This window comes from Thermobia domestica, chromosome 13, assembly GCF_964235325.1.
Source record: "Thermobia domestica chromosome 13, izTheDome1.hap1.1, whole genome shotgun sequence".
NCBI classification, from domain to species: Eukaryota; Metazoa; Arthropoda; class Insecta; order Zygentoma; family Lepismatidae; genus Thermobia; species Thermobia domestica.
This window is the reverse complement of record NC_137466.1, coordinates 99,232,387-99,304,475: the sequence shown is the minus strand read 5'-3', so window position 1 is coordinate 99,304,475 and position 72,089 is coordinate 99,232,387. Positions and strand designations below refer to the sequence as shown.

At 34.3% G+C, this 72,089-nt stretch overlaps 1 protein-coding gene across 1 annotated transcript; it reads right to left on the bottom strand.

The window, feature by feature from the left end:
• Positions 1 to 22,507: 22,507 nt before the first annotated feature.
• On the bottom strand, positions 22,508 to 67,156 carry LOC145668384 (uncharacterized). Its single transcript, XM_081736173.1, has 2 exons — positions 66,516 to 67,156; positions 22,508 to 27,336 (listed from the first exon to the last, which is right to left on the bottom strand). The coding sequence occupies exons 1-2, from the start codon at positions 66,840 to 66,842 to the stop codon at positions 26,026 to 26,028; spliced, it is 1,638 nt and encodes a 545-aa protein (XP_081592299.1). The 5' UTR covers positions 66,843 to 67,156; the 3' UTR covers positions 22,508 to 26,025.
• Positions 67,157 to 72,089: the final 4,933 nt, after the last annotated feature.

Below are 72,089 nucleotides of genomic sequence, written 5' to 3'. Positions count from 1 at the left end.
ATTAGAAGCTTAGACGCAATAAAGACTGCTGACTATAATTCTGTCATGTACAACATAGTATAGTCTGAACACAAAAAGTGATCTTTTGTGCATACTGTTTACATATGATCTTTTGTGCGTAGAAAAAAAATTCAAAATCAAGTTACGAAGTCTCGAATTTATTGTCACAAGGAGTTCAGTAACTTTGGCACGCGCATAAATACAGTAACTACTACACAGTTGTGAAAAAATAATAATGCTGTCTTATTCTAATAGATTGGCTATGGAGAATAATTTCTACAAGAATCTTGCTCTTCTAATATTCAGCCCGAAAAATTACTTTTGTCCACGCCTTTAGAGATTCATATTACTGTGAGTTGTTGCTCCAACGTCATGCATTGGCTAGTTTAAAATGACTGGATTAAATGATAGAGATTTATTTCATTACATCTTCTTTAAATTTTAAAATCAAGAATATGCATTTGTAACTCTTGAATAATCTAATCACGGTTACTCATGAGAATTATTTAGTTCATATCGTTTTATTATTATTATTATTATTATTATTATTATTATTATTATTATTATTATTATTATTATTATTATTATTATTATTATTATTATTATTATTTTAACCCTTTCACTGTGGAAGGCGACGGAAAAAAATTTCCCTAACCTGCGAATGTCGATTATAGTCGACGTGTTAAAATTTGTCTGTATCTTGGTTTTGTCGATTGTAGTCGCCAAAGGTTTTCTGTGTGATTTCTATTGTTTATCGAAAACAATAGAACACACAAAAAAAAAAAAATGAACGATACAACTTTGGCGACTACTCTCGACAAAGCCAAGATACGGACAAACAAATTTTAACACGTCGACTATAGTCGACATTCGCATGTTAAGGAAATTTTGTTTCTGTCGACAAAAGTCGACTTCCTCTGTGAAAGGGTTAAGGAAAGATACTTTGGCGTATAACTGGATCTATGCGTTCATGGTGTTTGCCCAGACTTCCATATCTACTGGATCTTCAACCTTCAGAAATATTCAACGAATGTGGAATGAAAATTATTAGTAATATTAAAAATGGAAGCAATGATGACAATTTAAGATCTAAAATGTATGTAAAAATATAGGGAACGACAGGAAGAGCGATAGAAGTTTTCGTGCTGCTGGTTGCTGAACGAGTAGTTATGCAAACAAGCTCATGAAACGTTCTGTGTGGTTTATTACGCTGTACGAATAAAAAAAGCAAAAAAGAAACAATCATTTCGAAAAGTTACAAGAACCTGCCAATTATCTTTAAAATGTTGCTATAGAGAAGAATAAAAATAGCTGGGTCGAATGTAAAATCAATGGGGAATTTCCATGAATAGTAGGAGAGAAAGAAGGTAAGTACAAAGGGGAAAAGAAAGTGGTTACGACACCATTGAAGAAGAAATTGTGTTCTGAGGAGCATGATAGAATGAATGGTGAAACAAGAGAGTGAAGCAGAAAATTGATGAATGGTATTAATATAGTCAATTGTTATGTCAAGATAAACGCCTTACCTGACGAGCATAGTTTGTGTAAGCTTCTCTCTTGTCCTCTCCCTTTGTTTCTTACTTTCTGTAAGAGACCTGCCAGTGATCGGAGTATTTTGATGACGTTGGTGGCTGCAGTACCAAAATTTGACATGTCAAGTTTCTTGACATAAGACCATTGTTTCAATGATTAAACTTGCTAACAATAGGCTATAAGTATAAGAATTGTATATTTAAATGCAAAAATTCAGGGCTGCGTACAGGCCCGTAGCTAAAGGGCTAGCTAAGGGGGCCCTCAGCCTTGAAACTTTTAGTTATTTGTTTGGATTTAAAAATAAACACTCAAGAAGTTATTATAACTTATTTGCCCATTGTTTCCCCTAGAATGCACCAGTTTTATTAAACTATTTATTTATTGTCCCTTCTGTTATCATGGAGATTTCTGTCTTTATTGGCTTAACAACGATTACCTGCATCACTGAAGGACGAATTAATTTAGTCACTTCTTATTCTCAGAAATTGAAGTTCTCTCTCTCTCTCTCTCTCTCTCTCTCTCTCTCTCTGTCATTAGCAGTATTGTCCTAAACTGGAAGTTCCGGTATTTCCATGTATCTTTCTATCCATGAAAATTCCAGATTGGTCTGTAGGTAGGCATCCTTTATGTTTACTTGATAGAGTTGCGTATTCGTTTTGTAATTACGTAATTGTCAATTTGTCAGAAGCTTTTAAAACACATTTAACTTTGCTAATTGTTAAAATGTTTCCAAGTATCTCATTGAGGAAAAACGTATTTCATAATAGTATTTATGTACTAAGAAGCTATGAATGTATGATGAATTCAATGTAGCCCCTCCAAAAAAAAAAAAAAAAAAAAAAAAAAAAAAAAAAAAAAGCGCTTTATGCAGTATGGGGAGGGGTCAGTCTTAGCTGACCCCTTTTCCCTAGTACATAAAGCACTTCCCTTCAATCACTATCAAATTCAATTTTTGTGACTTCTCACAAAAAGAAAAGCAATATCTCCTTTTGAAACTAATCAGTATTTCTGACCTACAGCAATCTCGCTTTGGCTACGATCTTGATTAATATAATATAGTATTAATACATGTTGTTAAATTATATATTTTTGAAAGCATTTGTGGTTGATTTAAATGTTTCAACTATTCTTCACTACGAAACCTTTCAATAACACGTTTTGCGTCATAATCACTCTCCTTTGTGGGCACTCACGTAGACAGAGAGAAAAAAAAGTATTAAAGGTTTTATTGCAATGTATTCCGGTTACTTCCATAAATTATATATTTAAATGATCAAAACGCACTGAATTACGCATGCGAAAGAAAATAAGCTGGTACCAGTTGTTGCAGTGTAAATCAAGGTCATCCTTTGGTAAAATATACTAGAAGACTTTTATACGTTCAGTTAATTAGTGGTTTTAATTATGGCCGCCCTTCCGGGAAATTTCACCGTGACTCTTCCCGTCAAGGTTTTGCGTTTATAAATCATTGTAAAAGAAATAATGGAAACAATAGATTCCATTAGGCAATGTATGAAATACAGTTAACAATACCAACTAAAAATAAATAAATAAAATATATAAATAATTACTTCTGCCAGCACCACTGCTAGAAAGTAAATGTTCTCCAACTTCTTCTGCTTGTTATATTTAGTATGCTTAAATTACAGTAGAATTTTCACTAATTCAGGTTGGATGGAACCGAAACTACCTTGCAATGTATGGGAAGAGAGAATAGTAATTTTTAAAAATTCACAACTTTATCCAAGTACACTAAGAGCTACAGTAAAATTTATTTTAAAACCAACCAGTTATTACAACTTGTCCGTACATAATAATCAGGTAATATTGTTCCATTTGCTGATGATTGCAAACCCTTCAGAGAAATCTCCATAGATCAAGATTCCATTAACTCTCAAAAAGATCTAAGACCAAAGGACACTTCTTCTCACCATTTCACCCCATATGTATATTCACTTCACCCTCACATGTGGGTTGAAGTCAATCATTTACCTTGTATGATTCATTTCTTTCTGTGCACGTTACTTCAGACACGATATGAACGATACTTGGTTTTCAGAATGCAGAAGGTCTGTCCTATTCATATATAATTGTCAATCCGCCGTGAAATCATTTCTGTGTAAGATTATTTTTTTCACTTTCATGCTCACTATGTACACTTCCCCCTGAATTACTCTATGTAAATAAATTGATCTTTTAAAGAGCATCGAAATACTTTTGGCACACCTTTCGTACATATGAGTTAATTTTGTTAATAGATGCACCAAACTACATTAATATCAGTTCCACAAACGTGAGTAACTCTCGCAATTTAAGAACGAAATAAAATGAGATACAAATAAATATTTATCTTACTTTTTTGGGGGGGGGGTAAGAGGAGTTTGAAAATTACATTCCATGAAACTAAATTCAAGTTTTAAATCTAATTCTTTAAGTTATTTCCCCATACTATTTTCAAAAAATAAATACTTTGCATCAAAAATATTTTAACCGCTCAATGTTAAGCACGGAAATTTTTGTTTGATTTTTCTATTAAATATGTGAAAGTCATAAAGAGAAGTGGAACCATGTATACTGTCAGGTTCGCCATTACCTAAAACGGCAATACTGATTTTTATTTTATTGAAACCACCTAATAATGATTAACACTTCACACTAAACCTCACGATCTTTTACTTTGGAAAGCCACATGACCGTTACTTTACTCTCATTTGGAGCTTCTCATAGTTTCAGCATGACTTAAGTGAATATGCAAACATTAATTGAATTGAATAGGTCTATATAGCGAACATTAAGAAGCAGGAAGAGAACAGATTTGCTGATGTGGGTGGGCGTCAAGAGGTGTATTACTCACTCAAGAAATGAGTTTGGTAACAACACTTAAGTGTGAACCGTATCATGCAAATGTAGAAGCTCAAAAAAGAAAAGGAAAAAAAAAAGACGAAACGCATGATAATCAGTCTATTGAGGTTATAGGGCTAAACGAGGTCAAGAAACAGACCATGTCTTAAAAACAAAGGCCACACAGGTGTGGATGAAACAATGAGCAGAAAACACACACACAAGAGAGAAAAAATAAATTAGAGCGCTCAGAATTTAAAAAAAAAAATGTTTGGGGTCACTTCCGCGTAAAAAAAGAAGCAGATGAGCCATAGCCAAAGAAATCAATGAAGAACGAAGTGAACTTTGACTGAAGGAGGTGAGAAGTCACTGAGTATCTGGGTCACCATCAAGAGACCAGGAATTATGCTAATCAACTCCCCCCAGTAAACTCTGTATCTGGTGGATTGAGATGGGCTAAAAATAAGTTGTTTTGTTGTTTGGAAAATTGCCTTCTTTTGTGAATTAGGTAATAGTTGATCCTTGTGTATTCTTGGGAGAAACCGTTATCAAATCTTTTTTTTTTCTTCTTCTTTAAGCTTCGAGAGAGGTCTGTTTATTTTCTTTTTATGTTTTCTATACACTTCCATTGTTTTCCGCTCTTGGTGACCACTTCTCTCTCTCTCTCTGTTTCAGACAGAGGCGGATATCCTGAACCTTATCCTGAAGGTGAATGGTTAGGCATTACTGTACTGGTACTGTTATAGATTGACGCAGCTGCTCTCTTGAGCGTCAGAGTTTATTATTTCATGTACTTGTATTAAGAGAAACAATTTCATGTTTACTCTATTATAACGTTTTAGGTTATATAATAGACATGAGTTCGTTATATTTCAAACTAGCATCAATTACCTGCTTCGCTGGGATAAATTAAGAAAAAAATGGCAATATGTTCTGTTAGTTAGTCACTTTTTACTATTACTAAAGCGCTCTTTGATATTGGCCATTTTGGGATTTTTATATATCCACCTCACTCTTCATGTTGCGGGGTCACGGCATCGGAAGTGTCATTGTTCATCTCAGCGACCCCGAAAACTGTGAATTCGACATTGATATTGGCCATTTCGATCCTTTATATATATATATATATATATATATATATATATATATATATATATATATATATATATATATATATATATATATATATATATATATATATATATATATATATATATATATATATATATATCCCTCTCCTTCTCCCCTAAGGTGCGGGGTTGAATTTATATTTAAACGGTATCAGAAGTGTCACTGTTCATCTCAGCGACCACAAAAACTATAGATTCGACACTAATATCGGTCATTTTCGATCATTTAAAATGTCTTTCCCCCTCCCTTAAGTTACACCGTCAAAATGATATGCCAAAATTCATTTCAGGCTTGAACTTCATCTAGGTTGAAAATTTTATCCAGATCGGTCCGGCGGTTCAAGAGTTATTAAGTTTTATTTATTTTTCTATTTCCCCTCCTCCCCCTCCCCTAAGTTCTACTATCAAAGTGAATAGCTAAAAACACTCCCAGGCCCGAACCGTATCTACGTTGAAAATTTGATTTAGATTGGTCGGGCAGTTCAAGAGATTAAGAATCACAAACATAATCACATTCAATTTTATAATAGAGACTATAGAAATATTTCGAAGGTAATTCATATACCAACTGTCCACGTGATAACACATGATAGAAATAGAATTTATTTGAACTACTGTACTTTTCGTGGATTTTCTGCGTTCAACTTATTATTTTTATAATTAATTTTCTTTGTCAACGAACTTACATACATCCACTATGGCTTCCTCACATATTATGTACAGAACTATCCAGAAAGAAGAAGTTTCTACATGTTTGACCACAAAAGAAGGAAATGAAACCATACAATACAGACCATAGGAAATGATATCATAAGATACGGACCATTATCCTTAATAATAGATACACAATTCTATCGTTACACTATACCTAGGTACAGCACCATACACAAAGAAGGATTTTTTTTAACTCTCTCCCCTTCAACAATATAAGAAAACATAGACATTTACCATATTAAGATATGTATCCAAAAATCCTGAAACGATACGATTTTAGGAGCTTGAATCCCCTTACTTCATGAAATTCTGTATGCGCCACTGGATCCATAATGTTTTACTTCTGTTACAACGTCTTAAGGGTCTTCACTACAGCGAAATTAAACTACCGCTAACTTTAGAACTTTTCTATAATATCTTCAAAAAAAAAAAAACATATTCGAAAAGCAGAAACGTAGTGAACTAGACAATACGATTATGCATGTGATACCTTTACCACAATTCATCTATCTGCTTTGGGTATGCCGCTATTTACAGAACCCGCAAAAAATGTTAAATCTGTCTACAGTTGCAAATCGAAAGCAGACAGATGCGTTGTGATAACGGTATCACATGCAAAATCATATTGTCTAGTTCACTACGTTTTTGCTTTTCGAATATTTTTATTTGTTTTGAAGATATTACAGAAAAACTCTAAAATTAGCGGTAGTTTAATTTCGCTGTACTGAAGACCCTTAAGAGGGAGCAGCACTGCTGCCAAAATGTTGACGCAAAAAAAAGTTGCTAAATTAGAGAGATCAAATCACTTCAATTTTAGATTAAAAGTCGCTAAGAATTGAAGTTATAATGTGTCGACACAATTAATTATTAATGTATTATGTACCATATTGCTAGACTACTTACGTTATATGATTTTTTAAAAGGTATACAAATAGAGTCCACAAACATTAAAAAGAATCTTAACTCTCACTTTACTTTAACTCACACGTAGGTTCATGATGGTTCATGATGATGCTAGATCGCTTATGGGGCGTTTACACTTATGGGGCGTTTACACTTATGGGGCGTTTACACTTAGTCGATTTGCGTTCGATTCAGTTGAATTGACGTCACTTTCAACTTAATCGACCGTGTAAACGGGAATTCAACTTAATCGCTTGTTGATCGAAAGCGACTAATCGACTGGCAACTGAATTAAAAGACGTTCTATTTTCTGTGGTTGAAATAATTGAACACATCCATCGATCTGATTCGGCCTAGTTGCTTCGATTTAGTGGCAAATGCAGCGAGTCGATTTAGTCGTGCGACTAAATCGACCAAGTGTAAACGCCCCATTACGTCGTGTGTGGGTTTCCTGGTTCGATCTTCGGACAAGGAAGTTTGTAGTGGAAAATATCCTGTCCGTCGGTTTTCTTCAGGTACTCCCGTTTTCTCTTACATTCTCATTCTACCAATTCTTCCATCATCGTTCACTTGCCCTAAGCATCTTAGACTAAACGACATAATCGTGGGACGTTAAGCTGAAAGATTTCATTTCATTTTTTGACTCAAGTTTCTAAACCAATCTGCTTATTATCTGTCATCCTGTTTTAATTGTGCCTTATAATGGAAGCTCTGCAAATTAGAGATTGAAGGTTGGAATCGAGGGGGAACTCAACAAAAGCTTGTTCGGAAAAATGCATTTTAAATGTTCTTCATAAGGACAAAATCTACAGAACTTCATCAACCAAATAATAATAATAATAATAATAATAATAATAATAATAATAATAATAATAATAATAATAATAATAATAATAATAATAATAATAAATATTATTATTATTATTATTATTATTATTATTATTATTATTATTATTATTATTATTATTATTATTATTACTTTGGGTATGTAATAAAAATGACCAGATGTTGAGTTCACCCTTACTATAAATATACCACATTGACTTTATCCCTAGTCTTCCGTTGTAAGCGCTGCTATCGGCTGAAAGAATTCCACTCGCGTTCTCTCGCTTAGCAACAGCTGAACCCTTATTGGCTCAACGCGTGGGTGTGTGAGGGTGTGAGCTTTAGTTCGCATTTTTGCCACGGCTCAAGACATTTTGGCAGCACAATACCCAGAAACATGGCCATAGCCAGAACGCCCCAATTGTTCTCCGTTGGAACACTGAGAAGCCAGAGGGAAATTCACCTCTGGTGCATGGGGTCCTTGGTTCAATCCCAGCTTGTGCCAAGTGAACTTTGCAGTGGACAAACACCGTGTGCGTGGGTTTTCTTGGGGTTCTCCCACCTTTTTCATTCCACCATTTCATTCATTTCTAATCATCACAGTCTTCTTTAGAGCTCCTCCATGGCTAAGCGGTTAGCATACGCGCCTTTGGCGTGGGAGACCCGGGTTCGATTCCCGGTGGGAGTTCATGTGGTTCGGATTCCACGTTAATTAGTAGGTCCACGTCTCATATAGCCTCGCTGCTGAACGGGCCGTAAAACTAAAAATCAACTCAGTCTTCTTTAGCCTGGCCGGCATAATCGTGGGACGTAAAACTTAAAGATTTCATTTCACTTTTCCAAAGGGGAATTCTGGGGTTGGGTATGATTAAACAATTCGTCGTCGTTTGCGCTGATGAAAACAAAGAAAGAAGAAAAAATATATCAAAACTTCTTCGATGTAACAGTGCTTTTACAGTAGGACAAATTGTTCGCAACAGAAAAGTCGCTAGATTTGTAAGTAGGGATCGTCATTTAAAAATCAACTAAAAAATTACCAATCGAAAAAAAATATCTTTTGTCGCTATCTTCGAAGTTGAATACCTTAGATTTAGCGACTTTCCCCCAAACTGGACCAGCAGTGGATAATGATAGTTTGGACTGGTGACAGCGCTTCGATTTAACATGAACCATAAATAGCCCTTCTTGTACATTATAAATCTTCATGAAACATACTTCATTATAAATTTCAGGTCTCTAAAACTTTTTTCTAAAGAATAAAAGAAAATGATTCAATTATTCAATATAAACGTTAATGCAGCTGTACCTCTGTTCCATATTAATAATTATAACTTATTATATTAAGGTAAGGGTAAAGACTCAACTATTGCCAACAGATGGCAGTACGTTTCCCTTGCTTTCCAATGTATCTTGTGAAGAGCGACAATATTCAAAACAGTTCGATTAAATTCAAGAGATGAACACAATAAACTTGCCCAAAAACAAATTGTATCAATAATTACGGAATTATCTATGCAGTTTTTAATTATTATTTTGTCTTATCAATAGTTAAGAGCAGCTGGGGGCACGGGAGACAAGAGTCCTCAGTGAGATAGTCTGTCTCCTCCAACTGCCCCCAAACATTTTTTTTATTGTAATGTAGATCAATATAAAACTATTATTTTCGAAAAAAATCTGTCCCTAAAAAGTGTCTGTCCGTTTGCTTCAATCCCACCCGCACCCAACAAATTAAAGCTGGTGTCATCATTGGTTGAGAACTATTACTTTTACTCTTCAGAAATATAATACCAATAATGAACTCTCTCATTAATGAAAGAAACAAAATTTAAAAGAAAACTGCATGGATTATTAATTCAATTTTTTTAGGAACGAAGTTTCAATATCCATCTCTTGAAATTGATTGAATTATTTGGAATATTGTTGCTCCCTTCAAAATATAGGGTGTCAGGAATGGGACTGACGATTTTTAAAAATGTATAGTTTTAATATGTCCAGAGATACAGAAAAAAAAAACATTTATATTGAAGGAAAACTCAGCAAGTTTTATTCAGCAAAATTTCATACTTGAACAACTACCGTTAACGGCGCTAGTATCGTCGATAAACAGAAATGGTGTCGGCAGTCGAAAAGGCACAATGCGCGTGGTAGTTTCCAGAGACAAAAAGTGTTGTTCAAGTTCAACGAAACTTTCGACGTGTTTACCACAAGGATTTTCCATCACCTAACAGGCGTGGAAGGATCAATTTTTATCAACGGGGAGTGTAGTGAAACAACACAGCGGTGGTAAATCGAGTGTTTTCAGAAGAAAATGCGGAAGCAATAAGAGAGTGTTTCTGAAGTAGTCCGAGGAAGTCAATTCTCGCAGCGAACAGGCAATTGCCAATTCCAAAGTCAACAGGGCACGATGTGGTACACAAATGATTACGTTTGTGCGCGTATAAGGTGTAATCGTTGCAAAAAACTAAGCCCAACGATAAGCCACAGAGAGCAGCATTTGCTACTGAAATTCTGGACTGGATTGATTATGACCATAATTTCCTGTTGAACGTTGTTTTCTATGATGAGGCAACTTTTCACTTGTCTGGTTGTGTTAACATACACAATGTTAGGATATGGGAGTCTGAGAATCCGCATGCGTACATAGAATATTTTAGAGACAGTCCCAAATTGAATGTTTGGTGTGCTTTAACACGTAATGCAGTTATAGGCCCCTTCTTTTTCATAGAGCAAACCATAACAAGAAATGTGTTCTTAGACATGCTTCAACACTTTGCTGTTAACCAGTTACAACATTTGCAACCTCAAGTGATATTCCAATTGGATGGTGCCTTGCCATTTTGGAGCCTACAAGTGAGGAAGTACCTTGATACTGAATTTCATGGCCGTTGGATAGGCCGTGATGGGCCAATTAGGTGGCCTCCACGCTCTCCTGATATTATCTCCCTGGACTTCTTCCTGTGGGAGTGTGTGAAAGACCTTGCGTATCCCGGTGAAAAGGTGCGTAACCTTGATGAACTTAAGAACCGTATTAGAAATGCGATTGCTTCACTAACACCTCAGATGTCACAGAATACGTGGAGAGAGATTGAATTCAGGCTAGATATTGTAAGGGTTACAAATGGAGCTCACGTGGAGTTACACTGAGTTAGAGTAACTTGTAAGTAACACCAAATAAACGTTTTGAGTTCTCCTTTAAAATGCATTTTTTTTCTTCTGTATCTCTGACCATATTAAAACTATACACTTTTAAAAACCGTCAATCCCATTCCGGACACCGTGTATATTAGAAAGAGAAGGTTAATGTGCTCTCATCTATTGGTTATTTCCTTTGATTACCATTCTTTTAATTTTGATCTTCTTATGGAGTTTTCCTTTATTAGGCCTAATATAAGACATTACAACTTTAATATAGGGTGTTATTGAGCGTCGTTCATAAATTTAGGAGGAGATTCCTTATAACACATGAAAGAAAACATGGATCGGGAAACACCTTTCAGTTATAAACCTCCGAAAATTCGAAACATCACATTTTAGATGCTCTGGCTTGAAAATAATGGCACTTCTCCCAATTTACTCAAAGAATTACACACGAACTAGTACGTCTTCTATCTAAATATTCATATTTCACAATCCTTCGGTACCCACGAAACAGGTACTTAAAAATGTATCTTCGTACCTTAATCTACTTTACACAATTCGTTAGCCCGCTGCCGGGGAATTGTGAAATCTGAATATTTAGAAAGAGTTCAGACTAGTTCCTGTGTAATTCCTTCAATCGCTTGCGATAAGTTCCATTGTTTTCAAGCTAAAACGTTTTAAGGCATGTTTAGCATTTTCGGCTGTTTACAAATCTGTAAGGAGGCATTTTCCGACTCAGGTTTATTTGAATTTCTTTTTAAAAAAATCATTCGTTGTAAGGAATCCCTCTTAAATAGTGTTGCCACGAGACGAGACATTTCTCGTGTCTCGTCTCGTCTCGTCTCGTAAACGAGACGGGACACGAGACGAGACAGAACCCTTTTAGACGAGACACGAGACGAGACAGACTGCTTGTTCCGTCCCGTAAACGAGACGAGACACGAGACGAGACACGAGACGAGACGGGACGTCTCGTGAAATGTCTCGTCTCGTCTCGTGTCTCGAAAATGAAAACGCTGTCGGAAATGGCCAAGATTGAAATTGCCAGTGGTCATATAGGTTGCAAAAGGAAAATCCCCTTTGTGAGAAAACATGTTGAAAATCCTTCATAGAAAAGTGTCCTCTATCTATTGAATGAAACAATCGTGATACATGAGCTTCCAGGAATATCATCCTTAATGTCTTGTCTCCAATTCCCCTTGCTGTAAACTGAGGAATTCTCATTTTTTTCATTTCTGGCTGGAATAGTGACAAACAAAATCAAAGACAAGGAAGATTTTTACAAGGTCAAGAAACCAAACTACCACCACCAGCTATTCAATTGGAAAACTGGGTAAGGTCTACACTCATCACAGGCTGTAGTTGCGGTGTTCTTTTTGCTATATGAACCGAAAACGGCAATTGAAGTATGTCATCTTGCAACTAAAATTTTGTCTTCTCTCTCTCTCTCTCTCTCTCTCTCTCTCTCTCTCTCACACACACACACACACACACACACACATACACATAAAAACAGACTTATACCATTTTACCAATCGCTCGCTTATTATACAGCAGTCATGTTGTAAAATTCACCTCTTTGTTTGGAAGCCGGTCGAAGGACAAAGAAAGCAAAAATACTGTCGACGAACCCTTCAAATTGTTTGCTTTCAGCAAATTTATGGTACTAACAATACCACTGGTGGTGAAGAGGTTTTATAGGGGGGCCTTCCTTTTGTTACGCGGAAATGTTTGATCTGACCAGAGTGCGAAATTGCCCTCTGCTTCCATTCGAGAGGAGGGGAATACTTCCCTTTCCTAGTGAATAATATTCATTAGGACCTGAATTATCTTCAAAAATGGTTTCTTACAGGCGTATAAAACCTTTCGAACTTGATAAATGTAAAGAACATTTGGTATAATATTCATGGAACTCCGTTGAAAGCAGAAAATATCATGAGAATGATCAAAATTCGAACATTGAAGAACATAATTAACAGAAAAGAAATAGGATACCCAAACCATCCCTGCTATAAACCTGCTATAAAATGTATATCCTATATTTTTACTAATTCCTTACTCCCATGAAAGTATCTTGGGGGATGATATTCTCTCCAATTTTTTCAGACTGAAATCCTTTTATCCCGTACGACTTCCTCCCTTCCCTGACACAATACGAAAAAACTTAAAATCCATACACATGACCCTTCCGGGACTCAACTCGGGGCCTTCAAGCCGATGGTCTATCGCCGCAGACCGCTCGGCTTGGTATGAAGATGTACGTTGTATGATTGCGAATAAATCACGACAATATAAGAAACTTTAATCCAAAATGGCCACCCAAAAATCAACTTTTTTTTTTAGACTAGCTAATCTGGGTGTATTGTCATGAGTTTGTTACACAAACGGGGCAACCACCATATAGTATCACACATCCCGCGGTTATGCGAACAGATTTGAACCATGGAGATGAAGACTGGCCCCGAGCATTCTTTCGTCCGATGTGTCGTTCAGCTCCCATTACTATGGCACTTTAAGTAGAGCTTACTGTGCAGTAACATATAAAATTTCAATCAAATACTTTCCATTACTCAATAAAATTATTTGGTTCCGAGCTCTTTTTTAAAAAAAAAAAAATAATTGCAACAAATTTAAACATGCTAAAATGGAAAGTAGCTTTTTGATTGGTATGGGTTAACACTGTGAAACCTAAAGGCTGGAATATATGAAATCAAAGTGTACACACATATCTATCTCTCTATTTATCTATATACCGTATTTACGCGTGTATGCCGCGTCCCCGTGTAAGCCGCGCACCCCCAATTTCTGGAACGTTAAAATTAAAAAAAATAAATAAATAAATAAAAACTCTTGTAAGCAGCGCACATAAATTTTCTGAAAGAAAAAAAAAGGTACAATGTATTTTTCATCCTACTTTTAATCATTAAAATTGTTATACACAGAGACAATCCAACAATACTGTGATTATTAACAGAAATCACTCCCGTGCCTAGCTTTCTTCGTCGCCGAGGAGCTGGAGCACGTATCACCATCGGACTAAATAATGTCTTCGCTCCCATCGCTGGAATTGGAAATGCAGCATTTTATCGACAAGATCCTCTGGAAAAGCGGACGACAAGATCCTCTGGAATTGAATTCCATAATCCATTCGCACAAAAGGCGAAGTGCAGGTTTCTTAATTCGGCCAGTTGGCGTAGTTTCGTGTAATGCAGTTGCCATGCATTCAGTGTACAGTCGCCGCAAGTAGTTCTTGAAAGGCCGGTTGATGCAAAGAGGAAAGATGAGCTGCAACTTGTCATTTTATATCAAATCTTTTCTACTCTTGTAAAATTACTCACAATATTCCAGTATTAGGTTAATAAAAACTCCCCGTGATTTTAAATGCTTGGTGGCTCAGTCAATTCTATATTTCCTCGTGTATGCTGCGCACCCTGTTTTTTGACTTCGTTTTTGTGCAGAAAAGGTGCGCGGCATACACGGATAAATACGGTATCTTTCCATCTCTCTCTCCCTCTCTCTGATATATATATATATATATATATATATACAGACACTATAAAGCAAGTGGGTTGATAGTATACGGTAGTGTCTGGGATGGTGACACCTTTACATTGAACTTTGCTTGTCGTGTAAACATTATTTGACATTAGTGTCTTTATCTTCGACGTACCTATGAGCATTTTACTGTATATTCGTGTATTGAAACTGGTGAAACAAATTTCAGTTTCAGAATGTAAAAAAAAAAAAAAAAAAAAAGCCAGGGTCGAGAAGCCTCAGACAACTAACAGCAGAGATATATTATCTTGTAAACTATTTGTACTTGCCGTGTGAGCTTATTTGAATTTACTTTTAAGACCTTTAGGCAACTTTGGCCGAATGGATGATGATGGGGAAATTAGTGGAATGAAGAAATTAGTAGGATACTAGACAACTTCGAGAAAACACACACATTCGAAAAATGAAATGAAATGAAATGAAATCTTTGAGTTTTACGTCCCACGGTTATGCCGGTTAGGCTAAAGGAGACAGTGATGATGAGTAATGAATGAAATGGTGGAATGAAGAAAGTGGGAGGAAACGGGAAAACCCCGAGAAAACCCACGCATACGGTGTTTGTCCACCACAAAGTTCACTTGGCAGGGCTGGGATCGAACCCGAGACCCCAAGCACCAGAGGTGAACGCTCTACCACTGAGCCACCGCGGTCCCCACACACATTCAATGTTTGTCCACCACAAAGCTCACATGGCACTAACCGAGATCGAACCGACTACCACATACACCAGAGGTGAAGGCTTCACGGTGTAGCTACGGTGACATTTCTTGTCTTGTGTGTTCTGGGAAATTCTTGTAACTTAGTTGTATCTTGATTAGCATTGTGCAGCCTGCTACATTTTACTTTCGTTCCCATGGTATGCTGCTATATTTTTACGAGACAAAACGAGACAAACGAGACGAGACGAGACGAGACGGGACAGAACCTCCCGAGACGAGACACGAGACGGGACGAGCACATTTTTTCGAGACGAGACACGAGACGAGACACGCTTTGCACGAGACGAGACGAGACAGCCTGATGTCTCGTCTCGTCTCGTGGCAACACTACTCTTAAATTTATGACACTGAGTTCATCAACACATCATATAGAACTTATCTAGGCTATTTATCACGTTTGCTTAGCTAGGATTACCCATGAGATAGGGTTTTCGTGACGAGACATAAAGACAAGGGAAAGCTCTTCTAAATAGAAATTCAATCATTTTCCTAGATAAGATATCCATTGCATGATATCTTTTCCAAACGAGACAGCCTCAACCATTACCTCGTAGGCACGTACAGTACATGCTTGGCAAACGATATTCACGTTATTCTGGTTAATGATAATATGTGTGATTATGGAATCTGGATACAATAGGAGAACTGATGAGAAGTACATCACTTTAATACATGTCAACCGCAATTCTCGAAATACTTCCTCAAAACTTGTATTACATTTCTTTGAATTCTCTTAGAGATGCATAAGCGTTGAGAGTATCCGCTGCACTGGTTATCGTTTATCCAAGACAATTCAGACCAGCCTTTTACAGTGCTCATCTCAGATTTTAAAATTTCACAAATATTATGGATTTGAGGTCTCGTGAGCATAATGTCTAATTATTGGTTCATTGATTAACATTTTAATTGAGGTAACTATCAGACTATTTGTCTCTGTCACGATATACGGAATGGCTCTTAACATTGACCCAATCAGACTGTTTTATTAAACCAACCAACTTTAAGAGTAATAATAAAATAACACTGAAAGTAAAATAACAAGTCTGAAAAAAAAGAATGTTGATAAAATGACAAAATATTAGAAATATCAGACGAAAGAAAATTATATGAGATGAAACACAACAGTCAAAATCTGAGAAAAAGTGAATAATAATAACTTCAAGAATGAATGTAATCATGTGGCTACTAAAAACAGCGATATACTCAAATACGTTATAAAAGCATTCGACAGTCTAAAAGGTTTTCTGACATCCGAGTATTTGGAACATTCTACTATATGTTAAATATTCAGACCAGCAATACAATGCAAACAGTAGATCTATCATCTCCAATGAACAAGTATGAGTGTGTCAAATGAGAGTGGCCAACACGCAAACGCGTCATACCACCTCGCATACGAGTAACTTGCGAAGATGTCTGCTAAGTTCCCAGAGGCGCGTTTACTTTATAAGTAGACGTTTGAACGAATGAGATTTTTTTTTAATTTCTGAGAATTTCAAAGTCCTATAGTAATTGTGATTTTATGCAAGTTTATTTGAGGTAACCATAAGTAAGTAGTTATGTTATTTAGTAGTTAATAAATTGATATTCTATTTTATTTAGTGTAATCAGGCTTACATTTACTAGATATTCTCTTTAATATTTAGCATGAGTTGTATTCGTATTATTTCGTAGAATTCACCTAATGGAGGTAGTTAGAATTATGTTAAAACATTTTTTGAAATCATAATTACATAAAACAGACAAGTTGTAAATGTTTGTTATCTCATCATTTGCAGATATGGATGCGAATAGAGACTTTGTAGATGTGGATTTTATACACACACTGATTGTTCTAATCATAAGCTTATTGTTATTAGACTAGTTCCAATCCAATTCCTAATGAGAGAGCATCCGATGAATGAAATATCTGTGGAGATTGGAGAAATGTATTGAATGCTGCAATACAACCCCTACCAAGGTGGCATGCTTGACTGTTGTGTCAGCAAAATCGTTTCTCCAAATACCGAACTTACCGGCACTCTTGAGACAATGACTATGTAGCTTATAGCCGATGACATCTCACTAGAACGCCGACATTCTACACGTGCTTAAGAACGCTTTGCAAATCAGTGCAAACGAATACGGTATACCACGATATGACGAAAAATAAACTACATTTTAAGTGACACCTTTTACCGTGATGAGTTTAGCGCAGAAAATTGAACCGAGGAGATGCAGAATTAAGTTATTTTTTTTGTAACGAAGCCACATTAAAGAGAAAGTCATCTTTAGAACCGTAACTATTAACGAATATTCAAGTACCTGCTACGGTGGAAGTTCTCTTGGTAGACACAAGTGCAGTGTTTGCTACGCAATTCTTGCCATGAGAATGTCCCATAATGTCATTGGTACAAAGAGAAAGCCAGCCAAAATTGTTAGTAGAGACCCTCATGGGCCAAACCGCACCATCAGTATGGGACATACGGATGCGCTTCATATTGCTCACAAATATTACTTTGACTCACGAATATTACTTTGGTGAGCTTTAGTGACATGTTGCACTTGAGCTACATAGTCTAGGCGAGGCACTCACAACCCGATGGTAATTGGTTTGCAACTGTATACAGACCAAAAAAAAAGGAGTAGTTATGTAAACATCAACGTGCAACATTAATCTGTAAATAGTGTCCATGTGAAGAAGGTAGTTAAGGTAGCACTAAACAAGGAGAGGTCTAGGAACGAATATATACCAGGACCAGAAGATAAGAGTAAACAGTTTCTGTCATTAATAATATATCACTCTCGTGGCGGAAAGACAGTTACGTAATGGGCTCAAACTTTAGTCTGCCCCAATCCCCAGAGTTATGGTAAGCATTTACGTATTTCGCACAAGCAACATAGGTGACCTCAGTTGATGAATCAACCAGACGTAGATTTGCTGGCGTAAAAAGCTTCATTTCGAGAAATTGAATATTACATGATATTTAAGAAATGGAGGGAAATGTAAATACTGTCTAAAGGAGAGTGTACCAGCGGAATATTGCGAGTATAGAAATAACCAAGCATAAATGAAAACGTAACATGATCATCATTACTTACCATGTACTGTGTATCTGAAGAATCTAGGATTGAGTTTGCAAGCAGAATGGCAGGTGAGTAGTGGAAGACCAACCTACCTAATTTCTCAACATGACAAATGAATCCGTAAAGTTCGATTGTACAAACACCAAATGTACACGTAGAATGTTTAACGTTTAAGACGAATCTTTCTGCATCTGCCTCTCACAATTCATTTATTATCCATCAACTTGTCCTACAACATATTAGAGTTAAGAACAATTGAAGGTGGTTTTCCCTCGTGAAGGTGGAGAAGTCAAGATGATTTTGACTCCTCCTGAAAAAGAAAAATCTCATTTACAAGTAGGATATGATGATTAACCCTTCAACACGCTATTGTTTTTCGATCAAACATTTTTTTTAAAATTTGGAGTGATTTTTGTGTAGGAAACACGATTTTTTTTAAATAATGCATGTAATATGTGGTATATGGGATATTTTATGGCGTTTGCATATAGAGTCTATGCAAAGTTTCGCGTTGTCATCTACAAAGTCCACTTAAACTAGACAGAACCAATAAAACGCGACGAATGTCAGCGTACTTCCACTTTTGCACTCATTACACTTCTGTCTAACATTGGAAAAAACAACAGTCCAAAACGTGTCCACCTAAACGAGCAAAGAGAGCTCAAAGATGACAAGATGACAACTCCACGTGTAGCAAGTAATACAAAGAGACCAACGCTGGCTTACTATGACATCTAGCGAGAAATTCAGAACTTCATTAGTGAAAGAGCGTCTTAGCTGATACGCAAAGCTGCTTTTCTATGTCCGAACTAGAAACTACATGGTGCAATACAATTTCAAGATAAACTTTGCATATATGCAAAGCTGCGCGCTAAAGGGTTAAGTTTAAAGCTAGCAAGTCAAGATCTGATTGAGCCAAATGGCACCATCACAAACAACTTACAGTGTCATCAAAGATTGGCTGGATATATTACCAACTGTGATCTTAGGTTCATCTTAGGTTTTTCGTTCGAAACATCAGTAACCTTGCTTGCAACAAATCTCACTATTCAATGTCTGGAAAACATGTAATTCAACCAGAGTTACGCGATATCTGCACCCAATCAAATCACACAATATCACGATTATATTTTTCAATGGTTACTAAAACTTTATAACCATTAAGTAAGATTTCCAAGGTTCTGGTTTAAATATTAGTTTAGTGTTTGTGAACATTGCCAGTACTTAAAAATATGTAGGAATGTTACATTTCAGTGGTAAACGTTACATTTCAGTAATAATAGAAGTAACACCAGAACAAAACAATGTTTTGTAAGATTTGCTGGCAAGATCTCTGAAAGATGCTGCTGATTTCTGAAAGAGGTCTTATAGTGACTTCATAAGTAATTTGTAGACAATTTTAGAGCAACGTGAAAAATGTAACATTGTCAGCCGTATGTATGATATTGCGTTATGGGCTACAGATTGTATAGCCACTTGCAGAGACAGAGATCATGAAAGAACTCTTTCATTTAAGATTGCTCTAGAACAAGGTTTCTCAAAATTTTCAAATGGAGATTACTTTTATTACAGGAATATTCTATAGGCCATCCTACTCTTTTCCCTTTATATTCACAGTGTTTTGAGCGTATAGTAATACCAATATACTTATGTTTTTAAACAGTTTTAATTAAAATTATCTTAATTTTAAATTGGTATAGTAGAATAAAATGCTCGTGCCTATTGTTTTTAATGATTTAAGAAAGTGAAAGGTGTTTGCATATATAATATCCAAACTTTGATTGAGATTCCAACTACAGTATGTGATGTGTAATTTACTTGAATATCATTTATTTTCACTAATGTTCAATCTAAGAGTACAAAGGCAAACTTCAAGGACCACTTGTGGTCGTGGAATGCAGTTTGAGAAAATGTGTTGTAGAATATAGGTAATACAACTTTTGACGAGAGAGATAGTTGATACCTCCAGCCATTCTACATTCCAGCCAAAATTAACTTTTAAATACTTTTTTTCAATAGCATTAAACATACTGGTAATTTCGGTGAATATAGAAAACCGGTCTTCATATCAGGAAATTTTGCAAATCCAATAGTACTAAATTATAATTTATCAGAACGCATTTAAATGAATCTTTTAAGCTACTCTATATTAAGGATAAAGTTGATGTGCGAGAATTGTAAAGTTACATATGCCATAAAAATAACATTGTGTCATCAGCCTTTATTTATTATTCCACGTGATCGAAAGTCTATAAATTACACGTATGTTAAAGGTATTGCTGTATTAAAGGTATTGGCGAATTCCTAGTTTTGTTATGTACAATAAATATAAACGCTGATAAATCATGGCATGACGATCAAGATGAGTATCTGGAACTGGATTACAAAATACAAATGACATGTTGATTGAATTGCAGTGATGGGTGATTGATAATTAGCGCTGATTGTCCATAAGAAAAATGGTAAACCGACTTGTGTGTTCCTTTTATGATGTAAAAATCGGTAATTTATATCTTCGAAGGAAATAAATCAAAATATTCTGAAAGATATTGATCCACATACATCCAGATTTACGTACACATCAATGTTTCTCTACATTTCATTCTTCAAAGCCACTTCAGTGTTTTTACTGGTAGCAAGTTAGCATATACATTTTTCATAATGGTGAAAAGTAAAATATAAGCTACTAATACGTCGTGTGATTTTTGTTTGTTGAGCATATTTGATAATCTACTTGTAGCTCGATCGTTGCCACAATATTTCGTACCTCTGACAGGAAAGGATAATCATATAATATTATCTCACTTTCATCTACATGGACGTTCACATTCAGAAAACCATTGTTGTTGGTGATACACTATTGTGGTTAATTTATGTAGTTTGCCAAATAAATGTTTAGGGAGTGTAGCAGATAAAACTTCAACTGTATTGAATATTCATAGTTCAGTGGTAGAGCGTTCACCTCTGGTGCTTGGGGTCCCGGGTTCGATCCCAGCCCCCGCCAAGTGAACTTTGTGGTGGACGAACACCGTGCTCGTGGGTTTTCTCGGGGTTCTCCCGTTTCCTCCCACTTTCTTCATTCCACCATTTCACTCATCTCTCATTATCACCGTCTCCTTTAGCCTAACCGGCATAACCGTGGGACGTAAAACTTACAGATTTCATTTCATTTTCAATATTCATAGTGTTGTGCTCTTATGTTCCGTAATGAATACTCACATCATACAATGATACCTCTAATTGCAGCTAATTTCAATAGTTAGTTTCTGTTGAAAAATATAAGTAAAAACAAAGAAATATCCCAGGTAACAATATAGTTATGCACTAACAATAATAACTCACGGCCTTTGTTTTATGTAACAAGATGTACTAAGTAACAAATTATATATATATATAAGGTGTGTTAATTATATAGTTTTATTTAAAAAGTGCATTAAGTATGCATAATTATACTTTACCCGTATTATGCACTTGCAGCCTTATATATTTTCTGAAGATTCTAAACTTTATTTTTTTAAAAAGTATATGCATATTAACATATTACTAAGATTAATCTTTTTTAGATAAAAATTCATATTATGATGAATATAACTGCGTCAAAATTTCTTTCAAGTATTTTTAAATGTATTTACAGAAATTATTAACAATGAACGATTTGGTTTCATAACAACCTTTTAGTTCTCAGTTTTCGCTTGTTATAAGGAAGAAGTATATTATATAGAAGACGATCCTTTGTGTTAGGTGTAAGAATATACGTACTACGTTAAATAATGAAAATGTATATATTTAATATTCAAGATCTGTTGATAGTATAGTCTTACTAACATATGGTTGATGTTATTTTGCAATCATCAATTAAGTAGTTGAGTAGCTAGCATACCGCGCTTGCCGTGTGTATAGTTTTTAGTTCGGACCTCCTATAAGTACATGTGATTCAAATTCCATATTACTACCCAAGAAATATAGGACTGAACAACTGAAAGGAGATGTTTAACTATTCTTTCTGAAATAAAGTGTGAATTATCATCTTGCTTTTCATCCATGAAACGCATGGTGAATAAAAAGAAACTAAAACTGTTTTGCTTTTTTTATATGTTTATTTCATAATAAAACTTAATTAGTTACAATACGTGGTATCACTTTATTTTACAGATCCAATATAATTTTGATCTAATTAAATACGATATATTATAAACATAAGTTCTATCACTATCACAAAACACAACGAAATATAAACATTCGTGTTCAACACTTATTCACTCTTATTGTAGAAAATATTATCACAATATGTCTTCCCTCTGCTTATACAGTAAATATATGTATATATAACATAGAAAACTCACAAACTTTCTTGACTAAATGTATTAATACATTAAATATGCTTCTTGTACGAGTATAAAGCCTATAACATGAGTTGTTAAGAATATACGTAGGAATTTATTTTGTATATAAATAACGTAGAATGAGTACTTCTTTTCTCAATAAATAAGGTTTCAACTGTAAATAGCAAATATTCAGGTGACACACTAAGTGTTATTTTAGTTATGAAGCACTGTTTCCTATTAGATCAGTAACTTTATGTATATAAAGGGTTCAGCGTTAGAGTAAGCCATTTTTACTTTTTTTCATTGAATTGCGGCTAAGTTGAAAGAATATTATTTTTCAGTATGTATATATGTTTGTATTTTTTTACTCCCGACAGAACTTAAAGGCTTGATAAAGTTTGCTTACTGAGTATCCATAGAATCACCATTAGTTCTGAAGTATTATAACAGTGGGTAAATGGCGCTATGAAAAAAATGTAATGAGATCAAAGCTAAATCAAATGACATGCTTGAAGTTAAATTCGAATGATTAGTTTTTCTGAGAAAATTTATTTTTTTATGGCGCTAAAATGTATGTCTCTCGTTCCTATTATTAATTGAGAATTGTTATTCTGCTCGAAAATGTTTATTTACTTATGTAGCGCATATGTAAATATGTACAACTAACGGATGTATACAACTGTTATGTATACAACTAACAGATTGTGTCTATTATTGTATGTGTTCTTCTAATGTGACACTCATACTCCTAACAGTAACAAACAAACTGCTTGTAAAGAAAAACATTGTAAATAATGGATTAGACTACTGTAATTGTGTTATAATTTGATGTATTGAATACATATGTCTGAACCATAACATTCAAGCTCAGACTGTTGATTGTTTTATTGATATAAATCAAAAATTAAATACCATGTTAAATAATTGTTTCCTGTCTGTTTAGATTTCCTACAAAATGTGCTCCAGACTTTTAATGTGATCTCTGTTTTGATTCAATAATTTGACAAAATTTTTAAAAATTTACCAAGTAAATTTCACTGAATACCCTTAGTGACAAGATTCGAACTATAAAACACTATTGAGTATCATTACTGAATGTGATAGATATAATTCCCAATTGTTTTTGTAAGTCAATATACTTAGACTTTCTACAAATAGGGAGTGGAATCTCATATAGTCGTTCCGTTTTTGCAAATTGGTCAATCATTTTCTAATTTTTGTTATTATAAGAGTTATTAGAGGAAATAGCTCTTTAAGTAGCATATAAAGCTAAGAAACTAGAAATAGTTCGTGATAGACATCTATCTTTCTGATAACTTGTTATAGCATTATCCATAAAACACAACATTACTGTCAAATATACATGCTAAAGAAGGAAATTTATCGAAAATATAAACTGAACAATATGAAATTCAAACTCAAATAGAAAACGTTAGAGCCCTGAATTGTTCATGTTTACCCCAAATATATTAATTTCAACTTCATCGAGAGATTTACAATAAGAACAAATATTGTGTATATACTGTTAATTTACTTACTATTCAATGCATGAGATGTTTATGTAGAAACTTAATATTTTTATGGATCAATTTACATTCGTTTAGAAAAAGTTACAATTTCTCGTTAGAGATGGAACCATGAAAAGCAAACATTGTTCTGGCTGTAAGGAGAGAAACTAATCAAATCATTCTAACCTAACTCAGTCTATACCCAAGAAGATATTAGAAAGATCAGAATTCCTCTTTCTGAAATTTGGAAGCATATATTGGATGTATATATGCACTTTAGCCATTTTCAGTCTCTTGAATATTTTTTATCTTTCTTTCTTCCGTTTTCACTATGACCCTGCACCCAGACTTTTTCTGGGTACTGTTTGGAAGTTAATCTCTAAAGTAACAAATTGCCAGTGTTAATTGTACCATCATTAGAAACGAATAAAAAAGTGAGTTATAAAAAAGACAGTAATATCATCAACGATTACTATGTTTGCTATAAATTATAACAAAGACCAACTTTTACATAATCAATTCTTGAATTTATCTCACTCCACTGATGTAAAAATTTGATCAAATTAAATAAACGTTATTGCTAACCACACAGTGCAATAAACAATTTCGAAATACAAATAATGAATATGCTAATTGTAAAACAAGGTAACTAAATACCCAACGAGCGGAAAATACAAGGTTTGCATTTCTTGCTTGTTTATTACAATACTCTGAATGTCTAGGAAACTCTTCTTAACAGCTTGTTTGTCACTTACGTGTCACCTTTACTTTGAACCACTTAATTATTCCGTTTTTAAAAATGAATAGAAAACTAAAGTGCTTGATTTGACTAGACTTTTATTAATGCTATTGTCATAGATAATGAATAAAAATCATACATTATCCATTTACACAAGTTTTTCCACAAAATACAGCAAACTAGATTAATTTTTGTTCTCAAAAATACCACTGACAAATGTCCACTGCATCCATAAGGAAATAAATAATTTATCACTGAAACAATATTCTACACTGCGTGATTTTAGATTATACAATTAAGATACAACCTGTGATCGGATTAATTTCTTTACAAGATATTAAAAAGAAATTAAATGTATATCTGATAAAACGTTAAAATGAGTTATTGCACAATATTATTCGTAATCAGTTCCAATGAAGTGGACATTAATACATGTTAAATAATAATTCATGAAACGAAACACATATCTTAATCGCTATTAAGAGAATCAACATTTCCTAAACTTATCGACTTCATTCTAAGAGAATTATTTCGTTATTTATGCAGTGTCATGTTTCTAAGAGTATTTTTCAGTGATCTTGAAAGCTTACAGGGTTTTGTTGGTGTGAAAATGACGGTACTAAAGTAAATCATTTTTTATTCACATGTAGTCAGTAACAAATACTCTGTCCTACTGGCGAAATAGTTTTTTGAGAATAAATTTATAACCAACTGGCAAAAATTCGTTAAGTTCTTTTTTCTGGTAAGTTACAAATCAATACATTTTTTATAAAACGAAGTAAGTGAAAGAAAGAAATTTAAACTAACTTTTCCAGGTATGACGAAATAAGTATTTGTTACTCACTACATGCATTCACACAAAGAAAGAACAAGATATAAGTTCATGGGGAGAGAAATACAACTGGACTTGTATCTCGACAACAAGAAACTTTAAAAAGTTTAAAAAAAAATCAAAACATTTATTTAGGTACGATAGTTGTATGTGCTGAAGAAATTCAGTTACAGGTCTTGTTATCCACATAATGTTGATCACACATTCTTAACTTCATAGTCCGTTAAAATTTCCACATCAACTTTAACGCGACAGTAGTCCTTAGATTTAGAACACTCGCGAAGAAAGTTCTCATCCAAAACACAACATCTACCAGTAGCTGCAATATCAGACCAAGAAGAGGTCAATGGAAATACAGGACAAATGAAAGTGACTTGCCGACCATGTGTTTCTGTTCTCATGCTTAGTCTAAGACTATGAGATTCAGCCTCAGATTGATTTCCTAACAGCCATAACCATACATAATATCGCTTAACGTTTTCGTCCACGGCAGCTCCTGCATTAACAGCCATGGATTTGAGGAAGAATGGAAGACCATGTTTGGTTAGTGAGGTTAATGAGGTATCACCTGGTGGTGGAGGAAGTTGCAGAGTGACTTTAGGACGGAAGTATTGGACTAGAGGTCCATCATGTTGGTCCTGAATATGAGACATTAGTTGAAGAGCACTGCCTAAGTAATCACAGGAGACATCACATGGACAGTGATAAAAGTCTTCATGTTGATGATACATTGGAAGATGTGAAGGCAAGGTAGGGGGAGGAGAAGCCGTGTCCATGGCAGCTTCTTCGTCACCGTTGGTGGACATTCGCTGGATTCCTTCTTCGGATACATCTGTGAGATCTTTATTCTCGTTGTCAGGTTGAGGTGATGAGATCTCTGGGATTGGATCAGGGTTGTTAATACCACTAAGGAACCTACCGTGACCTGCTGATCTGGATGAGATCTCACTTGTTGAAAATGACCTTGTTCTGATTGGAGAAGCAGCTTCTGGATTACCATCTACGTTCAGTGCTAAGCGTTTAGATACTGTGCATATACTCTCTGCAGAAGATGCCTTACACAGCAATCTTGACTTGAGTTGAATAAGAGGTGATATCGAGGAGGTAGTCCCATTAGGTGTAGTTATTGACGTTGTTACGCTGTTTTGAAGCTGGATCGATTTATCAACTGTTATCACTTTACTGTCCCTACAAATAACTCGTTTAGCTTTTGTTTTATCGGGATCCCTTTTCTTTCGTTCTGGTTGCTGGGTCGTAAATGTCGAGGCTATAATTCCGTGGACTTTGTCAGCAACCAAACACCTACCTCTAGCCAGAGGAACTCGGCAAACAGGACAGCGCTCTGCCTTCAATCTACAACTGCCACATAGGACATGACCATTGCAGCACTGATGAGCCGGAGGAGGAATTGTTTCAAGGCAAACAGGACATTCCAGAAGGAGAAGAATAGATTGGACACATGCAGACAGTCTTTGAAGGCTCATTGGAGTTGGGCCACTTGATGTGATCTATAAAAATACAATAAGAGAAAAGGAATATTAATTACGAAAATTAAATGCAAACAATAGTGCAAAAATCAATCATGTCAGTAAAATTATAATCATCGAATTTTTGATACGTAATTACTGTTTCCTAATGAAACGTTTAAATACTTCTGACTTCCTTCAGAGTGACGAATAGGCACTCTCTTATTACACTGATATGTGTCAAGGTCAAGATGCAAATACATAATAACGTGTCTGATGAAGGCAATATTACATTGCCGAAATGTTATACAAGTAGTTTTAATATATATGTGTTACTTTGGTCAGTTTTAATTTATTAATGATCTTGCAACAGAAAAGTTGAAGACCTTTTTCTCTGGCGAGATTGTACACTGTAAAGAAGACTTATGCACATTTCACTATTACTCTAAAAATTTATCTCAATAATTTCAATAGCAAAATACTAGATATTTCATGAATATCATCATGTACAAAGTAAAACTAATTTAGATTATTGTTAACAAATAAATATAAACAAAAACAACAATTCTGGAAGAGCGTTACTGGCTGACATGAACGTATTTTGTTTTATCGCAACACTGCAATTAAAATTATTGTTTGTACTCACTTAGTCAATTCCTAGGGTCAATATCATAGAAACAGATAAATGAATTTCAGTATGTTTTTTCTGCAACATAAATAGACAACCTTATCCTTCAACAGAAGAATCTATTACTACATTCACAAGATAATAACAAGATAAATTGTATCAGTAATTATATTTTCTGGTCTGACTGCTTCGCTTATTTCATTGCAGTGTGAATAGAAAGGTATTTGTTTACCATGCTTTCACTATTTTACCAACATGACCAAAAACACATCAAAAAGAGATATGCTTACAAGGTTATTCTGTACACGTAAGTCTAACATGTTTGAAAGTTATTCTGTAACGTTTGGTTAGACGTACCTTATGTATGCGAGTATGTTTATCAATTAAAACTGGAACGTGAGACGATGATATAGCGGGTAATAAACTCATAACTCCTCGAAAGGCAGTTCCCACCTACGCAATATTATTCTGTTATGTCTTGAAGGTAAGAAGACATCGTGAAAATAAACAATGGAAATGTTAATGCCAGAGAAAAACAAGAAGACGAAGAAAGGTACTTAATTATGTATTCAAGAATTGATTGTGCCAAGTGACAAGACGAAAAGATTTGTTGTCATTATTCATACTTCATCATTACATGTGAAATGTAAGTGAAAGAACTATAATGAGATATCTTTTTTTACTTGTTGAGAAAAGAGTAAGGATTTATAACTAAATTCGAAGGAGAAAGGAATGTGGCCAAAGAGACTAAACTGTAATGTTTTGTATAGCATTATAGGCAAGGTGACCAGAATTTTCACTTTCGAAAGCGGGACGCATACGAATCGGCTACGGGGGGGGGGATATCTGACTTCCAGATTGCATTTTGGGACGCAGCAGTGTTCTCAATTTACAAAATACACAAGTAAGAGTGATACCAGACCGTTTCTAACTTTACGTGTACCACACAATAAATAATGGTTCCCGATTGCAAGTTCTACCCAACAATTCTTTTAACTAGTTGAACACTCAGCATTCCCACTCAATTCTCACTTGAACCATGAACACTCAATTTCAATTTGAAAATTCAGAAGTTCTAGACATGGCTGAACCTTGGCAACGAGTATTGGTACGGAAAAGTGTAGAATTTGCATTGACGATTTATATTTTGAATAATAATTACGGGACACCTAGGTCATTTTTACATAAAAACGGGACATTTAGGCGTCCCGTTCGAGAATCAGAAAAAAACGGGACAACGGTTGGAAAAAGGGACTGTCCTGGCTAAAACGGGACGTCTGGTCACCTTGATTATAGGAGAAAAAAGTTTTAAATGTCAAAAATGTCAAACAATAGCGTCCTTGATATATCGCACATACTTTTATATATATATATATATATATATATATATATATATATAAAACAATATTATCAAACTTATTATATCTAAAGGCTGCATGGACATCGATCGGATTAGATCGAATTGGAACTTGCTCTGTCAAAACGCTCCATGGACATCGATCGGCGTTAGATCGAATCGGAACTTGCTTTGTATAAAGACTCAATGGGAATCGATCAACATTAGATCGAATAGGAATGTGCTCTGTCTAAATTCTCTCCATGGGGATCAATCGGCCTTGGATCGAATTAGAACTTGCTCTGTCTAAAGACTCTATGGGCATAGTTTGGAAATCTAAAAATTCAGAAAGAAGAGGAAAATATATTTGAATTGGATTGCTATATTAACGTTAATATTAATAAATCGTAGTCTTTTCGTCTCATGAAATGTTTTGGTCAACTAAAATTATGGGTTAGCACATCGTCCCCAATACCATTATATCAGATTTCCCTTACTTGGGTCTATTATTCCGTACTTTTAACTGTCTCACGAAGTGTTTCCTAGATCTACTCGGAAACTATTGTCCCTCACTAGGGACAAGAAATAAAACAAAGAAATAAAAATAACATGTATCAATGTAGCCAATATAAATTTAGAAACATCCATACTGACTAACAAGAATAATGACTTGTATTGAGTACTGTTCGGAAACGTAATACCTCTCTAAATAACTCGAAAGTTGGATAATTGTGTAAATTCAAATGAATACATCAAGAAACAAATGAAATTGAATATAAATTCCTTTGATGCTGCAGGTATATAACTCCAGGCAAATGGTTATCGATCTGAACCCATATATTCACATGATCAATATCGTGCAATGCTTCGTTTATGTTGAATTTTGAATCGGATCCCATTGAGTGCTCAAAATACAACTTTGAGGTGTTTTAGTAACACATATGAGACTACAATCTGAACAATTTTGAACAAATTCAGAGGGACATTTCTATGCGAAATTCAAAATTTAAATCTTAATTTGAATTTTTGAAGTACTGTTTTTATTTTACAGGTTTTTTCAATATAGTAAACTTGTAGAGCAATCTATAAGCTTTCCAACGGTGTTTGTTTCACGTCTCTAGTGCACATATTAACCATTTTATGACAATTTTTAATAATCACTGTAGCTGGAAAAAAATGCAATTTTTTGACATTTTAGAACGCCCTGTATGGAGACACTTTCATGGAAGGAGAGGTAATATTTGAGATTTTTTCATCTCCCACTGTAATAAAGCTGTACACCAATTTTTACAAAAATCTGAGATGGTCAAGTCTGATGACTTGTTAATTTGACATGGAATGTCCCATATTAAAACGACTAGTTACACTCTTCCTGTTATTCGTAAAGTTGAAACAAAAACTAATCATACACTTCGTCATTTTTATTCGAGGACCAGATGAAACACTCGCGGACCGCCATTTGGCCATCACATCAGCTTAATGTTGCAAGTAAATGGTTCTACTTTAGAACATGAGCGGTTGTTCTCTTTAATTGTTTTGATTGTTAAAAGAAGTTCAGTATTTCTTTGTCACACCTGAAAACGATGCAGCCATTGAAAGAGTGTGTAAGAGGAGTTAACTTAAATATTAACGGATGAAAAAAATGGTATCAATATATTTATATAACTTGAAACACGTAACATATATATATTACTCTGATATGATAGTATCGCATCTCCTGAAAGAAGTTGGTGAAAGCAAAACATATGTGAAAACTATGTAATAAAAACAAATTCTGTCGTCTTTTAAATTAGAAAATATGGTATCTTGTAATAAGTTTAAATAAAATAAAATCTCTTGTAAGATTTTACGATGACATAAATCTCATCTCTTTAGTTAATATTTTGCTAATCTACACATAATAAGAAAATACACATTCAAACAAAAGAGAAAGTTTTTATACATAAAACAAAAAGATTTGCGTTTAACTTCCGTTCGTTTCTGAAGATTGTCATAGTTTGATTCTTTAGGAGTAACAGAAGAAGGAATCATGAATTTAATGATGGAAAAAATGATTCAACTTAATGAAAGCACACGGTATAAGGACTGTAGAAACAATACGATGAACAATGGAAAGGAATTATTACTTTATTAATTAATGTGTGTATATATTTTAAGTATCCATTCATCTTCGTTAATATTCTGGAGAGACATTTAACAAGCAGCGTTGCCAAGTTACAAGAATTTTCGTACATAAAGGTGATGATGGCTTAGAAACTCGGACGAAATAAGATAATTTTGCAAAATATGCATAACTACACTATCTTTTTCTTAAATTAGACCATTTCTATGCCTAACATAGCGTTAACGGCGATGAAACTGATGTGCAGACCACATATTCAGCTAAATGTCATCTATCCGCCATTGTTCTTAGTAGACTGTCAAACCAGGGAGGTATTGTTCAGTTTATATCTACTGAGTACAAAACCACAATAGCTATCCCACCGCTGGTTTAGTGGTCGGCGCGCGCCTTTGGTAGACTGGGCTCCGACGAGAGTAGGAATGGCCAATTACGAAATTTTTACTTTCCACAATCCGGAAAATAAAATTTAAAAAATTCCGGAATTTAGAGAAATTCCGGATTTCATAAAACTTCCGATGTCGGAAAAGTTCCTGAATTTTCTAAATTCCGGATATTTCCGAATTCCGGAATTTTCTAAAATTGAAAATTCCAATTTCGAAAATTTCCTACATCGGAATTTTTACGAAATCCGGAATTTCCCAAAGTCCGGAATTTTTCCGGACTGAAAGTGAAATTTCCGATTCCGAACAATAGATTTTCCGAAATGCGGATTCCGGAAAATTTTGGCCATTCCTAGACGAGAGGATATTGAACGCATCACAATGATTCGGATGCCTCCTTAATATTGTAGACCCACGTATCATATAGCCTCGTTGCTGAAAAAAAAAACACTGCTTATAGGGATTTAAAAGTCACCTTGATACTTTCCTTGTACTATTAATTCATTTAGTAAAGGATATAAAGCTGCACCGCTTGAGGCACCCACACTTCTTTATATACTGACCATACAATAGAAAACCCATACGCCGAAATCTGTGATCCATAAACAATTAGCCAAGCTACAACAATTAGTATAATAATAAGTTGAGGAAATGGGGAATACCCATGAATGGGATATTTCTTCACCATTATGTGAGCATAATGTCAGTTGTTAAAGAAGTTAGATTTAATGTGTGTATAAAGTAATTGCGTATTTTCCTCTTAAATTGCGTCTAAATTCGACTAAAAATTGAAGCAGAGATTGCTCCTCAAATTTGCACTATATTTTTTAACCTGGTTTTATTTTTTTAATCATCTTTCATGGAAAGGGTTCTTCTTAGATTAGTTACATGATTTTTTTTTTTCAAATCATACTAAAAAGAGTTAATTTTATGGCATTGAGGACATGGCATTTTCCTTCAGAAATGACTGTTAATGTTTTGCATGGTGAAAACAAGTATACACGTGTTATGATTAATTTCCGTTTAATAATGTCAGTAGAAATGAAATGGTTGTGTCATTTTCAACTGGTGGATGTATGACGTAAAAGAATGCTTTTACAATTTGTGAAAAGCAGAGAAACACAAAGAGGAAAGAAAGGAAGTAAATAAGCAAGTGTTGCCAGTGTATGCGCAATAAGTGATCGACTAGTAGTATGCCTGCAAAACAATTGATTATGCTGTCAATGTACTTGTTTGACTGTCACCACTGTCTTTTCGTCGATCAGGTTATATGCTAGATCATTCATCTCTCTGTGTATTTTACTGAGAAGTCAAATATGAAAGTGTGACGTCACAGAGCATTCAGTTAGAGATGACTGCTATAGACACTACTGACTTCTGCTTTGACTCTATTTACCGGTTCTCACTTTTTTTTTCAAGAAGGTTGGTAAAATTGTTATTTAATATTAGAATGAGCTGAAGATCGATCCTTGTTATCATCTAAAATATTTTTAAAACTACCACAGCAATGCTAGAATGATAGACTAACAAACGCTTCCTTTGCTCCATGTTGATATTTGGCAACATTTTTTCTCCTTGTCTCTTTCTTAAATTTTTATAAGTTACGAAAATAAATAAACAAATTTCACGCACTTTTGTTCTATTTTACTACGTTTTTCGGGTTTTTCTTGATAGCAAGAACTGCAAATTTGAATATGGAATATCTCAAATTTTACTTTACAGCGACGATGGAAGAGAAAGCATGGTAATCGTGAAACAAATTATTTGTTACGGTTGTTAAACATTATAGTGTAAACTGGCGTTCGGCTATATCTGATATTATGTTCATAAATAAATCGAATTCAAGGTTCCACTGGATTTTTGAATGTCTTATCCGTTCATCCGTCCCTCCTTTCGATCATCCTGATCTACGTACACTCGCCTAGAGGACATACCGTTCAACAAATTTAAACACAAGGTTCTTATAAGATTTCCCAGGTGGATAAAAGTCAAAATTGCGACTTTACCAGAAACGGCTCTAACGATTTTGTTTAAATTTCATAAAACAATATTTCACTAACAACCTCATACTATGTTGTAAGTATTTAGCTTGGTGAAATCCTAAAGGGGTAGTTTATTCTTGGGGAGATTTACTTTTCCTATTTTGCCAAATAGGACACATGCAATTTTATTTCATAAGCAAATATTTTGTTAATAGTTCTGAAATATAGCATAAGTCATTTGTTATTTAAAAATTCCACAAGGGATACTTACTTTTCGAGATGAGTTTTCTTCGGACAAAGTTTTCCGAAAACACCTTATAATTTTATATGTATTTAATAAACAAATGTTTCATAAATAAATCCAGCATAAAATGATTTAGTTTTTGAAATATTGGAGTTAGAAAGTTTACTGCGGTTTTACATAACTTTAATTAATTTATTTTTTTGAGAAAGAATGATAAATTACCATCAACTAAAAGGAGTCAGTAAAAATCAGAACATAATAAGCTGCTTTTTATTCCAAAAGGATCAAAATGTCATAAGTATAAGAACAGAATTTTTCAAGGTTTAGTGGTATTTTTACATAGTCTATAGTATTGCAAGTGCAACTCAAGAAAGACACGAAGAAAGCAGAAAAAAATATCACTTTTACTGTTATATTTTACATACTCATAGATGCAGGACTTCGAAATTAAATGAAATGAGATTTCTAGCCTCACGTTCCTCAGTTATGCCCTGTAGGCTAAAGGAGACGGATGATATAAATGGAAGAGAGTGATGAAAGAAGTAGCGGAAGGAGGAGAGCAGAAGGAAAAAGAACCAAGAGAAAACCCACTGTTACGACATTGTCCATCATAATCTCACATGGTTTGTGATCTAACCAGGGATCCGTAGACCAGAGGTGAGCGCTTTACCACTGAGAAGAGTGCATCTTCCCCCAGAATTCGGAGAAGGAAAAACGATCACAATAAATATCCCGGACAAAAGTTCCATTAAGAACTTTGTTGTGTATGTCACGTGAAGCCCAATATCGCACACTTGAAAGATTCTCTTTCAACAAACCCTTAAGCCAAGACAAGGAGAGGATCCGGATGTGGGTATTTGGTTTCATCCATGCACGATGGAAGAAGGTGAAAGTTACGAAAGCTTTGCTGCTTCACTTGGCTTTCATCGAAGCATTGAGTAAGCACTACGTGATTTGGCTTCCTTTGTTCCACTTAGTCAGTTATTCATCCATGGGAGACTATCTACAAAAACCTTATCTTACGTCTTCCCGTCACTTGGGCTTTACCACGGAACAAAGTTTATAAATACTACGATATGTCAACTCTAGTTTTTTTAAATGCTATATAAAGCCAGAGTATTTCAAAGGATATGTCATAAAAATCTGAGAGTAAATGCTTAGCTCCAAACATAATCTACAACAAAGACATAGTTTTAACAGAAGGCAGGGTAGGTAGGTACAGCTAGTATGGATTGACTTTCGATTTAACGTAGAATTCAACACTCTTCATTATATTATTCGGATCTATGCAGCTTTTTTTTTAAAGTAGTAGTGTCACTTGTATACCGCGTGAAGGAGTTTGATTTATATGGCGTGACACTTTCTTTATTAATTCAAACCGGAAGTGGTACTCGATTTCTACCATTTCCGATTTTAGTAGAAAGATACGAATGCAGATGGGATATATTCTTGCATTTGGATACTACCGAAGTTGGAGAAGAAATATTTAGAGAGCTTCGAAATGTGGTGTTGGATGAAAATGAAGAAGATAAAATGGACAAAGACAGAGTAACAAACGAAGATGTTTTAAAACGGATAGGAGAGAAGAGGACGCTTTTAGCCATTTTACTTCGTAGGAAGGCCAATTGGATTGGACACTTCTTGCGAAGAAAATGTCTTTTTCCATGTCGCTATAGAAGGCAAGATGGGAGGGAGGAAAGCGAGGAATGGGAAGAACACAACTGATGGATGATTTGAAAATTACAAGAAAATATTAGGAGTTCAAAGAGGAAATAGAAGACCGGGAAACGTGGAAGAAACATTTCCAGCACCCACCCACCCCAAAAAATCATTTGATCCAGAAGAACCTGCCAACAGGCAGAATACCTAATAGTAACGCTTAAATTCATTCAGAATACTACTTTCCGCTATCTATTACTGTTTTTACTCTATAATGATCAGCGTAATGAAATTCTTGTTTTCTGCTACTTCCGGTTCGAATATAGGGTTAAGAGAGAAAATGTTAAAAATTCTTAGGACACTAAATAGATTCCAAAAGAACGCTTCTTCCTATATCTTATCATTTCCCCCCTCCTCCATCTATGTACCTAAATCAATACTAAAATTGGAAGTTGCGTCACTTCCGATTTTAGTAGAGAATTAGAGATTAAACGTATTCTTGGAACACTTAATTGTAAGAATCCTTTCTTGGTATATGCTACCGTTTTTAGGTCTATAGTGATCAACGCCACAATTAAAAATGGTTCATTTCTATCACTTTCGTTAGATGAATCACCTCTATCAACAAACTCAATTCCCAACTTCTGACCCGCTACCTCCTAGCCAAAATTGCTTGTGACCCATCAAGTAGTACTTGAGACTTTCTGTCTCCCGGACAGAGAGGGTACATGTATAAAGGATAAATATTATAATGTACCACGTGTTTGTGTTTACAAAACACCCAGCATGTGATTGTGTTTATAAAACATTTTACACTTGTACTTATTTATAAACAACGACCACGTGTACTTCACGATGGAGTATTACATCTTATGTTGGAATACGAGGCCTACAAGTTGTAGACGATGGTGACATCACTTCAAAACTCGAGGCCTTTCCTTTCCTTCTGCTTAGCTTGCTTCGGAGCTCTGTTGGGATTCCCAACCTCAGTCCTTTGCTTCAAAGTTCTGTGACTTTCAAACCCCCGCCATGCTTGCTTCGGAGCATTGTGGATTCCTAATCCACTCAACCTAGCTTGCCGCGGAGCTCTGTGGAGATTATGTTCCTGGCTGCTCAGGCCTTGGGTCACCTTTCTCTACCTTGTATTAGAGAAATTACATTATTATACTACTCTGCAAAATTCTGTTTATAGTAGATTTTTAAAAATAATAAACCGGTAGTGAAAAAATTCAAAACATATACGCAATTTACTCTACTAAGCTCTACCTACCCCCTACACAGGGAAATTTAACAATAAAACGAACTCGTTAAAACTGGCACAATAGATCAAAGTAAGCGACATATATTAATACGGCTGTACGATGGAAGGTTCATGGGAATATTAAAGTCGTAATTCAGTTATTATCATTATTACTATAAGAAATTTCAACTTTAATGAAATCGGTACAGCTGTATTAGCATATTGAGTCATTTTTGTTTGAAAAGCTTCATTTACACGAAATATGTAAAAGTGTTTATAACCTACGTTCCATCGAAACTCTCAATTTGTACAAGTTACATCCACTCCTGCTCCCTCTTAAACTAAAATAAAAAATCAACTTTTGTCGCCATATAGTATTTCCTTTCTACACCTAATATGTACAACATGTCAAAATCTTTAATACTTATTTCTAGAGATGCAAAAAAGCCGGCTTTTTTGAATCGATGGTTTTTTCACATAAAAAGCCGGCTTTTTTGGGAAAAAAACGAAAATTTTGGAAATTTTGGCTTTTTTCAACTTCATGATTTTTCTATCTAAATAGCTTTCTTATAGTATATTCTATAGTTAGATAAGAATTCCATGACCTGAATGTGATATTTCGCTCTGAAATTCACCATCAAGATGGATGGAGCACATGTTTTACGAATTAAAGCTAACATGAAGAATGTAGTATTTGAGGGTAATTTTAGAGACTATTTAACTTTATTTTAACTTTTGAATTATCGACATCTTTTTTCTTCTCTAGTTTGTCATCCGTGTTTCATTTCTAAGAACTTTTAGTACTCTAGGTTCTAGCGCAAAAGTTAAACTTGCCCGTTTTTCTATTTATCCGTCAAAGCGTACGTTTTTCAATATATCCGTCAAACCGTACTTCCACATTTCTGTTATACTGTATGTGTGAAGTGATTTAGCAATAATTTTTCGGACACAACCTTGAATACCAATTTATACAAATAATCAGTAGCGGATTTAGAAAAGTACTTTAGGAGGGGTTTTTCTTATTCTTTCGTTTCCTAAAAAGTCCTAATTTTATTTGGGAAGTGCTTGAAGTTTATGAGTACAGGCATAACTAATATTTCGTTTCGTTTATATGTTTAGCAATAATTTTCCGGATACAACTTTAAAAATAATTTTATACTGAGAATCAGTGGCGGATTTAGAAAAGTATTTTGGGAAGGGTTTCTTACTAATGTTTAGTTTTTTTAAACATTCGTAATTTTTATTTGACGGGAGCTTAAAGTTTATGAGTAAAGGCATAAATAATAGATATTTCGTTTGTTGCAGACATTCCGTAACTTTGGGGAACGGGCTTCAGTCCGAAAGACCGCCCCCCTAACCTTCGCAAAACCGTCACTGCTGGTAATTAGTAATAATAACGATTTAAAAACAATAAAAAAGGAAGTCGCCCAACTCACAGTACACGCACTATTTCTACATTCACAGATGGAATGAAGAAAAGCTTTGTCAGAATGGTCGAATGCTGGTTGAATCCCGGACTTCCCGATAGAAGCGCAAAAGCTAATCACTCAGTCATGTTTGTTGTGCAGTTGTATTTAGCTTAACTTAAATATATTCCGTAGTCTTTTTTTGGAGTTCCGTAATGATATGTTGAATCCCTCTTGTTAAAAATTCAGAAAACTTGAGGATTGGGTAAACTGTGATGGTGGTTCTATAAAACTTAACTGTAGAATTTCAAGAATATACAGAACCAAAAGCTCTAGATGTGCAGCCTTTAAGTGTATCATATAAATCTAAGTATTTCTCTTATGTTTTATTTTAATTTTATTTTGTTTCAAAAAGAGGGTATGGAATATTTTGAAGTAAAAATACTACATACTATTTTGCTAGTTATTTGTGTATTCTTTAAAAAGAAGTGTTTACTTTTAGGGTTGGCTGGTTTACACCAACTTTTTTTTTAATAACTGGTTTAAACCACAAAAATAAAAAGAATGAAAAATGCGAATCGTGTGAACTTCATGGTAACGTTTCCAGATATCAAACCACCTGCAATAGTTTTATTTCCCTTTCACCTTTTAATCAAGGTGTCCCATGTTCAATTCTCGGTCGAACCACAAACCTTCTTTCATGCGTAACCCAAGTAGCGGTTCGGATGTCAGTTTAAGCGAAAGTCTTCTCCTTGATAACCTCGGTATTTCGTAAGGATGTTAAGCCTAAATATACGAAACAAACCAAATTGTATATTTCTGCATGTCTAAATGCGTGTTGTTTTATAAAGAAGCCAATATTGCTTAAATATATTGATAGAAATTGGCAAAATTTATCGATTGCCTACGTAGCTTCCAACATTAGCTTGGATTGGACTTTCAATGATATCTACGTACCGGTACTAAATTTGTAATTTAATACCTCAGTTTTAGCGTACTGATTATGGTACGTTGACCTTTAAATTTTACATGCAAAGCAATAACATGATTTTCCCGTTATTGTCTTACATTTCAAGTAATGACGGGATTTTCCCAATGGCTAGGGCGGGAGATTCTCAACTTAAGAAATTTACTGACCGCACTTCTTTAAGCTTACAGGAGTTCTTCCGGCATAACCCCGCTGTTGCATAATAACATCAAGGCGAAACAAACTTATTTCTGTGGATATGTAATATAAATACATAAAGCAAAAAATCTAATTCAAAAAAGCCTGGTTTAAACCAAAAAAGCCTGGTTTAAACATCCCCCAAAAAACGGGTTTTTGGCATTTTCAAAAACAACCACGGTTCTTGCCAACTCTGCTTACTTTTGTATATAGGAGGTTAAAAAATTCTTATTATATACATTGGTTAATCCTGTGGAATTCATAATGTAAATATGTTGAAGAAAAATTGTTTGAAATATTTTTTCGAAATTCATAGTTTATTTTCGATATTTTATATTATTATCAGCATCAACCACTAATTAAATGATTTTTTGTGTTATAGAGAAGCGATACAAAGTCTGTTTTATCAATTTAAAGCAGTATTTTGAAAAAAGCCCAAAATTTCCCAAGCAAAAAAGCAAAGCAGAAAAAACCGAGTTTTTTTTTCAAAAAAGCCGGGTTTTTTTCCGAGCCCTTGCATCTCTACTTATTTCTTATTGCTTTACAAGTACACGTATTACAAGTCAGAGTCTATTCGAGGCCTCAAAATTAATAGGGTCTAGTTTTTATACTCTCATCTTTTCCCCGTTCAGTTAGTATGGTACCTATTCTTCTTCCTCTCTTCACCTTATTTTACTATGCTACAAATAACCATTTTATCAAGGAAAATACGAAACATGTAGTCCTTTGTTTTATGTCTCTATATACATGTGCAATTTCATTAACTTATTTCATGTCTAGTATCTACCTGGTAAATTTGATCAAAATTGGCTTGGATCACTAACCGTAAGATGATGTTTCTTGTTAAAAGCAATATGTCGTATCAAAAGTTGGGTAGTTGAAATGGCGTTTAGCATTCCTTTCACCATCGAGGCTATATGAGGCGTTGACCCACAGCTTAATGTACTACCACCAGGAATCGAATCCGGCCTCCCGCGTTAGAGAAACGTTCGCTGACCATCTAGGCACCATGGAGCTAGTTGTAAAAATAGTAAAGCGGAAATCATCTTAGTATATGATAATTTTCAAACGTCATGAAAATTACATTGTGCTGTTTTCAGTGCGTAGTTTCTTAATTTTACACATCAGTGCTGTTAAGTTCGATGTAACAACACAGGCAAGAGAAAAAAAATCAGTTGAATGAACATGACTTTTTTGCCCATATTTCTACTACCCCCACTCATTTCTTTGTATCGCCACTCAATATTCCGAAATCAAGGAACGAATGTTAAATGATTAGATCTAAACAACTTACGTAAATGTTCAAGTCTTTCATGGAAAGAGCAAACCATTCACAGAAATGGAGGTACTTGAAAATCTAAAAGTAGCGTTCTGGAAATTGGTACTCATTAAAATGTTTTATTTCACAAAACCACTAACACTTCTACTTTTAGATATTTCATTAGTGCCATCCGGCAGATTGTGTATGTATGTATATGTGTGTGTGTGTGTTGTTAGTCTAATCATGTCCTTACCTAACCTTCATCAACAGAGAATCGTATAAGGCAATAACTTCTAAGAAAAGAGTCCTACTAAACCACAATTTGAAAAATAATGTCGACAGAAGAGGGAATAAAACATTAATACGAAAGAAAAATCTTCATGGAATCTTATTCCACGTGACTCTGTGGGTTTAGTGAGAAGTCCCTTATTAGTTTTCTCTTCTTTCTTCCTTATTTTTTCAACCTTGGAAGATGTCAAGCACATTTATCCAACCAATGAACTTGTCAGTAGCGTAAGTCATTGACTTTCTTAGCACCAGTACCAACAGACAATGCGTTCAGCTGAATGTAACGACGGAGTATTTTTGCTCAAAGAACCCTTGTTGTTTTTCGTGCACGAACAAAATGCATTTTTTTTCTTTCCTCCCTCTCTATCATAGCCAATTCATTTGTGTCCTTAATGGTCAATCTTTTTGCAGAGGAACTCGAAGAAAAATTACCAAAAAAGTCAGTAGCTCTCTCACCCACTCACGATCCAGTAACTACCCAAGTATTTAACAATCCCGTCTGCAGTGAGACGTCGTCGGATCGTCAGAGGCCAGCTGGCAGCTAGAGTAAGTAGCTTTATAGCATAAAAGAGCAATGCACTCATCTTCTTTCCAATGTCTTAAAAACTTGAAAAATGATGTGACTGACGCAGCCTTGACTGCATAACTCAAAAGGTCATATATACAACTCACGTTTCCTTTTTTTTCACAGTGGCGCCTTCTGATTCCTCGGTTGGTTCTGGGTGCGTTGTTGTTTATTCATGAAGTTAATAAGACAAGTAACCTCAGTACAGCAGTTTCAGGATATTGACCCAAGAATGGTTGAGTTTAGATTTACCTTATACACTAATTATGTGAGAACAATTACGAGTTGCATTTTTCAAAATTTAGGTACTCTGGAAGTCGAACGTTATCTTCCCATTATTTCTTTTCAAAACCGAAGTCAGGAGCTATTATACAGGAATATTATTGTATGTAAAGAAGTATTATACAGTTTTCGAGCTACATTCTCACATGCATCTTTCACATTTACAGTACTGAGACAGAAATTTCAAACAAATTAATATGTAATATGTATTATTATTATTATTATTATTAGTAGTAGTAGTAGTAGTAGTAGTAGTAGTAGTGGTAGTAGTAGTAGTAGTAGTAGTAGTAGTAGTAGTAGTAGTAGTAATAGTAGTAGTAGTAGTAGTAGTAGTAGTACTTCTATTTCAAATTATATCATCTCTTTTTATTTGTTTCTTTAGCTATCTTTGGGAGAAAGGCCTGAGTCCCCTTTGCTCTCTGTGTGGGTGTGCAACTGAATTGCTTTCCTAACATAGTGCGTGAATTTTCAACATTATAGTGTGAGTTCTGTAATGCAAGATTTACTAACAACGCTCTTCACTTAGTACTTTATAACATGATTGGGTCAGTAACGTTTCCTCACCACTACGCAAAAAAAAAAAAAAAAAAAAAAAAAAAATGGTGTTTATACATTTCAATTCTATCACAGACCAGTTGGTCCCAGCATAACTACCACCGGTTTGACACAGAGACAGTGTTGAGGGGTGTAGAAATAACAGCGCGATAGTATTAAATTACTAGGTGAATGGACGTGGAAATAGGACGGCGATATGGTGTTCTTTTAATACATACTCGGTGTTGTTAGTAATACCCCGGCTCGCATTGTAAACGCAATCCATTAATAACTAACTCATATTGATAACTATATTAATCGTCAGAGATCATACAAACTCTATCAATTATTAAAAACAATATTTAACAAAGGTATCGCAACTTCTCAATATCCTGTGTATCAGATGGACGCAGTTATATTGTTTTACATCTCCTAAGGAACCGCTATTTATTTATGTATATAACGTATATTACGAAGTGATTTGAAATATTGAAGAAATTAGGGAACTATGTTGGTGCAGGCTCTATTTGACTAGTTTTAAAAGTGCAATTTCAAGAAAAAATAAAGCCGCTTTTTTAAAACACAGATCCCTGGTAAAATATATGATGAAACAAAGAGACTGAGATCTCCTAAGAAAGAAAAAGCATAGTTTCTATTCGGTCTGGTGAGCACTGTTTTAACGAACTAACCTGCTAAAGATACATACAGATGGACAATCATCCAAAATTTTCATTGTTGGTGCACAGAGATCCTACGTTTAAATTTTCAAACTTTTCGGTTTGGAATTTTATCGCTTGCAAGTAAAAGCGAAAAAAAATTAACAGTAGAATACCAATTTTTGCTTCTAAGAAAATTTTGTACTTACAAGGTCATTGCCCCACGACCACATTAGTACTCTGGCTTCCCATTTTTGCTTTTTTTTTCTTTTTTCTAAAAAAATATTAAAAAATCACGAATATTATTTCTTTTGTTTCCGATTTTTTCTCTCTAAAGCAAAACACTACAAAACTCATTTTGTCCTTTTAGTAGCCTATTATTGCTGAAACTGTCATGAAATTTTCCCAAACTTTTATGTTGGGAATACCGTTTTCAGTTTTAAATATAAGATAAAAGAAAAACCGAAAAGAAATGAGATAGTTACTATATTATATCTTCTTCCTTTTAGACTGCGGAAAAGATATGGATTGATTTATAGCCATGTTATGTTTTATGTTTCAGTATGTGTATAGATACGTGTGTATGTGTGTGTACGTGTGGATTTTTTTTATGACAAAATTTTCTTCAGAAAGTTGCGCTAGCATGTCATGTTAGATGACATCATCAATTTCTTTCTTCATTCTCTTTTTTTTCGCTTTACCCTACAAAAAAAGAAGAAAAGAAAAACATCACGGATACAACATTGTTGTCACGAAAATCAAACGTGACGTTGGCTTCTTAAAATACATAGAGGAGGAAAAGAATACCTAATTTACCAAAATAGAAGGAAAAATAAATAATGCAAAACAATAACTATTTTTCGGTTGTGGGAAATCCAATACAAAGAAGTTGATAATAACAACGTTTTGTATTCTGTATGGTATGTATTATCAGTTATTATTATTATATCACAGTAAATATGTTCATATTATAAAACGATTGTGTTAAAACTGCAAATATGCACTTGGTGTTTGATGTACAACTGCACTAGGGTTACCAGATTGCCCCCCCCCCCTTTTTTTACCATATACCACTCAATGTGGGGACTCTATTTTTTCGTTTAATTAGCGCAGAAACTTCAAAAATCATTTTTTTTTTTAGCTCTAGCAAAACATCTCCACGAAACAGAACAAAAAATAGAGTACATAATTGTTGCACGCTTTATTTGTACAGTTCACTTCTTCTCCCCTCTTTCAGATATTGACAAGTGTTAAGATAATGCCACTGGATTTGTTATTCTGCAATTGTAAAGTTTCAATGTCGTAGTTGTTCCGATGTCTGATTACCGTATTGAATTGTTAAATCACAAACACACACACTCGCACATAATGTAGCAAATGTTTATTTTCAATAATATGTCTTAATGTTGTAAATAATAAGTAGTCAGTTTTTAAAGAACAAATCCCTGAATTTCTAGACTATTGCAAAGTAGGCCTACTATCGACATTAGATTCCAAATAAACCCAAATGCACTGCAGAAGACATGTATCTAAGCAGGTATATAGGTATAATTAGGGCTAAGTAAGTATTAGAATGTCGATTTAGAAATTATTTTGAACTACCAGGGCTCGAACTTAGTATCGTTTGCTAGTAGTCACCACTCCGGCACCTTGAAGCTGGTTCACATTTTGTTTGTTTGTAGACTATGTGATAAAGGATGCTCGCAAACGAGCATCAAATACTGTATATACAGTACATTTCCAAATACAGTATTTAACACATACAAAAAATTATGAATAATGTTTTCGGCAGCTGAGACTGGGAAAAAAATTATATTAAATCTCGTCCATCAGCCTGGTAAAATTGATTTCACAGTGCAAATCTGAAACGCAGTCAGAACATTAGATAAAGCTTTGTGGCTCTTCAGGCCTGTAGCCAGCCCAAAAATGTAGGGAAGGGCCGGCTGAAGTTAGGGGGGCCGATCCAACCATATTATAGTTCATCACCAGATTATAGTTCACTTGCCAGCCTACCATGAAACTTTTAGGGAGGAAGCCGAAATTTAGGGGGCCCGGACCCCCGATTTCCCTGGATAAGGGCCTGTGGCTCTTATCAAGGGCGTCGGTCTTCGGGGACCGAGGGGGCCCGGGCCCCCAAAGCTCATGTGGGCCCCCTATTGTATTTATGAATACACAATATTTGGCATAATTTGAGTGCAATTTGTCTTAAAATGTTAATATATATATCTTCTGCATCTGAATAGCCCCTCCAAATTTACAGATAAATCGGCGCTCTTGGCTCTTATCTATCAATATTACAATTCATAGCTTAAAGCTGCTCTAAAAGTATTATTTGATGTTCTTTTCTAGTTGATAAAGTCAAAAACAAATTAATTGACTTAAAAACAAATTAATGTTAAGTGGCCTAAGTAAAAAAAAAAAGATGAATAAATAAAAATGATTAATGCCTTTATTCACTTCTTAGATGGGTGGTTTTCTAAAAATATTTTTATAAGCAGTAAGTCATAAGATTATAAACTACATAAATGGTTTTGGCTGTCAACATAACCGAAATATGAATTGTTAATCAAATATTGAGCTTCAAATTTATTTTCTGTAAAATTTCAATTGAAGCACTCCGTCGAACAACAATATATGTTACATTTTAGTGACTTCGAGAAAAATGAGAAAAACTTGTAGTACCGTGTATTTCAGGAGTACAATATAGATAATTTAAGGTCTGTAGCAATACGAGAGAATTACTCTTTCTTTACGCCTATAAGCAAAGGAAACTGCTCATAATTATATAAACACAACATGACACGTGCCACTCTCCAAAGTTTGGGTACAAGCCCCCGCATGTAGCATTCTCAATCAAATTTACCATCTTCCCTCCAAATTTACCACTTTCCCCAAGAATCTACTTTTCTCCCTTCTCAAATTTACTTTTCTTAAATTTCTCCTTTCTCAGTTCCATTGCACCATTTTCAATGAAAAATTATGTTTTCCAAATATTCTTATAAGTGCAACCTGAGTTTGAAACCCGCCTATGGATAGTGTTGTCTACGGTACGAGAAATTTGTTGCCTCGTCTGGAAATCGAGACGAAAAGAACATCTCTAAATTGGAGATGAAACGAGAAATACAATTCTCGTCTCGTTTTCGAGACGAGACGAAAGATGTCTACAGTCTCGCGGGGAATACTAGTTCATCCAAATATTAGATCTCGAACACTGTTTAGTGTTATATGATTCATAGTAAAAAAAAAAAAAAAAAAAAAAAGCTATAAATGGATAAAAGGGTTATAAGAACACAGCGAAAAGCATTTATCAACGTTTGAAGATACGAAAAGAGTCATCATACAAGATATTCCAATAAGAATTATGGTTTAAAGGTTGTTATGTCACACCTCTCAAACGGTAGACCTTTTGTGACTCAGAAGGATTCTGAGTACTCCTAGATGAAATTACGAGAAATGTCAGGACGTAAATTTTAAACATAAATTTATCAAACGAAACGAGAGATTTCCGAGACGAGACAAACTTTCTCGAGAGTCAAGACCCGTGGAGATTTGTTCAAGATGAGACAAGAAATTCGAACACTACCTATGGGCATTCCTGCAGAATATTGTGCGATGGGTCAAATTATCCAACATTCTATCAGAGACGTAGCTTCATTTTCTATTTTAGGTAAACTATTATTTTTAATACAATATTCTGAATACTTAGTGCATCATTTGTAAATCACTACTGCATTATTTATACAGTATTAATGCATTGTTCTGTTTATTGGGAATTGGCGTTTGCATAAGTTTCCATGGATGCCACTTTCTTGCCTTTTATCATTTTTATTTGTACTAACACTTAAAGCTTTAATTATTGATTGGTTAGAGTTTAACATCCCTTCCAGCAGTGAGGCTATATGACTCATGAACCGACACTTTAACATGCGGCCCGTATTACATAAGCTCGCACCGGAAATCGAATCCGGGTCTTCCGAATCAAATATAAAGCTTTATAGTTTTCATTGACCTTTTGTGATTTACGTCAAAATTCAACGTACTATTAACTGAGGCTGACACTTGTATCTCATGTAGTTGGTGTGTGCACAGATCATTACGCAAGATCTCCGGTGCTTGGAGTCCCTGATTTGATCCCAGCTCGCGCCGTGTGGACTTTGTGGTGGACAAACACCGTACTCGTGGGTTTTCTCGGGGTTCTCCCGTTTCCTCCCACTTTCATCATTCCACCATTTCATTCATATCTCATCATCACCGTCTTCTTTAGCCTAACTGGCATAACCGTGGGACGTAAAACTGAAAGATTTCATTTTTTTTCATCACGCAAGATCAACTGTTATAGTATAGACCGTGCACCACTACATTATCTCATTGCCACGAGAACTTGCACAAGAGTAATTATATTTAATGTGATAATCTAAACATTTCAAATTATGGATTCTTATGTAAGAAAATGTATAATAATTTATTTTGAAAGAAAATAGAGTAGACTAAAAGACTTATTTACATTTTTTTTTTTTTTTGTGTGTGTGTGTGTGTGTTTATAGTGCCAGCCTGATGATTAGCCTCCCAAAGTGGAATATACTAGTAAGCATTACATTATCAGATATGCGACAACAATTTCCTATCCTCCTGCCAGATTTTCAATTTTAACATCAGAATCGCTGCTACTGGAAATAGGATTTTGGACATGTTATTTTCAGCAATGCCACATTGTAGTTCTCTGATGGAGATACTGTCCAAAAATTCGTCTTGGGATTATTTTATAGTATGTGTAGGTGGTCCTGGTTCGATTTTGATGGAGGGTGATTGTCTAGGATACAAACCCAAGTAATGATTCGGCCCTACTTTAAACAGTAGAAAACTGCGGTAGCCTAGTGATAGAGCAGCTCTGGCGCGTGGAGCCCCTGATTTGATCCCAACTCCCTTTTTTTTCAACATATTGTAATTTTGCTAATTTTTTTTACGGTTAGGCCTATTTTGAAAAACAATGAGATGAGGTGAATTTTTAGTGTAGAATGAACCTTAAAAAAAAAAAAAAGGTATGACCGAACCGAACCGGACTATACTGTGACAAACAGCCTAAGCTACTCATTAACACTTAACGAGCTTTCATTTCACTGGGATAGGCATTGTTTCTCCCTTTTCCTGACCTTCATTCAACAATTTTTATACTGTGAATCGTACTTCTTTTCTTCTTTACACTAAAAATACACAAAAAAGTCAACATACACGTAATAAGACTACGGTCGAGTGACCTTGTATGATCACCGCTAAGCACGTGGGCATCATTTTATTGTTGTAACTTAATCATGTAACTGTTACAATGTTGCCAGCTATCTTTTCCATCATATGATATTTTGAAATACTAAAATAAAACTGATTCGAACAATTTCATACACACATGTACATGTACTTGAAAAAATAAAACAAATTACTATCACATTTCTAAAGAAATTCAGAAAAATGAATTAAAGATGTTGACGAATTGTTTGACAGTTTTTTTTTTTTTTTTCAAATGAATAATGCGATCTTTACATTTTCTTTTCTATATTTTTTCTCTAATCATTCAGGCAGTTCCTTAGAAACAAAGAAAAAACGCGTTGGTCGGCTCAAGGTGAAGGGAACTATCTAGCTTCAAGGTGAAAGGGTGGATTATAATAGTATGGGCGGCAGGAATATCCAAATTACTTGCTATAGAAAGCTTACATTTTAAAAGGTTTAAAAACATGACGCTTTCTTTGTTTGCTTCCTCAATATTTAAGATCATGAAGGAATACAGTTATTATTAAATTTTATATACTGTAGGCCTACTTTTAGTCTGTTTTTCTTCTTGTTTTTAAGTGTCTGCTATTTTTTTTTAAATTTGGATGATTCGCGCTGCGGTATTAATGAATTTACAGTTTTAGTTATTCATGCTTTCGCCTTTAAAATATCAAACTTTAATCAATTTTTCAAATGTTAAAACAAAATTTAACCTAACAGTCACAATATATGTAAACGTCAAGTATAAATGATGATTCCTTTGAAAACTTTCTGCCTTTGCAGTTTTCCATGTTATAAAGAGCTATATGTACATATGACACATTCTATCTAGTTTAAACAAAATTTTTAAGGAAAAAATGGATCCAAAGATTGCAGTCGTGGATAATAATCACTAATTTATACTATGCAGAAAAGAATTCTAGCAATGATCAAAAAATGGATCAAAAGAAAGTGATCTTGACCAATAATTACTTTTTGGATCAGGGGTCACAAAATTTTTGAACGGCCCCTAAATAAAGTTTCGTATTTTTAACGGAATAAGCACATCATACTGAGTTAAGTGATAGTTTAGGTTTGGCTACACTATACGTAGTTCTCCAGACTTAAGGCATACAAGAAAATTTTTGGTGAATATATTGGATTTTTTGATCTAATAAATTGTACGAAAGAAAATTACACTATCAGCATATATGTAATTACTTATATAAAATGTAAGAACTAATAGTTGTACTATACTGCTGTGGTATAGTACCAGTATTAATGGTACAGTACTATTATTAGTGGTATAATACCGCTAATAGTGGTGCATTGTTGAAGCAAGTGACGCTTCCTTTTCCCTCTTCTAAATTTAACCCCGAATTAGGCAAGTAGGTCTGTAATTGTAAAGCAAAACACACATTATGTTTTACGAAATTCTGACGAAAATCCTTTATTTCAAACGAGAGAGGGATTTATTCTCTTATTATTGATTCATTTCAGCTCCATCAGTGAGGACGATTCGGAATCCACAGAAAAAATTACGCCATACTCTATCAAAATCGAATGATTTCGTTTTAAAATGAAACGTGAGAGTATGGCGAAAACTACTGTAGAACATTTTTTTAAAAATCATAGCGTGTGCGTTTATGCATATTGCATACGGAGTTGACAACTCATTTTTGACTGTCTTCGATTCCAAGCCTTGGGGATTGTATGAGATCCTCAATAAACATACTTCCTTGTATTAAAATGAAATAACTATACGTAGGTTATCGTGGAACATATATATTTTACCTGGAGGGGGGGCAGTAAGGGAAACTTTCACTCTTTTGTTGTCGATTATTCTGATTAAATCAAAGTAGTGGAGATGAATGAGAAGCCTCAAAAATATAAGTGAATATTGCATAAAAATATATATTTTTTATGCAATTGATCGTGGAATTTTCTACCTAGGTAAGAAAATCGGAGAGGCACATAATCCACCTTTTGCTTTACGTGATTGTAGATTCTTTTAGAGGGATTTGGAGCCCTTAAACATAGTATTCGGCATATTACGTCGAAATCAAACACTTTTTTTTAAAAGTTTACAATCAAACATAAAATGTAGGAAATTTGGATATCCAACTTCCGTTGGGTATTTTTGCTTCCTTTATTTTTCCTCTTTCCTTTTGATTGTTATTTTACTGTAACTTACTAATGTATTAAATTTTGTTGTGTTCCAGCATTTGTGGATACTCACTGACTGTAGAATTAATTTTATGCAATTGGAAGCCCAGTGTAATAATGTAGATTATTGTATATTCCTTCTCTAATAAACAACTTCTTCTTAATAAATGATCTAATCTAAATCTAAAATTTTCGTGGAAAATATTTCTAAGCCTTGGAAGAGGAAGATTCACCCTCTCTCCAATTCAGATTTCCGCTGGTATTTAGACAGATAAGAGATTCCTCCTTTTTGAAATATCTTTTTTCCTATATTAGCTTAGGTCCATCCTTTTAATCTTTATTCAAAAATTTCGGGATACGTTGACTCAGTGGTAGCTGATAGAATGCTCACTTTTGGTATGAGGGTTCCCACGTTCAATCCCGTGTCATGTAAGTTTATGGTGGACATGTTGGTCTTTTCAAAGTTCTTCCTTTTCCTCCCGTATTCACCTTCCACCAACTATTTAAAAATCATTCACTTTTATTAATTACACGCTTTCTTTGGGCAAAAGGGCATATTCATGTATCATTAAATGAGATCTTCCACAAAATAGTTCACATTAACCAAATTTGTTCTACCAAAATTAGATCTCAGACAAAACTAGTCATTTTTACAAGTCAAGTATCTGTAGGAGGACTTCCACCATTTCACTTTTTTATTCAGAAAGTCAGCGGTAAAAGTGTAATCTGCAGATAAAATAATTGTTTGTCTCACGGATTAACATATAAATGAAGTAAAGAGAAAAAAATATTGTCTTATATGTAGTGTTTCCACACGTCTTGGATTACACCTGATAGCAAAGGACAAGTGAATAATTATAAATTTTCATAGAATGTTTCGCTTTTTTAATCTTGAAAATGAGAACCCCTTATACAGAAAGCAAACCTTGTAACGCAATACATATACAGGAAAAATGAAGGTAACTTTTAAGATGAGTGGGTATTATCATCCTAACATAATAGCAACACTTCTTGCAATGATTACTGGCCTAGTGATTGGTACATATGCCTTTGAGGTACAATGTCTCGAGTTCGATTCCCGGTTGAAGAAAATCGAATACACTACAGTAGTACAGATCTACACGATAAACCACGTTCTACATTCATGATGATTTATTCACCAAATTTTCACCGTGCCTAACACTTTATTAGATATCATCTACAGGCAAGAAGCACATATATCATTTTAGGCGAAATGCGAATCTGCATTTGACCTAATTCTCATTCCACCTAACGACCTTATTAGAAAATATTTGCTCCATAGAAGAGCTGACATTGTATCCATACCTATACATAAATAGGTGAAATATATAGTGAATGACCTGTTGAAAAAAGAATGTGAATTGCAACGATTAACTATGTCATATATACATGATTACTTCAAATAACTATAACGTAAATTACTTCAAATACTCAAGAAGTCACATACATTAAGAAATCACTACAAACATTTTAATTACTTGGCAGAATGAACACCTAAATCGTTCCTTAAAGTGAATAGGTACAAGTTAACAGTGTGAATATCTGTAATAAACACTCAGCCCTTCGGCAACAGGTATAGCCGTAGTCAGATTACTGCTAATTTCAGTTTAACTGTTTGAAATACCCAGCAGATTCAGAAAAAAAAAAGTATGGCACAAAGCTTGCCATACTAAAGACATAAAGATTATCTTAATCCTTAAAAATAACTAAATTTAACTCTTAATATGTGTATTTCTATTATTAGCATAAACTATTAACAACTATTCAGAGGAAGCTCGTGAGGGAAGTCACACTTATATGGTAAAAAATGTTAACTAATGTATTAATAGTTGTATACAACAATTAGTACTTTAAGAAAAATTTTCTTCTTTTGGTTTCAAGCGAAAAAACAACTAATTTTTTACGGTGTGACTTCCCTCACGAGCCGCCTCTTCTATAGATATGAATAAGTTTTCTAATACTGAAAATTAAGGCGCATGCGATTTCTTTTTGTCTGTGAATGACAGCTGATAAAGTGTTAGGCAAGATGAGAATTAGGAGAAGCTGGAAAAACAATATTTACGGTATGTATCTTGAATTGGTCTTGAAATTAATCAACTCTTATTTGTTTCCCTCAAAAATCACTGTCTTACATTCATAAATTTAAATGTAGTCAATACTTATGATAGGCGCAAAGTAATAGCTGAAATTTTAGGTAATACAAGGAAGAATATTACGTAGAAATACATATAACGGAAAGGCATCACTTATTATATAATATACTAAATCCATACAATTACGAAGTTTGCGAAAAATTCGAATAACATATAGGAAATTAAATATTTAGCTTGGAGCTTGCAATGAAAAATAATATTACGTAACATATAACTGAGAAGAAAGTAAATTGTAGGAAACAGCAATCCCAATGGTGCCAATTTTCTAGCCGATTTAAATTGTATCATATAATAGCAGTGACGGTTTATATTATATAATATCCATGGATGTTTGGGAAACTATTTGAGCACTCATACAAGAACATCAGTTGGATATAATATCTTCTTCCTTATCTTTGATATTTATGATAATTTTATGAACATAGACTATAACAGGATATTGATTTGTTATTAATGGACAGAAGTAATTATTTGTCAGTTGAATATATTTTAGAACCTCTGTTAAATGTCAACTTAACTCTCGTAATATATTAACATCTGTTTCAGTGTCAGGGTCACACCCTACGGATGACTAATGGGGCGTTTACACTTGGTCGATTTAGTCGCACGGCTAAATCGACTCGTTGCATTTGCGACTAAATCGAAGCAACTAGGCCGAATCAGATCGATGGATGTGTTCAATTGTTTCAACCGAAATTGAATGCTGCTTGTCGACTCGCTCTCCTCTGGTCGATTCGAAATTGACTGGCAATTTTAAAGATGTCCAAGCAAGCAGTAATTGGTACAATTTGCGGTGTTACAGCAGAAGAAAATAGAACGTCTTTCAATTCAGTTGCCAGTCGATTAGTCGCCTTCGATCAACAAGCGATTAAATTGGAGTCCCGTTTACACGGTCGATTAAGTTGAAAGTGACGTCAATTCAACTGAATCGAACGCAAATCGACTAAGTGTAAACGCCCCATAAGACCCAGATTCGATTCCTGGCGGAAGCTCATGTGTTTGGATCTCACGTTAAACTGTTGACTCACGTCTCATATAGACTTGGTGCTGAAGGGGATGTTAAATTCCAATCCAACCAGCCTATGGAAAACCCATGGATAAGCTATGGATATGGAATGGACACATACTCTAATTGGAATAACTTAAGCTTAATTAATATTCATATAAAAAAAACTGTAGAAAGAGAAACTTAACCTTTCATTTCATTTAAAATAAAAGTAAGGAAAAGTTTTAATGTTTATTTCAAATCTACAACCTTAGTTATAGATTAAGAACGTTTTCTTCTAATATTTGTATTTCTGTGTAACGAGGTCTGACACGTGTGAGAGAAAAATGGTCTCATCTTGATTTTAAAAAGGAAGTGGAAAAAGGTTACTGTTCTTATCAGTTATTGAAATCACTACTTATATGCTATTCATGTATCGACCTGCAAATTATAAGACTTAACTCTTGACATCGTATCATTCAATGACTCCGCTGCAGTATCTGCACTTCAACAGTTTATAATTATTGCTTTCATACCATTTGTGCATCATACTATCCACATTGTTTAAGGAAAATTTGCTCTTACGTTAGTATCTTGCTTTTTGAAAAGTGTTCAAACGGGTGCTATCAAATACTATCCAATTGGTTTAGGCTTCAGATCATCAAAAATCAAGATTAAAATGTTCGCCGGCAAATACATAACAATAAAACAATGAGTATTTTGAACAGAATATTACGATAGAGCCATGCATATTTAACATATATTTATTAAATGATAACATAATTAATTTTTCATTATATCACATCGTTTTCTTCAAATTTTGGAAGACTTTCGTAAAAAAACTTCGTAAGTGAACAATGTGCTTAAATAGTTTATGTTGCCATCTAGTAAATATGTTGAATATGCATGTCTCTACAGGGTGCTAGAGAAGTCTCTGTATCCGTAGGTTTGAACATCACAGTAAGCAATCTTTTTTATGTGTGTTTATGCATCGTTAAAGGCTGTGATATTCAATTCAGTTGTTCTTTTACGACTGTCTTTGACGCATCCTGAAGCAAATATGTTTATCTCAATCAAGCAGGATTGTCTTACAAGGTGGGTCCTTGCCAAACCAATCTCTAAACTCGGCCATTACCTATGCTATTGTTGTACTGTGTGCGCTCGTTCGTGCACCTATATACAGGGTGGCCCAAAAGTAGATATACATCCCTGCATTGATCTAGTATAACATTCTAGTTTATGGGTTTATAGGCTTCGGCTGTTCCGAGCTTAAGGTATAAGTAAAAGAACATCAAAAACAAATAAAAAAGAAATTAAGTCTACCTGATGGATAACAGCAAGAAATGATATAAAATGCAATGAGCTGATCAGTGCGGTACTGTATACCTACTTTTGAGCCACCCTGTACATGCCACTAACCGTTCATCAACATTCAATTTATAACTGAAACCATTTACATCATCCATCAACCTGCTTTGTGTAACCTTAACTCAGGGTTATCAGAGAGTGTTTGAAAGCAAGAATACAAAACAGTGCTGTCTGTGACCATGATAGCAGTGTTATTTACACTGGAAATAAATTTCACTGACGTTGTTCTCTATCGTACCTAAACCTAGGAGTATAGGGGCGTTTTGGACACTTTGTACTGTAGGAAACATTTTGTAAAAAGTATTATTTGTTTTATTGTTATGAATAAAACTTTTGAAAATATGTGTTAAAAATTGGCCTATTTTTACTACGATTCTTTCCAATCTATATTTCTGATTTTAAGATTTTTAAAAATGGATCTTCATATTGATCAATGTTCACAATATGTAGGTTTAAATAAATGGAAATTTTTCTTATTAGATCTGAGGAGTTATTTCTCTCATAAATTATTGAATATTACAATTTCAAACTGGATTTTAACTAACGAAATGTATATAGGCAGGTACATTATTTTTTTTTCGGAGCGCCAAAATCAAAATTGACTCAACCTCGGTAATAATAATATCCAAAATAATAACTGCATGTACCAACATTTTATTTTAGTTGAACGTCTCATGATTAGCGCTGAGGCTAAGGAATACGGTGATGATGAGATGAATGATAATGTTGAAATGATGAAAGTACGAGTAAACCCCACGAACATTCACACACACAGCATTAGTCCACCACAAAGCCTATTTGGCAGAAACTGGGATCGAACCAGTAGAACCACACGCCAGAGGTGAGCGCTTTACTACTGAGCCACACCAGCTTTTATCACTTCCAGGCTGGAATATAAACTATACAAAAAAAAACTTCAACCCTGTGTGTAATCGTTAAAATTAACCCTTCTGAGTGTTTGGGTCAGTTGACCTGATCTTGTCGTTCCGAAGTATAACTGATATATTCGTCCAAATACCGCCAAATATTGTTTGCAAATTAAAATAATTTCGGAAAAACTATCCACGGAATTGCAAAACCCGTTAATTAAAAAAAAATATATGTCAATGTATCTACGAGTAATGAGCTATGAATCAGATTTTATAACTTGAAACGGGTAAACTAAATTTTCCGGAAATAAATTTTGTCTTTAACTTTATTTGGGTGATCGAAATGTTTTTTTAAAGATTTCTTTAGCTCCATTTCTGAAACAGTTAACATATTTTGTAACTCGGATACTGACTTAATTAGCTATGATCCTGTTACTATTATTACTTGTAAATTATTTTAATAAGGTATTAATCCATACTGCAAATATCAGCCAAACCCAGTACTTGAAAACGATAAGTACAAACTATACTGGAATCCAGAAATCAAAATGGTTATGGACGAAGGTGTGAAAAAAGTTACCAACTATAAAGATCTGGCAGACGAAATCAAATAGATAAGGGAATGTCAGACCAATCAGTATTTTAGCTATAGTTGTCGATAGATACATTGCTGCATAATTGGAACAGATAAACGCAAAATATCTTTCACCAAATTCACAAAAGTCAGTAATTTTGTACTCCTACCATATTGTCAGGAAATTCTTTCTAGAAGAAGAACTAGCACTTACTAGAAATGGCTGTCAGCTTACTAAGTTAAAACCGGCTTAAATCGAGATATTGTAGTGTTAATAATAATAATGGATCGAAACTAGTAATGAGAATTCCACAGTTGATGAGAATAAGTAATTAGGTGATATCAAATAAAACAGACTAGTTGTAAAGCGAATATGTGTTTAAGACGCTACTTCACATAAGGATTTTAAAAAAATAAAATTAAAACGAAATTGTTAAAACACTCCATTATTCAGTTGTCAACAGATGAACATGAATGAGTTGTTGAAGTACATAAAAAAGAGATGACATCGCAGTATTAGGAAGGATCAGTTAAAATTGCATGGGAATGACGGAAAATACATTATGATGTACCTCGTTTACTGCAAAAACAAAACAAAAAATGTACTAAGATATTTGAATTACCATTTTTAACCCTTTAGCGCGCAGCTTTGGATATATGCAAAGATTACTTTGAAATTGTGTTGCACCATGTAGTTTCCAGTTCGGACATAGAAAAGCAGCTTTGCGTATCAGCTAAGATGCCCTGTCACTAATGAAGTTCTGAATTTTCCGCTAATGTCACAGTAAGCCAGCGTTGGTCTCTTTGTATTACTTGCTCATGCGAAGTTGTCATCTTGTCATCTTTGAGCTTTCTTTGCTCGTTTAGGTGGACACGTTTTGAACTGTTGATTCTTTCTATGTTAGACAGAAATGTAATGAGTGCAAAAGTGCAAGTACGCTGACATTCGTCGAGTTTTATTGGTTCTATCTGGTTTTAGTGGACTTTGCCGACGTCAACGCGTAACTTTCCATAGACCATATATGCAAACACCATAAAATATCCCATATACCACATATTACATGCATTATTTTTTAAAAGAAACTCGTGTTTCCTACACAAAAATCGCTCCAAATTAAAAAAAAATCAGTTTGATCGAAAAAAATGGTGCGTTAAAGGGTTAAAACAGACACCGTAACTTACTTTGAAATAAATTTTAAGGTAGGTTTGCTCTCTCTGCGAGGATTGTTTCTAAGCATGGATTGTAAATGCATTTAATTTGCACTGCGGAAGAAGAGTACAGTAATAGCCAGAGGAGGTCGATGGATCTTCAGTTGAGACTAACCTGCTTTGTGCCTGTGGGTGGATTTCTCGGCATGGCTGCTGTGATGATGTCATCTCCATTTAAAAAGAGAGAGAGAAAATCCGGGTTGACAGAAAGAGAGTTACGAAGAGGAATACCAGATACACCGTCAGGAATGGAATGATTAATCTCTATAATAGTAAGAGAGGAAGCAAGTGGAAGATGAATCTGGTTTACACGTGATTTTGTGGTACTACTAAATCAATCAAGACAAGAGTTTCATTTTTTGATAATCATACCTACGCTGTTTAGGTCAATGTTAAGGTAACCGTTGGAAGGCATGGGTGGAGTTAACAGGTTGTTTTTATTCTTTATGTTTCTGCTTTTTTTCTCTCAAAGTAATTTCTGTTTAGTCACACTTAACATAAAACTATGCGTACGCAGAGCTGTTCTATAGGTAAGGTAGGTGCGGTGGTTGTCCCAGGCCCTGCACCATAGGAAGAAAGGGTTAGGACCTTCAGAAAAAGTAACAAGTTTACTATTGTTTATTCATTCTTGGGATTGCAAATATTCGAAGACGTGGAATATAGCGTAGGACATCATTAATGTAAAAAATCTCGGTTGGTACACAAAATCATCTATTCTTACAGGATACAGATTTCTCACATGCATCGTTGTTGTGTTGCCCACGAGAAAGAAATAAGATGTTTTTGTCTCGTCTCCTAAATTACATAGACTAGTCTTGATTCTCGGAAATCTTTTTGTATCAAAAGATCCAATGTATTTCAATCAAACATTTAATTGAACATCTTATATCTGGAGAACTACATAGAGTGTAGCCAAACCCAAACTATCACTTAACTCAGTATGATGTACTTATTCCGTAAAAAGAAATAAAAAATGCGAAAACTCGATTTATGGTCTGTTCAAACATTTTGTGGCCCTTGCTTCAATATTAGTTATTGGCGAAGATTGCAATCTTTTGATCCTTTTTTTTTTTTTTTGGATCATTCCTAAAATTCTTGTTCTGTCTCGTCTAATTTTGTAAATTTATGTACGTTTTTTTCTCAATTTCATTTATTAGCAATCAGAATCCTTCCGCGTCACGATAGGTCCACGAAAGGCGGTATATAACAGCACTGAAACCATATTTATTATTGGGGTATGTTCTGGAATGAGTTACATGTGACTCTAAAACAGTGTTGGTCATCAAGAACTAACGTGGGCGAACTAGAGTTTCCCAAGAGGCTGAAGAAATTTTTTCATATAGTCTTGAAAATAAGACAAGAAATTGAAAAAAAATTATCGCTTTGTCTCAAATTTGAAAATGTACTTCCTGTCTCTTGAGACGAGACGAGAAACTCCTCGAGTCTCATAAGCAATATTAATCACTGGCACCGTCATTAGGCTCGGAACGGCGTTGTGCATATGGCCCATTACAACTCTTCCTCATGACTCGTTTATTTACTGCACCTATTCTCAATTTTAGTAAGCGTCTCCTTATGAGGTAGCCAGTACTTAAAAAAAATGTGTAAGATATTGAATTTTCTGTTAAATCATTGAGTTACTTAGGTAAAATTATTCTCATTCCTAAACAACATTTTAAAAAAGGGAAAGCGAGTACGTAAAGTTAAAGGTGGCAATTATCATATGGAACCAATTACACAGAATGCTTATTACAGATATTCATGGTTAGGCAACCAGTAAAGCATATTTCAAGTACTTTGTAAAGTGGTTAGGCAACCAACATGAACGTTCTGGTATGTTAGGCTGTATAACTTATACTTACTGAACACCAATGAATGCCAACTCGAATAGACTAAACATACAACAAATAAATAATGAAAGTTGTAAAGGTACTTTTTCAAATGCGGAATCTCATACAGGAAAACAAAAGATATTTGAATATGAAAATCATGACAAGTAAAAAAAGCGAAATTCAAAGAATCCTGCTTTCTATTAGAAGAAAAGTCTCTCCCAAAAAGCCAGGATTTATTGCGTCTCTAATTATAACCATATACGAGTACATAATTTCATGAGCAATTATGATGTTAAGATGACTGAAAAGATATAATTTGATATTGCTAAGATTAGAATAGCAATCTTATAAGGTACGTTTTTTCAAAAACTGTGTAGAGTTTCGGATTGCTCTAATTTGTATATTATTATTATTATTATTATTATTATTATTATTATTATTATTATTATGTAAGTAATGGTTTCCTTCAATCTCCAAAAGCCTCTGGGCAACCAGCCGAAGAGTGTTTGATTAGGAGTGCTTGGCGAGTGCATTGACTTTCAATGTCATAGCTTCTTTAAAATATTAGAGGTCACAATGGTTCAGTGGCAGAGCACTCACCACGGGTGTAAAATGCCCCTGGTTTGATCCCAGGCTATGTGACATTATGGTTCATTAACTATTCGTCTCCTTTATTCTAAAGAGTAGAATCGTGGGATTCTAAAATAAAGACTTCTTTAAAATATTAGTAGATTCATGTATTCCGAGTATAAAGCGAACTTACCAAAATGGGGTTAGGTCAACAAGCATTGTGCAGGCATTGTATTGCACAAAAAATACAGCAAAGGGACGGAAATAATCTCAACATTACTACAAAGCATTTAGCATCCTGTAGTGTTGTCATCGCGGCATACTGTCTTGCGTGAGCTTCACTACAGTCTGACTCATTTCCCATTAGATTGCAACACCTAACACAAAAGTAACTTAGTACAAAATGTATTATTTTTTCTTTATTCTTTATACACTGTAACCTATCTATGTTGGCCATCATTTGTTTTATTGAAAAGTGACCGACTTACAAAAAGTAAGTGTATTTTGAAGAAAATTTTACATTACACTACATGAATTTTTGAGGCAATAACTATTGTCTACGTATTAGTTTGCATCGTGTAAATAATGTATAAGAAAAATTATCTCTGCAATTTCAAACATTACACAAAACATGGTTAGCGTTTTTCCATTCCTTATGTCTGGTTTATTCCGAAGCATAACAGTAAAAGATATTCTGAGAGAATTTATTTTTTAAAAAATGAAAAAGATCACACCGAACTGCTGGCTGCCCAACATATAACAGTACAGGAATACCATTACAACTCATATAGCGTGTGATGGGACCAGGGATTCCTCATATCAGACGTGAGCACTCTATCACTGAGTTACTGAGTCCCTTAGACAGAATTAATAAAAATCTATATAGACACATCTTGTTTATTACAAATTTTGTAAATATTTTAAGTGAATTTTCGTTGGAATTTAACTAATAAAAGTAATTTACTGCGAAATCTAAGGAATATAATGCAAAACAAGATCATGTTGATAATTTAGCTGTAAAAATTTCCTATTTTATTGTTATCTTAAAATATTCAACTACAGGATAAAAACTCTATTTGCTATTAAAATTACCTTGAAAGTGTTACTAGCCTTTAATCACTGAATTAGTTTGCGATAATCTCTATAAAGTTGTCATAATATATTTATTTTCAAATTATTCTTATGAAACATGAAACATGGGGTACGGTGGCTCACTGGTAGAGTGCTTACCTCTGGTGCGTGGGGTTCTTGGTTCAATCCCCGTCCAAATAATTTGTGGTGGACAACATCGTCTCTGTGGGTTTTTTCGAGGTACTCCTATTTCCTGCCATATTCTCATTCCACCAATTCTTTTATCATCATTCACTTGCCTTAATCATCGTCTCCCTTGACCTAAAGGTAAATATTCGTGGGACGTTAAACTCAAAGGTTTGAAACATAAAACTTTGTTGATATCTCTGCAGAAAAATGTGTCAAATTGTGAATAATTTGCTACAAATGTATTGGAAGAAAAAACCAGAAAGATTACATCGTAAGTTTAATAATATAAAACGAATAATGAAATGAGAAGTAAAGGGAGAGCTCAAGAAAACAACTAGAATACCACGCTGTTTACCACACACACACACAACTGTTGCTAAGAAGCAGTTGAAAAGTCAGAAAAACATCAAATAATAGTTTTGATAATTTTGATTTTGATGGCAATTTTAACGTAAAATAACAATTTTGTTTTCTAATAACTAATTTTAAATCGACGTACAAAATAAAAGGCTCAAAAATCGGGATGTTTTCGCTGTGAATAAGTAATTTTGTTGACATAAAACACGTTAGTATTGACTTTAATTGTTCCTTGCGGCCGATAACAAACACAATAAAATATATATGTAATAAAGCTAAAATGAAACAGACAATTATGTCAAGAAATCTGATTTGTTTCTTGTACAGACAATTTCATTGGTTGATTGGTTGGGAGTTAACATCCATTTTCAGCACCGAGATTATGGACCTGCATTGTAAGCTGAAATCTGAACTACTATGATGGGTTCATTTTTTTAAAGGATCTCCCACAGGGAATTGAACTCCAGATCCCATACTGCAAATGCATGTGTGCTAGCCTAGTCCTTTCAAAACCCCCGATAAAACACAAAAACGAAAATAAATCAAACCTAAGTTTAACATCCCACAGTATGCCCTAGGGGATGGTAATAAATTTTAAAAAAGTAGACAATAATAGAAGAAAAATAGAATGAAGAAAATGGGAAGGATTCATACTAAGATGAGGGAGAACCTGACTGCTACTGCTGATAGGAGAGTACAGGCGTTGTAACTAAAAGGTATGGAAGGTAAGAAGTTGGAAATAAAAGAGAATCTGCAATATGAAAAAAAAATAGTGAGAAGAAAGTAAAAGAATTTCTAGGTACAAGCTTCAACCCTAAAACTCCTAAATTTTCAGAATATTATAGGATATTTTTTGAGGTTGATTATTAACTATGTCACTTGCGATAACTAAAGTTCAGTAACAAGGAAGTACGATGTAGTAGGCATCTCTTTGTATTGTAAGAAGATATAACGAGCTACAAAGATACAATTTCACAGAAGATTGGAATGACAACAAGACATTATGTGGTTATTTACCTTTCACCAAATCTTGATCACTATCTAACCTTTGATCTCCTTCATTATATGCTCTTTTATCATCAGTTTCACTTTCGCCTAATCTTTAATATTTTACTATCACATAAAACCATAATTCAATAAGAAGCTATCTACTGTATCTTCAAAGCATTCATTTTTTGTAATCAAACAAACTCCAATTTGCAGATTGTCATTGCAAGTACTCGTGAAGTACCGTACACTTTTTTCAAAAACATTTTCTCTTTCTTATTATTGCAAGGAAAGAAAGAAAGGGAAAACCGACAACAAAGAAGATAAGTAAGATTTTCCAAAATGATTAATCTAACTGCAAATAATGAATCTTTTTAGATGTTTAATTGATGCCTTCCGTCGGTGCTCTCATATATACCTATGATACTGAGAAAATACTCTCTCGTGCAGTACATGCTATAGTTTATTTTCTCTCAGAATAGGTATGTTTTTCTTTATTATCTCAGGCTTGCTTTTCTTACTCATTATTAAACCTTCCTTTTTAGCAGACTTGCATGTCTGATAATCACTCAGGATTCACATGTGTTAAGAAAAAAGACCGCTGTTATTCAGTCATATGTCAATGTACCATACTTGAAAAGAAATTTCACACCTTTAATAGTATTTAATGAATAAAAGCGTCCAAAGATGAAACATGTTCCAATCAAATAGATCTCATCGATCTGAACAAAATGATATGGGTCAATGTGAATTCTCATGCGTAGTTTTCGAGAAACTAGACAAAACATATCTTTTCATAAACCTAAAAAACAAAAACAAAAATGCTGCAGTGCGCTAACCACGCCAACTATCTAGGTATTAAGATGAAGCTGATCCTGAAGTATTATGCCCTCATCAAACTTTTCATTAAAATACCAGCAAGATGACAATACAAAGTATGGTTAATGGAATATGTATATTCTAAAAATTATAACACTTTCGTTCAACTATAATATTTTGCCCGAAGATAAGATATACACTATATTAATCAATAGATCACTTCGACATGAACAAAATTTTGAAGATAACTTTTCGTGCGTAGTTTCCAAGAAAATCAAGAAAAAAGCCATTTTTATGGCGCTAAAACGTAAATCTTTAATCCCCAATAATAATTGATGGGCTTTTTACTCTTCTGGAATAGATTATTTATTTTTTTATTGTTTATTTTTCAAACACACCGTTAAGTATAAAACAGCAGTTGTATGTACTATACATTTTAATAGCAGGTTGTATGCATTGCTGTTTGTCTCCTCCTATACATATACTTAACAGTACCGCACATATTATTTGTAATGAATACATCATCATATTCATTTAATGCTGTCACTTTTGCAGCATTATGTATACTTAACGCAAGGCTTTCGTATTATAGTACGACCTCCATTAATCTAGCACATACAGATTTTTCCAGTAGAATTTCAACGGTTTATTGATAATTATTTTGTCAAATTATTGTAAAACCACAAGAATCCCAAAGCAATACGGTTGATTTTATTCAATGTTAGTGTTTAAAGTATCAGCAAAAGTGTGTTACGTTTGCCTATTAATTTATAATGAGATTATGTCGGTGTGTTTTCCATTAATTCTTTTGAAAGCTCTTGACAGTTGAGGTTTCATATTATCCTAGGAGAATCTGTAAGCATTGTTGTTTCTGTGTTTTTATGCTGAAGTTTAATGTTCCTTTCAGTAAGAGGCTACATAAGACGTGGATCTATAGCTTAAAACACGAGGGATCCGAACCATGTAAACTTCCACTGGGAATCGAACTTAAGTCTTCAGTGTTGATGATACTATAATTAATAGGTACCCAAATTTATACGCTATATGGAAGATCTTGCAAACAATTGTTAGGTCATATAATATCGTTTTGTATATACTACCTGGCTGTCGTTCGAAATTTATGATTCACTAAAAATTAATAACAATGTAGGTGAGTTGAACGAAGAGCTTTAAAGGTTAGATCAGCGTTTCCCAACCGGTGTGCCGCGGCACACTGGTGCCGCGAATGAGCCGCTGGTGTGCCGCGAGGAAATCGAAACAAATTATTAATTTTATAGGAACCAAATTGCAAGACATAGGGAAAAATGTATATTTGTATTTCACATTACTATGAACCTCTACTATAAATCTACAATTTTAAGTTTCATACTGTGTTACTTTTCTGTACTTTTTTAATGTTGAAAAACGTATTTATCATTGTCATGACCATTATTGCTTCTTTATTGTTACAGACTATTTCGTAACTTGAAATTTTAACATATCATTCAATAAATTCCACAAAGTAAACATGCATACACATTTGTGCTTTAAAGTATATTTATTTATTTGTTCGTTACATAGTGATCTTCCCTTTTAGTTAAAGGTTAGATACAGTTTTCGAAAGAGAAAGTGGATTTTTAAAAACCCGAGTCCTATATTTCATTGCAATTGTTTTCTATTTTAAAATTAGAATGAAAAATAAGCATAATGATTTACCACGGGGAAAAATCAGTGATCGAGCTTTCTTCTTTGTAAGAAGGATATCAGTAATCACATATAAATACCACGATATTTTATATTATCAATAATAATAGTAATATATATATATATATATATATATATATATATATATATATATATATATATATATATATATATATATATATATATGGGTGTGCCGAGAGAATTCAAGTTACACCTGTAGTGTGCCGCAAGTTGAAAAAGGTTGGGAAACGCTGGGTTAGATAAACAGAAGCATGTGGGCGTGATATCATTCAGTGAAATGACTTCTGTTTTTTTTATTATTATTATTATTTCATAAAAATAAGTATGACTGCATATTTTTTCTTTGTTCATAATTGCATGGCGTTAAATTAACAAACAGACAAAAGACAGACTTAATTGGTTATAGGTACACTCAATGTATGTTGACAAAGTCTTTATTCGTTACTAAATTCGATATCTCTGAGTTTTTAATTAGATAGTTTGTTCTGGTTTCCTTATGGATAATCCTTGTTGTTCAATAACTGGAGAACAATGATATAAAGTTTATTGGTTGTCTTTTGACTGATACTAGAGGATATAGTGTTACTGCTTGGAAACATTATTATAATACACTAGATAAGCCATAAGCTTTACAAAGTGACAAGGGCTTTTAGTGGGTAGAAGAAATATTAAAAAAGCTAATTTTGGACATCATGTCATATAGGTGTGACTGCAAGGCCATTTTCCTGTCTCCTTACTAATCTCAATAAGGTCACACACAGGAGATGTCCTCAAGATGGACAAAGCCTTCCAGGATGTGTAACAATACTCATCCATTTTGTAACATCCCACCTGCTAATCACACGGCGTCTATTTAAATAATACAAGCCCTTGTTTATTTCCTTCTGCTGATACGACTGGCCTTTTACGAAACTAGAAAAATCTAGGTTTGTATCATCTTAACGTCGTTCAATACCAACATTTTCGTAATTTTAGTAGTGTACGAGTGAGATTGTATTCTCAGAAACATTATTGCGTTCAGAATACTTGAAAATAATTTTGTTTCAATATTATTAACATACTGCCTTTAAAATGCTTCTTCCGCAATTAAAATGCTCAAATAAAAATTTTGTTTCTATTCGATTCTAATTGGGAATATTTTCTTCCAAATCCCTATTTTAACCCAATAAGGAATTAATCATAATCCGGGCATTCTGACATTAATTACATAAAATTTTTAAAGTAAAAGTTTTAATGTTAGTTTTATTTGGTTCCATCAGAGATATTTCTTAATTATTAGAATATTGAACTTACAATGAAATCGAATTTCTAATTTAAACAGAAAGTCTATTTTCTTATTCTTTTTTAAAGATACTTACACTGGTGGCTGAGTGGGGGTCTGAACCGGCGTTCCATAGTAACAGTTGAACTTTATCGTCCCTAGCTCGTACTCTTGAAGCAACTTGACCAATTCTTTCACCCAACACATCTTCACCATTCACTTCAAGAACACAATCTCCTGGTTGAAGACCTGCTTCCTCCGCTGCAGATCCAGGTTCAACTCCGGTCACCCAAGGATATGGGTCCCATTGTGTACGACTTAAATGAAATCCACATGACCCCGAAGAAGGTCTTTCCACTTCACAAAGTCTAAGAAACGGTTTGTATCCGTCTTCGGTAATGGCAGCATCAGCCGCATTCTGCATTATCGAATGTACGCACCCGATTTTGGCGGTCTCGTGTAACAAGAAAATAAATAAAAAATAAATAAATAAAATAGGAACTTCTTTTAAAAGCAAATAAACACTAAAGCACTAAAGAACTTGTTCCTCCAGTTCTGCGCTTTGTATTGATGTCTTTTTTTCTGAAACGACTTGAGGTAAATGGCTGAGAGCTTTTGGTGAGATTGCCGGTTGTCGACATAGAACGAGCAAGTAGCAATGCCGAAGAGCAGAGCACTTTCACGCAACACTCTCTCTCGACTGGCAGGCAAAGCAATGCCACAACAACACTGAGGCTATCAGCTACTTCCGCATTGGTATAAGCCGCTATACAGATGTCGCTACACGAACAATGAGGTCTTCACCCTGGAGTTTGTCTGGAGCAGCGTGGCCAGAATGTAGCAAGTTATTGTGAGAAGTAATTATCTCCTTAATATATAAAGAAGCTTATTACTAGAGGTGTTATAATAATTATTATTACTGTTTTATTGTAAAAGCTTATAGTTAGGTTTTAAGATCGAATATTACGAGACTGTATACAATATGGACTATATAAAATTCAAAATACACAGTTTAGCTCCGACTTATTAAAATCACTATTATTTTTAGATAAAGAAGTAAAGTACTTTCAAAGTTTTGCAATATTTAAAATTATGATATTTTATAAAATAAACACGGTTTAAATTCAGCACACTTCAAGATGCGTACTCATTTCGGTATTTTATTATTGAATTTAGAAACTTTTATTCAATTCTGTTCTGGCATGGTTCGTAGTTAATAATGTTATGAAATTGTACTTCTTCTCATGGGAACTTCGTATGTTTGTTTGTTTTTGTTTAATGTGTGATGTACCTATGCGGTTGCCTAATGAAAATTACACCTCAGGTGCGAATCGAAACCTGAATTTTGCGCACTAGATAACTCACTGATAGGCTTTGGTTATGATTAAATTGCCTGGTTGATTACACTTTAAGCGTCCTTTGCAGCAGCTAGGGTCTATGAGATGTAGATCTACAGGTCAACGTGGATGGGATCTGAAACACGTAAGCTTCCACCAGGAAAGCACCCGGGTTTCACTCGCGCCAAATACACATACGTTAATCATATAGTCAGGAGGAAGCTTAATGTTTAAAAACTAAACTGTTAGCCCTAACAGCACATGATGTGCTAGACATGTGCCATTTAGGTGTCCCAGCTACTTTTTAGGTACCCGACATTTGGCACGTATGATATTCATGTGCTAAGTATGTGCTTCAGCTACCTACAGTTTTAGGTACTTGTTACACCTAATTGATATTTGCAACTATGTACCACAAATATAGCATTTATATACTGGCTCAGTTTCGCACTCTAACAGTCATTTGTTTTTATGTCGTCACTTGGGACATATATCTGTCATGTTCTAGGTACGTCCTTTAGGTGCATACTGTTTCAGCTAACCTAACAGTACAAGATGTGCAAGGCATGCTACATTTAGGTGTTCTAAATTCATCTTCCACATTTGATGCATTTGTTGCTTCTTTTTCTAAGTGATTGTGTACTAGAAGCAACAAACGCATCAACTTTATTAGATGGCAACTGTCGCCGCTCATTTGAAAGTGAATATAGAAGAACCATGATATAAAGTAAATAGACACTCGTAATTTTGTTATAAAACTACATAGTGAGTAGATTTTATCTGATCCCAAACGGTTATCGTCAAATATACGCGGTTAAAGGACCACTCTGATTAACCAAATTCAAAAGACCTCAACAATCTGTCCCTCTACAAGCGACATTGTCTTCATCGTCTCCGTGGCCAAGTCGGTACAGCACACGGCTAGTAACCTGAAGGTTGGTAGTTCGCGCCCACCCTGGAGTATACTTCTTTTTTAATTGTTTAAAGTGTTTTTTAGACTCGCCTTAATGTAAACACATTACGCATATAGGCGATTTAATATATTTTGGGCAAGTAATTTTGTGGTTCATTGACGCTTACGACTTGGGGAACATACCTAGAACATACTAGGTACGTTCCCCAGGTACATGTCAGGCATGTGCCTAGGGGCGGACATAGACTGTGACTATCACTTGCCATCCATGTGATTTCTCTCTCAGAGGTACATAAGGCACATACTGGACACATTCCCATGTACCTGAGGGAAAATGATAGTCATATGCCTGCTATGTGATTGTGCTGTTAGGGAGCCTATGTACAAAATCTCATTTAATAAGGAAATAAATGCACTGATTATAAATTAATTGTAGCTAAATTACGTATGTAGGACTATACAATCGTTCTTACTGTATAGTCCTACATACGTAATTTAGCTGTATGTCAGAAAAATTACAGCCATATCTAGCAGTCGTAGCCAAAAGTTAATATTCTCGTTCAGGGGCATCATTTGGGGAGGCCAGGGGGAAATTGACCCACCGTATTCAAGAAACACTTGTATTTTTAATAAATTGTGTACTAACATCTATATATTAAAATTCTAGGTTTATACGTATCTTTGTGGTCAAGAAAGGTTTTTTGTTTCCGGACATTTATATGTTTGTGGACAATCTTTTCGACAGTGAGTTCTCGGGAACCATAAGCTCCAGAAAGATGACATTTTCATTGATCGACTGCAAATTTTGTGTAGATTGCTCAATTCTAATTGAATATTTAAAAAACATGGCCGTTATTTCTTTATTACATTTTTTAGGGGTACAATGGAAGTCTTGGAATTATAAAAAAGTTAAGCATCATATCCTACGAGTTATACTTTCCAACACCACACATTTGGAATACGGTGTTAGTATATCTCTCAGCCATGTGTTTCATTTACAAATGATAATGAAAAACGAAGATAACCATTTCTCCAGTCTAAGATGAATCTTTATTGTTTGGAGTGTTTTGCTCAATGAACACCATATATTATTGACATTATAATTAATTGTGTATGTAATGTGTTTGCTTATTACATATTGTATGCAAGAAGAAAGAAAAAGAAAACACTGATCATACATGAATTAGGAACTCCAACCGGAAGTAGGCTCAAATCTTGCAACGGTGTCAGATATTGATGGTATTCTTGCCGATTTTTTTAAAATTAAGACGTCTATCAGTAGTTTTTGTAAACGGACATGCACAGATGTTGTGAGGAATGACAAGGAGATTCATACTCATAGGTGAGTGATGCGCTGTTTAGAGAGCGCAGGTTCAGCTAGTACTCCCAGGAAAAGTTCCAAATTATAAATATTTCGCTAACGTAATTTCTAAATAATAATAATAATTAATGATTAAGAAGAGGAAGTTCACTATTACTGTGTGATTTATTTTAGCAATATTTTGAAATATTTTTTAAGAGAAAATTAGATGTGAGTAATAAGCCCCTTGAGGTGATTTATAGTATAATAAAATGGTTATTTATTTGTTATGGTCACTAGACCTATTACCTTGATAAGAAAGCTTTTGTCAGTCCTTATTTTAACATTTCAAGCGGTATATGTGTGTCACTATTTACAAAAAAGAATAGTTTTTCACGGGTTTATACTCACTCACATAATTTTGTCCAGCTCAATGCGATATGAGTTGTTTTTTTCTTTTTTGTTAAAAGCCAATAAGAATAGTAATAATAATTATATACATTTGGGATTAAACATTTCCAACAGTGCTCGTGCTTAACGATCCGAATTAGCTCAGAGCCCCTGAGAGAATTTGTCACTAGTTCCAAATAATGATTCGAACAAACTCGCTCCGCTCAATTCATATTATGAGTTAAATTACTGTTAGAATTTATGATTGTTTTACCTCTTAGAATTTATGATTGATATGCGTAGAATTTATATTTTACGCAGACTTGCTAACTTGTTTTGAAAAGAAAAACGTATATTGGAACGGCTGTAAAATCTAGATAATTTATAATCTACTAGCTGAACCTGCGCTCTCTACACTGCGCATCATTCACATATGAGCATAAATCTCCTTGTCATTCCTCACAACATCTGTGCATGTCCCTTTACAGACACAAGTGAAAAACATCTTGATAAAAATCGGCAAGGGGTACCATAAGGGTAAGATTTTCTCGATTTTGTCAATGTTTTTCACCAGTTGTAAGATTGAGCCTACTTCCGGTTGGACTTTCTAATTCATGCATGCTCAGTGTTTTCTTTTATCTTTCGTGCAGTGTGTAAATAAGCAAATACATTACATGCACAATTAATTATAACGTCAGTGATATATGGTGTGAATTGGGCAAAAGACTTCAAACAATAAAGATTCATCTTAGCCTGGAGAAATGGTTATCCTTCGTTTTTCATTATCATTTGACGATGAAACAAACTCCGGAGAGATATGCAACCTCTGTGTACAACTATTTTGTGCTAGAATGTATAATTCATAGGATATGATGCTTTACTTTTTTGAAAATTTCAACATTTCCAGTGTACCCCTAAAATATGTAATAAAGAAATAACGAACACTTTTTTTTTTTTTTTTTTTTAATATTCAATTAGAACTGGACAATCTACACAAAATTTGAAGTTGACCAGCGAAAGGACAAGTTTCTAGCACTTTTGGGTTTCGGGATCTCATTGTCGAGAGGATTGGAGACAAACATAAATTTTTCTTGACCACAAACATGAAAACTTTTGTAGCATTAAATATATAGATATACCTTTAAATGTCTGATCTCTTTCGATCTTCTTCACAATTAACCGCGCTTGAATATACTATTTTGTTCCTTATGGTCTTACAATATTTCTGGAATTACGCACATAAGACAAACACATATTGTCTAAAATAGAATCAGAACCACCATCTCTGCTTCTACCAGCTTCGTTCGTATCCCCATCGAGATCAAATCCGGCACCACACGCATCGAAAGCACTATATAAACTTTTGTCTTTGAAGGGACAGCAATATAATATAGGGAAATCCCTCAAATTACGTTACAAAATAAAACAAATCTAAAATCAAATACTTGTGCAGAAGTTGCAATATTTGTTTCTTCTTGACATCTATAAATAACTAAGGATCATATCTTTAGGATACGAAATCTGGATGAGTTTATTCAAGCTTGAGCACTTTTTTTACAAGTGGCATGATCGTTAGTTCTTTACTCACACTTCTCTTGCTGATGACTTCCTCATTAAACCTCTAAGAAATCAATCAGTCCAACTCATAGTACTCAAGTAATCTCACCTTGCCTCCTTGGACCCAGTAAACTCAACTTCTTCAAGTGATTTTTCCTTGCTAAATCCCTCACT

Excerpts from the sequence above, each read along its gene's own strand:
- LOC145668384 (XM_081736173.1), bottom strand. The coding sequence starts at position 66,842 with ATGCAGAATGCGGCTGATGCTGCCATTACCGAAGACGGATACAAACCG. Across the intron at positions 27,337-66,515 it reads ACCCCCACTCAGCCACCAGT|ATCACATCAAGTGGCCCAAC; the intron begins GTAAGTATCTTT and ends GTATTTTTATAG.